This window comes from Haemaphysalis longicornis, unplaced genomic scaffold (genome assembly GCF_048455015.1).
Source record: "Haemaphysalis longicornis isolate Haplotype H1 unplaced genomic scaffold, Haemaphysalis longicornis Haplotype H1 scaffold_1, whole genome shotgun sequence".
In the NCBI taxonomy this organism is placed as follows: Eukaryota; Metazoa; Arthropoda; class Arachnida; order Ixodida; family Ixodidae; genus Haemaphysalis; species Haemaphysalis longicornis.
Genome location: NW_027526203.1, coordinates 194,568,077 through 194,640,165, shown reverse-complemented (window position 1 = coordinate 194,640,165; position 72,089 = coordinate 194,568,077).

Genomic DNA, 72,089 nt, shown 5'->3' with positions numbered 1-72,089 from the left:
CAAACAAATAACTGGTATTACAGAAAATGTGTAAAGCAGCTGGAGCTCCATAGCCACTTTCCAGCTATTTCTCCATGCCATCAGAGAATCTTGTTTTAGCAGTTCAATGGTGCGTTATTTTGTACTGCAAATAAAAAAAAAATGTGTATTTCGGACTACACTACACAAAATAATGACAATTATTAATGTTATGACGTCATTATGACGTCACGCGTGGCAGCAGCCGTTGCCAGGGGGGCGTGGCTGCTGCCACGCGTGTGGCAGGAGACGCTGCCGCAAATGAAATCAGCTCCGGAAGTGGTGGGCGGAGCCAACGCGGCGCTGCTTCTGCAAATAAAAGCTCCATTCGATTCAGAAGGGGTGCACGGCAACGTTGCAGAGAAAGTTCTGTGGTGCCGGTGCAGTGCAGCAGCGTGGTTCCGCGGTGCCGTGCATCACGGCTGCACCGTCAGCAGCGCCCCTGCGTGTTCACAATCGAGCGAGGTGCAGGCATAGTCGTCTGCTAATCATCATCGCCTGTCGTCCTCTACAACTGGATGTTTACGGCCAACTGGGTTGCGTCGTACGCATCAGCGGCGACGCTAAGTTCGTCCCACGCATCTTCGAGCTCGACGGACATTTTCACGCGGTCGCCGCAACTGCCGGTAGCCGCCTGCCAACCCGCAACGCCCCAACGCTCACGGCACCGAATCGCTGCACCTCCTCCGTAGCAGGTGCAGCGATTCTCTGCACCGCGGCGGCACCGCTGCCGCACCATGAGCAATCGAGCGACGCGGTGCAGGGAACCACTCGTGCAGCGGTGAATCGAGCGCTTTGGTGCAGCGCATCCTGCACCGTTGCAGGCGTTGCAGGGAATCGCGTCTGAATCGAATGGAGCTAATATACGAAGCAGCTTGGAGCAGCTCAAAGCTGCTTTGACTGGCAAAGGAAAGAAAAGAAGATTGCAGGAAGTAAGAACGCGCCAAATTTGAGGGTACGATTGCTGTCTTGCAGCAGCTGGCATTTTACATTGGAAAACACCGGGGGAAGTGCAGTGCTGTCTCAGAAGAGGGGTGGGGGGGCGTCAAAACATTATACAGGGATACCGAAAACCAGGTGGTCTGGGAAAAACTTAGGTGCAGAGAGAGGGACCAGCCCACGTTACGGTGATTACCTTTGTGACTAACTTTGTTCTCTACAGCTCTTAGGAAAGGTGAAAATGATAGGGGAAGGTTTGGCAATTGATGTTGCCGGTGCAAAAAAAAAAAAAAAAAAAAAAAAGGCTGCTCGAAGAAGAGTGCACGCACATTTCTTGCGTTCTGAGCAGCCTTACCGGGGGATGAATACGCCTGGTTTGCTATGCTCTCGCATTTGCAATGTCATTAGCGTATGTGCGGCAGCCACGTGCGTTCATGACGTGTGACACTAAGCTGTATAAAATCTTCAGGCTATCCTGGAACAACGCGCTCGTGGGTTCGGCGTGCGTCTACTTCCCTCAATGGGCTGTTGCGCACTCGACGGGCATGAATATACAGTGCGGAGCTTCCACAGCTTACGCGCCACGTGCCGCAGTCAGTCATGCGGTGACTGCTGCGCAGCCCAATCGAGCACAGGACTCTTATGGAAACCAAATATACACCACCCAAATAACAACATAAAGTGCGCCCTTCTGATAGCGCCTACTGGGACCATTTTTTCCTGGGTTGCACACCGGACCATTTAATCGAGGATGAGGAAGTGTAGGGGCGAAGCACTTCAGGAGCTCGGGCTGTCGGCGTCTCTTGTCAGCGTCGTCTCCTGTCGTCACGATAAACAAAGTTGTCAAACAATGGCCCAAAAACAAGTGTATAATGGATAAGACCAGTTGAAAATAAACTAACTTGATTTAAACGAATTTAGAATACAGGAATATTCAGAATTTAGTTGCATTAATAACAGAAATTTGTTAAATTCAATCTCAAAATTGGTTTCAAACGCCATGTTTTCTTCTGTAAAGCATACTTCTTAGCATGCTGCGGCGTGTGACACGAAGACAACCTACGGCCAGTCTGTGTCTCATGTAATTGCTTCAATCTGGTTAGACTCAATACAGGGCGCCACCGGCTCACCAAGCGCGCGATTGCTCCTCCCACCGGCGCTCCTCGCGCGCCGTGTGGCAATAGAGGCAACGCCCCGCGTTGGCACCAAAACAGCTCTGTTCTGCGATGGACGCTTGCCTATTACCTGTCACACGGGCACTTTCAATCGCGATTGAAGTGAATCGCGATCGAGTTTTCGAGCGCGCTCGACGTACTGCTGCTGCTACACGGCACGTTTCAATCGCGATTGAGAAGTTGCACGGGTTGCGCTCGCGTTCGCCAGATGGCGCTAACCATGTACTTGCGGCCGGCGTCTGGTAACTTCGCGCGGTCGTAGGTATACGTAACTATGTAAATATTACCTCACGCTTATTTGGGTCAAGTTATTTGACACAATTTGTGGCGTTAGTTGAAGTTGTCACATTCTGTGCCATTACTGAGCGAGGACGAGAGTATCGCCGCTCTCGTTCGATCGCGCTTGGAAGCCTCGATCGCGCTTGAGAAACCAGGATTGAGTTCGAGCGGGGTCGAGCTCGATCGCGATTGAAACTGCCGTGTAGCAGGTGCCCGATCCGGATTGAGCTCGATCCGGATCGACTCAATCGCGATTGAAACTGCCTGTGTGACAGGGGTATTAACTCTATGCATGCTACACGGCAGTTTCAATCGCGATCGAGCTCGGTCCCGCTCGCACTCAATCCTGGTTTCTCAAGCGCGATCGAACGAAAGCGGCGATACTCTCGTCCCCACTCAGTAATGACACAGAAGGTGAAAACTTCAACTAACGCCACAAACAGTGTCAAATAACTTGACCCAAATAAGCGCGAAGTAACATTTACATAGTTACGTATACCTACGACTGCGAGAAGTTACCAGACGCCGGCCGCAAGTATAATGATAGCGCCATCTAGCGTACACGAGTGCAGCCGGTGCAGCTTTTCGATCGCGATTGAAACGGGCCGTGTAGCAGCGGCAGTGCGTCGAGCGCTCTCGAAAACTCGATCGCGATTCACTTCAATTGCTGTAGGAAACACCGGCGCACTCTACATGCTTCGCCCCTCCCCAGGTTTCACGTTAGTGGAGATGGCCCGGGATTTTTTCGTTCTCAGTTACCAGCAATTAAAACTACCACTCGCCGCAGATAATACGTGCTTCAATCAGGCAAGCTTTCAATAGATCTACACCAGGAGTACTTTGCTTTTACGTGGTGTTTTAGCCTTTTAACAAATTGGCCCCTCTCAAGGCCCACAAGAAGTTGGTATCTGAGCGCGAGTTTCTGGACTTGTTTTATCGCCCATATAATTTCGTTTTGCATGAGTGATTTTGACCGCCCTGTTCTCCATTCGTTGACTGCAACCCCCCTCTGGAGTCTGTACTGTGGTGCAAATAAGCAAGTAAGTAACTAAAAAAAGGAGCTGGTTCGTCGGAAGGCCAGCCATCCGGGAAGCGAGTGAGAAAGAAAACAGGCCGGAATTCTTCAAACGTAACCTGTATTCATTCTGTCAGTATTCATTCATTTAGAAAAAGCGGCCGGCTTAATTGTTTCAGTAAAAGCGGCCGGCTCAAATGGGAAATATCTAGCAACCGGCTGGCGACTGGCCGATATATACATAATAAAATGCGCAATGAATGTAAAATGCAAGTTTCGATCATTAAAAGACTGATTTGTCCCAATAACAGTGATACCAATTTTGCCTGAAACTTCAAACAAATAATCTAGATATTAAGAAAAGCAGATGAAACAGTGGAAACTCCCCAGTCTCTTCCTCCCCGGGTCCATATGACGTCGCAGGAACTTCTATTGGCAGCCGCCGACAAAAGCCCCTGCCAAGACATTCGGACTCACCGCGGACTCCCCGAGGAGCAATTTTTTTTTGTCACGTATATTCCTATGGCGTGACGTGAGGACTACCCACCGACAACCCGCGGTGAGTCCTGACACTATATCGAAGGAGTAATGCCTTTAGTTCCCTTTGATCATATCCATGGGCGTCCGGAGAGGACGGGGGCAAAGGGGGGGGGGGGGCAACTCCCCCCCCCCACCACCCTCCAATGAAACTTCAGACTTTTTCTTTTTTTAGTTTGACCATGCGGCTAAAAAAGTCACCCCCCCCCCTCCTCACGTCTAGATATCTATGGACTGCAGTGGCAATGGAAGTGCTACAGAGAGAGAGAGCAAACATCTTTATTGAGTCCGGCAGCTGGGACGCAGCCTAGTCGTCGTGTCGGGCCGCCACTCGTCGTCGGCTCCCTACTCATGCATTGCCTCCAGTGGAGGCAGCAGTTTCGGGGCGCTGGCGTTCGAGGGCCCCCAACACCTGCTGGACGGCCGTATGTTGTATTTCGTAGTCCTTGTCTCTGGTCGCACTTGCGAGAAGCGGCGGGAGCGTTTTGGCTGTGTTGGCTTCACTGGGGTGTAGTCTACAGTCCCACAGAATGTGAGATGCTGTGGCTCTGTCCTTCTTACACAACACACACACGTCGCTTGGGAACACTTCTGGACACATGTGTTTGGCTATCACCGGAGTCATTAGCGCATTAGTTTGTAGTTGTCTGTACACGACCGCTTCTCGTTTCGTCAGACGAGGGTGCGGTGGTGGGAAGGTCCGGCGGTTAGCTCGATACCACTCAAGGATGTCCCTATAGGTGGTGAGTGGCGACGCTTCGTCGAGCTCTTGCTCTGCAAGTTGGGGGCTGGAGCTTGCGCCGCGTCCGGTGAGCGCGTGCGCTGCTCGGTCCGCCTCCTCGTTGCGGTTGCTGCCCGTACCCAACGGGCCGGCGTGCGCCGGGAACCACCTAATAGTCATCGTCATTTCTTTGGGAGGTAGGGCCCCGCACACCCTCACTGCACTGTGGGAGACACGATTTGTGGCGTAGTTCACGATCGCTGTCCTCGAGTCGCTGATCACAGTGGTGCACTTCGGACTTGTGAGTGCCAGAGCGATCGCCATTTCCTCGGCGTGATGCACACTCTTAGCTTTGACGCTGCCTGCGGTGTATAGTTCGCCGGTGTTGGCGGCTATAACAGCGGCCGCATACGTGTTCGGCTGATTTGGGTACTTGGCCACATCTACGTAGTATGCTCCCGAGTCGTTGGCGTGCGATGCCGTGAGTGCCTTCGCTCTTGCGAGCCTTCTCTCTTGGTTGTGTTCGGGGTGCATGTGGCGGGGGATCGGCGATACGTGGAGTCTGCGGAGCAGGTCCTGTGGGAGTGATACATGTTCCTTGTCGTCTTGTAGTGCTTGATTTTGGTAGCCGAGCCGTTGCAGTATGTAGCGTCCCGTTCTTGTTAGCGATAATCTTGTAAGCTGCGCTGTATGCTGGGCTTCTGCTATTTCATCTATAGTGTTATGTATGCCTAGCTCAAGGAGCTTGTCCGTGCTAGTGTGTGGATATAGCCCCAATGCTGCCTTGTACGTCTTGCGGATGATTGCGTCGAGCCTCTGGCGCTCGGCTGATTTCCAATTGTGGAAGGCCGCGATGTATGCAATATGGCTGATTGCAACGCATTCTGATTACTTTTTGTTGAGGAGGAGGAATAAACATAACCACAAATGTCGCCTGCTTCGTACTTTTGCCCATTAAAATACCAGTAAAGAATAGTACTAACGTATTATCAATTAATATTTTTTGGGCACACATAAGGCCCATCCCCTGTCCTTGAGCGGGTACGGAAAGCCGATTGCATGGGTTCTCGTGACCCCACCTGCACTTCATCGATCCGGTGATGTATTCATCGATAAACTATTCGCCGATGCAGCCCACACACCAGAAACTTTACGAAAATGATTCACACCCAACCTCCACCCACGATTGTAATACCTGTACACCTGCCACACTCCACAATCTCACCTCGAATCGTTATACTTTCGCCTCTTATCGAATTTTTTCCGCATCTCTTTGCAAAATGGCCAAATCGTTAGACCCTTTGCAAAATGGTCAAATGGCGAAAACCAATCCCACCAATCTCAAACCAACTGGATCCGGAAGCACTTCATAAAATAAACATTTATTTCCTTAAAATGGACCTGTCACGGGAACTGTGAACGCTGGATCTGTATCCTTAGCTACGTCCTAACGACCGAACCATCAGTAAATAGAGACACATTCATTGTGCCCATATGATCCCAACCCCCGTTCCTAATCACCAATTCCCTCTACTTTAACCACTGTTCCTCTCGCTCCATATTTATTATTATTATTATCGTCTGCTGTACTGTCATCATTATCATCATCATCACTAAAAAAAGACTCCCCCCCCCCCCCCCCCCCCCCCCCCTAGGGCGCAACCACAAATCCACCCTTGAATGGGGTGGTACCGTGTGATGTTATTCGGAGCATCGAAAAGACTTATGACCACAACGACGCCATATCCCAGGGGGCTCGCAGTTGCGCTATTCTGTCAAGCGGCCTGTTGGAACGGGCTTCACGGCTGCGCTTCACAGGATGCACAGGCTGAAATGGGACAGATTTCTCAGCTGAATAAGTGGTTTCATTATCGTAGATGACAGTCGCAGAAGGAGATTCGGAGATTTCTGCCATGTCTTCAATAAAACGGGTTGTCGGGCGAGTTGTTTTAAAGAAGTACTGACACCAAATTTCGACGCCTAAAAAATGATATAATTGGCTTCAGTAGTTTGCGTAGATGCCTCACAGAAATTTTCGCAGCGATCCGAGACTGGAATCACATCGAAAACCGATTTTAATTGTCCCGGCCATGAGCTAACACAAATAGGCAGCACTAGCGAAATCGCTATCGGCGCGACGAAACAGCTTACGGATCATGTTACGGAGTGTCTGGCCGGTCTGGCCGGTTCAGGGTGACGTCATATAGTCGTTTTCGGAGCCGGAAACGATAGCCTGCCCTGCTGTTGTCGGTGGTCTTTGTTTCAGCAGGAGGCGTGGGTGTACCTCTGTGAGCGATGCTTGTAAACTTTGCGCACTTCAGCGTGTTCGACGTATTTGCCCTTAAGTTCCTGGTCGGCGCATGGTGTTCCCTTGCACTGGTGCTGAAAACTGTGCGGTGGATTATCTGAGCGGTTTGAGCGCGTCGCCGAGCTCGCCAAAGTACTGCTATGGCAAGCTCACGGAATGCGATGTGCTGCTTAGTGGAAGCTGTCCGAGCAAATCGACGGACGACGCCAAGATGCACTATTTTCCACGCGACGACGCGCAGCGCGGAACGTGGGCTGATTTCGTCAGCGGTGGCGGCCGCAAGAACTGGTCGTCGAAGCCGGCGAGCAGAATTTGCTCGCTGCACTTCTCGGATGACTGCTACCTGCAGAGTCCGAAGTTGACGGCGGAGCTGCAGTAAAAGCGGAGTGGAAACTAGTGTTAGGCAGTTTAGAATAGGGGAACACGGCGTTGGGGCCCCCCTAGAAGTTAGGAAAACCAAAACGAACGCGCTCGCGCACGGCGAATTTTTGAAGAGGGGTGCCCCCAACAGCCTGCAACCGGCTGGCGTTGATCGGGTTGGCTCGGGTGATGGGAACTTTAAGCTTAGTATCGCGGCCGATATTCTATCGCACTATCTGTGCAACTGCGAATGGCAATCCCTAACACAACTTTTCCCCCACACTACCGTCCCCTTTCTCGCATGCGGAACTGTATTTTCGCTATAATTGCAATTTGAGCGATCGGGGACCAAGACATCTGCCGTGGCCTGTTTTGATTCTTCCGCGCAGGTAACACCATCCTTCGGGCGCTCGCCGCACCGCGAGCCGCGGATCCCGGAAGTTAACTGCCCGGAACGGCCTGTCGAACCTCCGCGGCCGGCCAGCGTAGGCTTAGCATTTCGGCAGATACCTGGTAGCCGCTTTTAAAATCAGCGCTGATAATCCCTAGCACAATCCCCCCTTTTTCCACTGACATCTACTTTGTGGCATGTGGAACTTCTTTTCAGCGATCAGATTGATTCGGAAGAGCGGCGACAAGCTATTTCTACCATGGTCTGCGACATTAAAAAACGGATATTAAAAAAATTACGCCCACCTCCCTTCGCGGAAATCCTGGTGTGATGCGACGCTGATGGGGGTTCCATTATGTGTTTCCGTTGGGTCGATTACTCGAATTGCGTGAGCATTCGTTGGGTAATGCAAGATAGAGAGAGAGAGAGAGAGAGAGAGAGAGAGAGAGAGAGAGAGAGAGAGAGAGCAAGCGTAGCGCGGACGACCGTCGACTGAGAGACCGGCCGGAGCGCGGCACTCCGGCAGCGCAGGTGCCGGAGTGCAGCGCGCTGCCGAGTCACAGAACAGGGAGGATTTTAGAGAAGCAAAGGTCTAGCTTTGCCTGTAGTGCCAGAAAAAGCGTAGTGGCGGCGTCGTGAACTACCCAGTACGCCCGCTTGATGGCGCTGTAAACACGGCTTTGTAAACATGGCGGATGCTTTTTTCACAGGCCGCTTGTTAAGGCCGATCCACACGGCGGACCAAAACGATTATTTGGACCGCGGTCCGCGCATCACGTGACAGGACGTCACCAGATCGCGCGGACCGCCGTTGGACCGCGCAGGACCGCGGTCTTCGCGGACCAACTATTCGCCGAGGCTTTTCGGTCCGCGGTCTCGACGGCGGACCGCGACATCAATCAGCGTGGTCTGACAGCTCCCGCGCCGCGTGGGCGGAGCCGGGTCCAGTTGCGCCAATAGAGAATGGCGCAGGCAGCGCGGCTGTTTCGAAGCGCTCGAAGTAGCCTGTCAATCACCCCCGCTGGGATAGGCGGCGGAGGCTTACAATCGCGACGCATACTTCATCCGCGCTGTTACTAGCGGGTCCCACGACTTTTACTAGTGCGATGCCAGCCATCATTATTACTTTGTTTCACGCATGTGGACCTCAATTTACGGGAAGCGTTCGGTTCCAGCGAGCGGTGACGAGCCGTACGCAGCCCGGATCGCCCCGCCGTCGCCGCTCGTAGTGTCGCCTTCGTGCTAACGACGCCGGCGGCTGCGTGAGCGCGCCTCCCGGCTGGCATGCGGGTGGCTGTTATTGTGGGGATGAAACGTTTCGTGCAGGCTTGTGCGTTACAACATGTTGTCGCGGCCAAACGGCGCCTGTGTTCAACCTTCCAGCTTGCGAGATGAGACGGTCGGCCATTCCCGGTCCGCTCAGCCGGCCCGCCGTGTGGATGCGCTCTGCTCTGGATTCCGCACGCCACAACTTGGTTCCGCAGTCCCAGCTCTTTTCGACACATCCACTTTTTAACCCAGCACGACCTTTTCGGCGCAGGGTAGTCTTCTTCATCAACGTACAAAGCTAACGCCATAGCGGCCAAACGACGCTTGCGCTCTGTTTCCGTTTCGACTGCTCCAAAATGCGCGCGGAACCGCGAAACCAAGCGCAAAATACACATAAAACATGTGCGGCGCGGGCGCGAGCCGTTCGTATGGGTTCGCGAGTTCGTCTGGTTGGATTTGGAAGCACTGTGGTGGAGAGTGTTGCTGGTTGGACCGCTCTGTCGTCTGCTACGGCGGTCCGCCGTGTGGATGCTCTCGGCGCTGCATCGGACCGCGGCGGGCCGTGACGCGGCATCACGTGACCGATCGGACCGCGGACTCGGTCCGTCGTGTGGATCGGCCTTTAAAGGGACACTGAAGTGATATGTAAACATTGCGGGATTACTAGCGCAAATTGTAGTCCGGAGTCCCCAGGCCATGTTTCGACCACTCTACGCGCGTTTACGCGATTTTATTTAGTAGAAAAACTAATTCGAAAACGCTGTCCTCCTCTCTTTACGCTCGCCCATTTTCTGTGGCGTTTTCGTGTGACGTCAGGAGGGGATGAGCTGGCAATAGACCCTATGCAAAATGCGCCGCGCCATCTCACGTCGACTCCGGTAACTAGGTCCGCCATTTTGGTACGGTCGTTTGAAACCGAAACCAATTACAAAACATAGAAGGCGGGTATTGACCGCTCTTGGTGATGGACTACAATGCCGGAGCATTGCTTCGTGCCGCAGAGCACGCAATGCGGAAATACCGGTTCAAATGGAAAAAAGGTACCTGAAGTTCCACGCTTTTGAACGAACTTTGTGACGCGAACTGTGCCGGCGCGAGCAACCTTAGTGACACGCTGGGCGCGGTGCGCTTGGAGCGAATATTGGTCGTTGGTTCGCTAAGCGCGGGGTTCCGTAGTCGCTGTCCGTATGAAAAATAGAGCTGCGTTGGAGTTCTGTTGTCCAACCTTTGTATTCTAAATGAAGCCTGAGCGTGCGCCGCCTATTCAGGCGACTGACAGCGGCGCTCGACCGGGAAAACAGTACCACACGTTGCCAAAATTGGGCTGTTTCGTTACTCGTCCCTGTGGCTCTGCGCCCGCTTCATTTCATTGTTAAAAGGTACCGCTTAGCCCCTACACGAGCCTTTATATTACCTAGGGCTGTAAACAAACTTTTCCTGCCGCACTACGCCGTCACGGCGCGGTTGAAAATTTCCTCTGTGGCGGGCACGCAAGGTATGGGAGTATGTTGTTGGTTTCGTTACGTTGCATTTAGCCGCGTGTCATTGCAGAAGTGGCGAACACTGTTTTATTATGATCTAACGGTGGAAAATTCGAGCTTTTGCACTTGGTTCCCGATTTGCCGGGCTCAAAGGTTTGTTGTTACGTCAAGTTAACTTGGTGCCCATTGTCATTCCAGCAACGATGTATTTACTGTCGAATATTTTGCGACTAAAATACACACTCACTCCTCTAGTTTGTCACAGGCTGCATGCATGCCTCCGACGTAATGATAGTGGCCATTGATGTAGGTAGCTGAGACAATTTTCAAGTTTTATTCAAAAAGAAAAAAGAAAACGGCCACAGTTGCATCAGGCCGCCGCGCATCAGCTTGAGTGCTTTTGCGTGTTTTGTATCCACAGTGAAAATCCCAGTAAATTAAACTACTTCGCTGATTTATAGCGCGTGCAGTATAGCAAACTGTGGATATAAATGGAACAAACAAAAGCATTCGCGCACCCCTGCATGTTGCGGTCTAGTAAACACGACGTTGCCCAGCCTCTGCGTGCTCGCGAGATGACCACGGCGAAATGTGGCATGAATGCTTGCTGGTAGCTCATAGGTGACCCTTCAGGTGCCATGCCAGTCCTTGTTTCTGTCACTGGGGTAAGGGGGGGGGGGGGAGGAGGAGGAGCGGGAGGCCAGCACAACTGGGCCAAAAACCCATTCCCAAGGCTACCAAGTTTTCTCCCAAGCGCCTGCACGGCACTTTGTTGCTGCTCGTATTGCTCCTGTACTCGACGTGCATCGAACAGACGCATTGGCAAGGGAAGGGAGGGGCTATTTTATCGCGGGCTTCTCCAGTCAATGTTTTGGACACTCGCTGGCTTGATGCCCTGCTGTCTCGGATGTCCCCACTGTTGTGGCAGCTCAGTGCACGCAAGCTCCGGTAGCGCCTCTTAAAACCTTCGGCTTGCAAGAGGGCGAGTAGGTGCACAGCAGCCAGGATGTGACTCCATGCTCCACTGCAACCCGCTGGGTACTCGCACGATGCCTCCCCAATTGATCGCCCCACTGTCCGTCTCAAAGGTGAGGCACACAACATAGGGCCGGCCACTTTTCTTCTGGGAGCGAAAGCAGCTGCTGAGCGCATGGATGAGGCCCAACCTGCAAGAACAGGGAGAATATCAGTAAATAACACTCAGAGAAGAACAGGACTAGTCCGCTACAGTTTATGGTAAAGGGACAGAGCAGAAAGAAGTGGCCACAAGGAACAGACTCAAAATGACCAGATTTTGTGTCTTGCTTAACAGTGTTGCAAGGGCAATAATCTACACCTCAAACAGCAATGATGTCAAAATTGTTTGTCAAGTTCGAGCGTGCAAGTATCTCTGCATGCTTTGTTAATGCATTTTTCAAGAGAAGGAAGTTTAACATTTAAAAACCCCAGCGTGGGTAATGATACCAGTACCCGCATAATCGTGCTCGTCATAACTTAAGCAAGCAATAATATGATTACCTGGAACTCACTTCTAGAATCTTTCGAGATAAACAGGTAAACATTCGGGCTATACCGATGACCCATCGAATTAAAAAAAAATCTTCTAGTTCAGTGAGTTCGAGCTAACGAGGTTTCACTGCATTATCTATTAGTGCACACCAAAAACATGCGCTTTAGAAACAAACACAACCACCCCACCGCCAAAAAAGGAGAAGAAAGACACACAAACAGATTTTTGCGCAGAACATGCGCAATCAATAATGAAAACACACAAAAAAAGAAAATTCAAGGCGTATGTGCACTTTTGTAGTTGACTTCGCCGCAAAGCACGATTGCTTTGCGACAAACGCGCGGGCGGACGACCGTCACGGAAAACGGCCGCAACCTTTCCGTAAAAATCTTCGCCAAAAATCATCCCGTAAATTCCATGTACACCATTTGAAAATACCTAATCCACCCACTAGCGGTACGGTCTGGCGATTGTCGCTCTCCTCTTTCAGGGTTACTGCAACAGGGTCGCCGCTACGCATTTGCGTGGTAAACAACGGTGAACAAAGTGCTCTACAAATGCTCATACCGGTTAACTCGCGTCAAGTAAAAACAAAGAAGGATTTACTTACTGTGAGTCGCACGTGTTTGTCCGCACCGATGAAGGCGAGCAATGCGCCTCGGTGGCTAGGCGGCATGCCCTGCTCCGCTGCCGCTCGGATGGGTCTTTGGCGCGGCACACCAAGTGGTATGAGTCTACAGACACAGTCGGCAGCGCAGGCAAGTCCTTCGTCCACAATCCGCGGTCGAGAGCCGGAAAACACCGTCCAGTTTGAGCCATACCGCGTTACCGTCACCTACTCTTCCACAGTAAACAATACGAGACTTCCCGATCGGCGCCCGTACCAATATGGCCGACGGTCTCGTTTACATCAGTGTTGCTAGATCATCAAGCAATTTCGCATAGGGTCTATTGGCTGCGCCACGGCTGCGCTACTGCACGGCTCCCCGGCCGACAGAGTCAGTCGGCCCAGCGTTTCGTCCGCCGGCCGCCGGCGGGTCGTCGCAATCAAGGAGGTTAAAAAAAAAATTGCTTGGTCGCAATTCGTTCGCTTAGTTGAAACGAAGCCAGGACACGTTTGTGAATGGAAGAATGTGCCTTTCTTTACTTGGTTTGTTTGTACACTGTATCTAGCTCCAAGTCAAGGTCGCTTCACACAAGCGCTGCACATGCGACGCTTCGCTGACTGGTACGCCAGTAGGAAAATATAAGGCCTCTTGAAGGCGGGAGAAGAGTCAGCGAAGTCAATATAGGTACTAAGCAAATAAAATCAACTGATATTTTTACCGTACAGCGTAAAACTAGGGCGCGGGAAGCACTTTTTTGCGCTGGGCGAACAAGCACAGCGGTCAGCAGCACGACTACGCATCTGCGAACGCTTTTCCGTCTACGAAATGCAATTGCTAGACGTGAGCTACTGTGGAAACTCGGGCGACGCTTACTGCACGATCGCAGTACAACAAATAGTCACCTAAGCGGCTTGAAATGCCAAAACTAAATAAAAGTGTAAACCGGTTGTACAATATATACCCTATATTAGCAAGGCCTTTCCGTCCCGCTCCGTAGCCTACCAGTCTGGGGCGCTAGGAATTCACTGCAAATGTTTTGCGAGTCACGAGTTCGAATCCCCGCGGGTACGTGCTTTTTTTTTTGTAAGTTAACTTTTTTGTTTTCCGCCGATGTTTTCTATATTGAGATCACCTTTTTTGGGGCCGCAACGTTCATGGCTACACGAACTAGTTCACAAAACGCGCGCAGGCTGGCACTGGCGCGCTAGCGAGTTCTCGTTGGCGTGCTGTTGCCATAAGCACCGACTGCTTGCAGGCAGTGGGCACAGGCCAGAATGAACAGACCCTTGGCCTGGTGCGAACACGCTTTTTACGATACAGGCGTGAGGGAGGCAAGCTCCAAATATGGGGGAAAAGCGCATGACATTTGGGCGTCTGCGGGTACGCGGAGGGCGTTCATGCACTGCGTAGGTCTCGGCTAGTGAATGCTACGACTACAAGCCGTCCTGGGAGGCTTATCTTGTGCATTTTACAGCCGACAACATGGCAGAAGCGCGGTACGATGGTTACTGAGACATTGAGAATGCCCATCCAACAAAGCCATTGGTTATGTTTTACAGAACCGAAACCGAAACCGAAACTTGTGTGATTGCTAACCTTGGGCATCGTCCAATCACGGCGCCCCTCCTCTCAACGTCACAGCCTTAGTTGGTGCGGCCGCCGCAAACCGCGCATGGTAGTTTTTCTTCTTTCGCGCTTTGTAAAATAATTACCGATTTGTCAACCGGATAAACGATGAAAAGTGTGCTAATTTGAGCCAGTCTACGCAGTGCAAGCAAAAACGGGAGCTTGACAAATTCACTTCAGTGTCCCTTTAATAACATGGCCGCCCTCGCACGGCGGCCGCCGGCTCGCTGCTCCATGGCCGGACTCGACTCTCCTCCTCCCGCGCGCGAAAGGGGCGTCGAGTCCGGCCGTGGCTGCTCCTGCTGGTTCCTGGCTGGCACGCTGGTCGCGTGTTTACTTGCGCCGCGCTAGTGAAGTGATGTTACGCCAGGTGACCAGATGGCCTCGACTGGCACAGACCACAGTGAACAGCAAGTGAGAACAAATCGTTTATTGACATCCGCAAGTTTACAGAGGCCACGACATCATTTCATTTCGATCGCTGCAATTGTACGTCGCTTTCATGACAACATTTTTTTTTGCCATAACAACTCGTTCACTTGCGCTAAGATTTCGAACGAAGGGCACGAATGAGGTATTGACGGCGACAACGGTTTCGTTTGCACCGTATTTCTAGCGGAGTGCATAACACTCACCTTCTGTTGGAAGAATCAAATATTCTGGCCTCGACAGCTGTCTTCCGATGCGGAATTTCCCACATTTGTCACTCAACAAGCACTCAATTCCCGTGTTTTGCCAGTCCTCTCAACAACTGATGGACGCAAAAGCACATAACAGCAATAACAGTCACAAAACCAGTGCTCCGCGCACATAGAAACGGTGGGCCGTTGCAGCGGTTTCAATTTGAATTGGCGGCTTTGTGGTTGCGAATTCAGAAACGAGGTGGTGCACCAGTCGGCTGTTCGTAAAAAGTTGCGTACATTTTTGCTCAACGGATGTTTGATGTGGAACTTGTTAATAATATTTTTAAATAACACATTGTAAGCGAACTGTGTGGGCTCCTTGAGTCACGGAATGAATGTTTTGTATTCTATACCAAAAGTAACCTTTCGCTTGCGCCGTCTAGCTGGTAGACTTGATGGTCGAAAAGTGCCCTGTAGGTTGGTCACGTGGGGCGTCGATTTTTACGCCGCCTATAGGGAAACCAGGGAACGTCCAAGCTTGCGAGGCCTGGCCGAGTGTCGGGTGCGCAGCGGAGTGCAGCGCGCCCGAAGGAGAGGAGACCGCGGAGAGAGAGGGCGCTGCACATGCGCACAGCGCGCTTGCGCCGCGCGCAGTTGTTGGGAGAGAGTGTTCGCTATCGGAGAGAGCAGAGGAGGCGAGCGGAGGAGAGACGCAGCTGTGCGGACGTGGACGACAACGACGCAGGAAGGACAGGGCCGCCGGCAAGAGATGCTCCTCTCAGCGTCGCATCTAAAAAAACGGGTGACGGCGAAGACGTCGCCGGGCGAATCGCCTCAGCTGTGGCCAAATAAAGTTGTCTGTCTGTCTGTTGGGTGGCAGCGACTCATCCGAGTCTGACGATTCGACGACACGTCGACTGCGAGGGCGAGAGCGCACCATGTGCAATCGTAGCAGACAATGCGGCAAACGTCCCTGACGTCACAGGGTTTTTGATTGACGGTAGCACCAGCAGTTCTTGTGGCCACAAAACCCTGACATAACACTGCTCCTATTGCATTTGAATGGCCATTTGGCGCACGACGATCGAATTTGAAATTGGTTGGAATAAATGCGTTATAATTAATTATGTGCTGGCGGCTGACCGCTTTTGGTTCGATTTTTGTAATTACTGGACCGATAGGTATTCATTACAGCATAAAAACCGAAAGCGAGAAATTTAGTGTCAGTACTCCTTTAATGCAGTTACGACAAGGACAGTGAACAGATGGAACGGGCGAGTTGTGGGTGGCACCCGTCCCGTTTTTTCACTGTCTTTGTCCTAACTGCGCCAAACCTTCCTCCATATCCTGATGTGTCGACCTACTACTTCGTACAGCAGAGGAAATATGCCCGTAAACGATACGTTGTCTCACCCCAGAGTAAACGCATTTCACCACCACCACCATCTTGATAGCAGGGTGCCACCAGATGACTCACTTGTCCTGCGGGGCGCAACTTCCCGGAGGACTGAAGATCGACGTTTTAAAGGGACCTTGCAACACTCTTTGAGCAGTGCAAGTAAACCTGCGCGACGTTTAGATTACACCGCCAGGAATACCTGAGCCAAATATTACACGTGCACGTGAAGCGGTGAGCGCGCAAATCGATGTGAAAGACGCGGAAAAACCAACCGCTCTCTCTTCAGTTGTCCTCATTATGCAGCCCCTGGCATAGCCTAAGGGACGTCACATAGGCCATGGCTGCCCGATCGGCTGTCACTGGTAAACTTCGCGGCTAGATTCTCCCATTTCCGTCGTCGTCATCGCTGTGTACGAACCTCTTCTATGCCTGAACCTGTAGGCACGTTTTGCCGTTTCTTTTGTGTTTTGAGTGCGCGCGGAGTTTGAGTGATGAGCTCAATACTCGCCTTTAAACGGGACCACTCGACTACAAACGTTTATTGCTTCAAAAACGCCCTACCAGCCCGAGCGCGCACTTGCAAGTAGGCACCCATGCCTGCTTTTTTGTGGCACCAGACCGGAAATAGGCCCCTCCGCGTTGCGGAGAAAAGGAGAAAACTACCCGGCATGTGATATATCGAAGGCCGCCGAAGAGAACGCCGCGAGCCGCCCCCCTCTCCGGGAGAGAGCGCGCAGCTTTCGCCGCGTTGTCTGCGGTCGAGTTGAGAGGGAACGCGATTATGCGCGATTTCTCATTGCGCGTAGTTTCGTTAATTGTGAACGGATTTTCATAATTCTTGTGGGAGGAGATTTCTGGGACAATAGACTTTATCCCAAAATACATTACTAGTAGTCGATGGCAAGTGTTGCAGGGTCCCTTTAATGGCTTGCTGTGGCTGTTGCTGCGAACAGCGAGGATTCCCGGCTCCATGACAGGGCCTGACGGTTAAGCAGACGGTTGACTGGTGAACGAAGTGGTCGCAGGGAGCGTATATCTGACGCTTAGAGCACTCAGGGAAGAGTTGAACAGGTTCACCGAGGACCCAGTAAGACGAAAATAACAGAGGAATGATCGAGGTGACGAGCAGGCATGTTTTCCAAAAGATGATATGCCACTGCTTGCACGAATGACACAAACGCTGGGTATGTGCCATTTGTCGAGGATGAGCATCATCTAATTCCTCTCACGTGGTGCTGTTATCAGCGGGGCTGTGCGCACAGCTCAAAAGGGCGGAAAGCGGCGTTCGGCGACAGCGCTTCAGTTGCCTGAACCATGTGGAGATGCTTTCCCTTCTGTCGACCCTGGCCCAAGGAAGCGGACGAGGCTCAAGCGGTCATCCCCAGAGTCCCACGGCCGCTGAAGAGCGAGTCCCAGGAGCGTGGCGGCTCCTTCGTGTTAACTCAGTTTTCAAGAGACGTGGAGCGTCGGAGGGTCGAATTCGTGCCCCCCGTGCCAGCGCTGTCGCGCTGCTCTCTCTGTGGGATGGTGCCGCCCCGTTTGTACGCGAGCGAGTCGTGCCAGCACGCACTGTGCTCGCGGTGCGTGGACAGCGCGCAGCCTCACTGTCCGTTCGACGGTTTGGCCTGGAGACATGCGTGGATCAATACTGATACGCTATATCTCGTTTCTAAAGCATCGGTTTTTTGCTGGAACAGAAGCACGGGTTGCAGCTACGTGGGCTGCTTGCTCGACATGCCGGGGCACTACCAGAAGTGCCCGTACCACGTGACTCGCTGCGGGCTCTGCGACGAGGAAGTCCGAATGAATGACTTGATGACTCACGCCACGCGCTTCTGCAACGCCGCAGGAGTGCACGCTGCGGAATGACGGCGCGCGGCACGCTAAAGCCAGGGTGCAGTATCTTCCACGGATCCGTCTCGATCAACAGCTTGGCATCACTGACCCGATCACGAAAGGCCGACTTCATCTGCACGACTGGGACTTATTCCAAAATTCGACGAGGCGTTCATTTCTTCAGCAGCGAGACGTTTCTCACCAATTCAGGTCACATGATGGGCTCCATCAATGCGGTAAACACCCTAGAACTCAAAGCAGCAATGAATTACTTACCTCGGCATTAAGGTGAACCGCCACAGTGGAAAATCCTCGCGGAACGGCCTCTTTATTTCTCCTGAAGAATGATCAATTTGTATGTATCGGTGAGATGACACGCTCTGCCAGAGCTGTGCGCGCGACTTTGAAAATTAATGTTAAAGAATACTTTTCACTCATCCAGTGTCATTTATCACACTGCATAGATTTACGGGGTTTGAGCCTTTACGAAAGTTACCGAAGCGCCCTCTAAGAGTAATAGCACAGGCTAGTCATGATGCATCCCAACGCATCCTCGTTTCGCAAACTTCAAATATTACCCATGGGCACTTTACGTAAACAGAAAATGGCTGTAGCCATTAATCATATCATAACGTACAACCGCCGGGTTCATTCATCGATTCATTCAAGTCAGGTGAACTTTATTTCATCAATGAATACACCAACGTTGTTAAAGGAAGTACAGACCTTCATGCGTAAATACCTCATACTTCTGTGCTCCTCGCCTCGCTCCACCAGAAATTCTGTTCATGGTAACTTCAACATGCGGCGCATGCTAGGGGCGGATCACGTGGGCACAGTAGTAGTTACTAGAGTTCGCATCCAACCTTGGTATGGCTTTGTACAGTGTACGATGCTGTCTGTTTTCTGGTAGACCAAAGAGCTTCCCAACAGAATTTACATTTCCCGCGTTACTAACGAAAACTACATCTCTGTGTCTGTGCCCTATACATTCCACAGTCGCCCATGCTTATACACTGCAAAGAGCTGTTTTATCGTTTAGCTTTAAAGGGACGGACAACCGATTTTTGTCGCGTATATGTTCTCTAGCTCATATGAAAGCCAGCGTTTTATATAGCCCGATAACCACAAGCAATTTCTAAACAAACTGGCGGAAATAATTTTAATTTGGCAGCAAACTTCCTGAAATCGGAAGGGTGGCGGTTCGTAGTGTCGAAACTTGACACTACAATATGTGTCCCTGTCACGTGACCTGCAAACCTAGCAGCTACTGTAACTGCTGAAACGTTTATTTGCGTATTGAAAACCTTTTAAAACAAGTATTTGTACAAGGTTAAATTGCATATGTATTTCTAAACATTATTCTAAAATTTTTAAAGACACGCCGCCCGCCGTCGCTGGGTGCCTCTCAGCATGCCTCTCAGTGTGGCTAACTGAGCCTCCATGCCCAGAATCAACGGCAGCGTTCAGTAAACAGACCCAGCGAAGGAGCTTTGACGATTCTGCCTGAGTCAGGGGCGTTTGTTCTGCCAAAATATTTGATTTCAGTTTCCAAATACGCCAACGGCAGCATAAAAAAAAAAAAAAGAAACGTCGCGCCCGGGGAGAATCGAACTTCCCGCCTCCACAACGTGCGGCCAGATTCTACCTATCGTCTATCCCAACAGATGGCGCGTTCGTGCAAAATAGACCGTTGCATTAAAAAAACACATAAAGGAGCAGGAAAGCCTGCCAGTCAAACTTTTTTAGCTGGGAACAAGTTTTTAAATATCGTTTTTTATTTCGCATACAAATAAAAATATGTTGCCGAGCTACTCTATGTCATGGTTGCCAGCATTAGTTTTGGGAGGGACACATACGGCTCGTAGATAAAAAAATTCGGTTTAAAAAGTTCTAGGGCGTTATCAGCAAAACCCTTTCTCGTCAAGGTGCTTTAAGTGATGCCCTTTCATTTGGGATAGAGAATATATACTCGACAAAAATCGGTTGTCTGTCCCTTTAAGACCGGCAGTGTGTACTCGGCTGGACAACAGCAGCACACACATTCACTAAAAAGAATGTCTTTTCCCCGTGTTTGAAACCAAAATAGTACGACCTCATTACAGTTCCTTCCTCGGATATCACGACAAAATTCCAAACGCCACAAGATTTTGCCCAACTTTGCAAGAGTGGGGTCAGGCACAGCCGTCTTTGCGTTATTATTTTTCTTGCTAAATATAAAGTTCGATGTGGCATTGAACAGGGATCTTTGCAGTGACTTGCTCTACCTTATCTAGGAGTGCTACATACACCTAAAGGGGAGATGGCCGCCCAAGAAAAGTTACAGTATATAGTAGACACCTTTAGGCAGACTAAGGGCATTTATGCACGAAGCATTGAAAACTTGACAGAGATTATAATAACTATTTCAGAATACCAAGGGAGAGCTCATTACAGTAGGCTCGACATTTGGGCGGTACCAAAATGTCAACCAGATTGACGATGTCACAACGCACCAGCTTCGCATGTCCGCCCGGAGTCCTGATGGGCTGCGTTAGAGACTCAAAACAGAATCGTAAATGTTAACTGGCATGGCTTGACAAAAACCGATGGCTGAATAATTCCGCTCTGCGGAGGGCTCATCCTGCTATGTTCGTGTAATTTTCGCCGTTAGCAGCGCTGTTCTTGTGCGTGATGTGTGTGTGTGTGCGTGCGTGCGTGCGTGCGTGCGTGCGTGTGTGCGTGCGTGCGTGTGTGTGTGCGTGCGTGCGTGTGTGTGTGTGTGTGTGTGTGTGTGTGTGTGTGTGTGTGTGTGTGTGTGTGTGTGTGTGTGTGTGTGTGTGTGTGTGTGTGTGTGTGTGTGTGTGTGTGTTTAGGGTTGATATTTGCTGAAATTATTTATAGATTGGTTTGATTGATTATAAGGTTTAAAGCGTCGACGCCACAGAGACGATGAGGCGCGCCGTAGTGGAGGGCTTCGGATTTATTTTGACCACACGGGAATCTTTAACGTGGGCCGAAATATCTCGAACACACATGCGTTTTCGTTTTTGGCCTAAATCAGAAAAGCGGCCGCCGCGGCCGGGAATCGAACCCACGTTTTTGGGCTCAGCAACACAACGCCTTAGCCACTGAGTCACCACGGAAAAACATGCAGGTCATCTTGGATGCCGCACCACCGTCTTTTTGAAAAATGTGACGGAACAGGTGCAGCGATTGTGAAGCTTGATGCTTTGCCAAACAAAGGTTTTGCAAGCATCAAGATCCAAGGTTTTGCAGTACCGGTGGCCGTAATATCCAAGCCCAACACCCGTAGAGTAGACGCTATTGGTATAGGCGAGCCTTGAACAGAAAGAATGATATGGGAGTTTGCTAAGCGCCAACGGCCCCATGTGTAGGCCACAGTAAAAAGTGCTGTTTTCGTAGGAGAGACTGTGAGGCCGAGATACCTGCTACGAGAATTGGTTTCATCAAGAGCCCGTTGCCGGGTGACACTTTGGGCGTGAAGGTCCTGGTGAACAGACCATACCGTGATATTGTCTGCATATATGATACTATAGATGTGTGGAACAGCACCAAGTCGCCAGGCAAGATGTCTCATAGCCATGTTAAAAAGCAAGGTGGCCAGGAGAAAGTGCGGTTTCGTAGCTAGGAGGACATTAAATTACATAGGCGTGAGGACATGCTGTAAATGAAGGAGATGAAGCACCGCAGCAATGGCGGCGTGGGCAAGGTAATCGTACGCATTGTGGACGTCCATGCCCAGCCACAGGACGAACACGGTGGGATCGGCCGCCAATGAGGATCATCTCGGAGAGGTGGCCCATACCATCCTCCGCACCAATGTGGGGACGAAATCCAAATTGGCATGGGAGGTAAAGACGGTGCACGTCGACCCACCACTGAAGGCGTGTGGCAAACATTCGTTCCAACAAATTCCAAATGGTCGCCGTGAGTGCTATTCGTCGGAGGTCGCGTCGGTACTCGGTTTACCAGGTTTTGGAATAGTAATAACATCCGCTTGAAGCCAAACCGGGGGGATCGTACGTGTGAGCCATACCCGATTGTACGCTTCTAGGAGTCCCACCAAAGAAGAATCGTTGAGGTTCTTGAGAGATTCATATGTTACTCCGTTAGACCGGGAGCTCTCCGGAGTGTAGCCATTGCCGCAGTTAGTTCTGCCATGGTAAATGTCGAGAGTTGTGGGCCGCTCTCTACGGAATGCTAAGGATTGAGGCACACTGCGGTTGTGTACAAGCAAACTTTTCACCCACATCTTCCACCTCGTTGTCGCCTGTTCGGGCACGCGCGCGCACACGCACGCACACACACACACACACACACACACACACACACACACACACACACACACACACACACACACACACACACACACACACACACACACACACACACACACACACACACACACACACACACACACACACACACACACACACACACACACACACACACGCACACACACACCACGCACACACACACACACGCACGCACGCACGCATGCACACACACGCACGCACGCACGCACACACACACACACACGCACGCACGCACACACACACACGCACGCACACACGCACGGTCGGGTGAGTTAAAGGGAAGGTGAAGCGGTTTTAGAATTAAAAGAAAAGTTGACTAGCAGCAAGTACGCATTGAATAGTTCATGTGTACGAAATATTTTCGCAATACATGCAATAGAAGCGGTGCAATGAGCAAACAAAAGTGGCCCGATGCCCCGCCCCCATCTCGCCGCGCGATGCCGGAAGACCGAAGAGCGCGGGCGAAAACCGGCTGAAAAACGTCATACCTGGACTTCCGGCCGGATCGGCCGCCTCGGCCATGCTCTTTTCGCCGTGTTTCCTTGTGAATGATACTTGTTGTTGTTGTGGTTGATAGCACTCATTTGTACAATTTTCGTGTTCAAAAAGTATGCACGAACGCCAAACGAGGCATACGTTATCATGCCGTATTCCTAAGCAGAATAATGCCACGCCGGGATGCTGGATAACATACGGAAGCGACAGCCGAGGTGGCTGTGCTTGATGACAGAGAATATACTACACTACGTTAAATACTTTGTAAACCGCTCCAATGCGTTTTTTTTTCTGATGCGACGGACGTGAATGTTCACATTAGATTCTAGATTTAGGAAGGATGGGGAATACTGCTGTACTTTGGCCGGGGATGTTTTGTTCCATTCCAGAAACCAAGTCACATTTGTTCAGGAAATACTTGTTTCGTTAAACGCGTCGGTTTTCTTTCCCTATGGGCTCAGGACAGTGTTCAAAAAACAATTTTTTGGCGAAACTAAAACAAGGGGCCAATCCTGACAGAAGTTCTATCCCGGCTAAGAGGTAAACAGTATTCCTACAAAGTAAAAGAACCAAGACAACCAGATTACTTATTTTGCAAGTATACATGTCACGATAAAGTGATGTTTGTCTGGAATTAAGAAAAAAAAAAACACCACTCGGAACCACCACCATGCCATAATTTGTGTTGACTGCGGGGGCCTAATTTTTTGCCCAAGATTCCGTGTGGCTGCATATTATAACCTGGCAAGCACTTGTCACTGAACCTCAAGTGTGCTCCAGTGATAGTCGGTGATATATATAATGATGATACTAAAAAAATTAGGAGCGAAGAGTAAATATTGATTGATTGATTGTGGGGTTTAACGCGCCGACGCAACGCAGGCGATGAGGCGCGCCGTAGGGGAGGGCTCCGGATTAATTTTGACCACCTGGGGATCTTTATCGTGCGCCGAAATCTCGTACACACGGGCGTTTTCGCTTTTCGCCTCCATCAGAAAAGCGGCCGCCGCGGCCGGGAATCGAACCCGCGACCTTGTGCTCAGCAGCGCAACGCCTTAGCCACTGAGCCACCGCGGCGGGTGCGAAGAGTAAATATACGGCCTCTGTCCGACTAGCGCGGTAAATGCTTAAATCTAGAAATGCTGAAACAGGCCAACGATTCATTATCACAAACGTTTGGTGATTGTTACCTAAAGTAACGTAACTACAACGTAACTTCCATGAGTGAAACTTAAGCGCAAAATTTTTCACAGGGACGAGAAAGGGAACGACACAGGAGCTTACTATCAACTGAAAGTTTTTAATGAAAACGAAACACGTTTATACCACCCCCAGACCGTGCCACCAGGGAACTTGCAGAAGCCTTCCATATCCGGATTAAGGGTCCCGATTGCATAAGTCACCCGTCACTGAGTATTTTAGATAAAGAAGTGCAACTTCTCAAGGAGAGGGGGTAGAGGATGAGGGAAAGGAGAAGAGAAAAGGGAAGGGAATGAGGCGGTTCTCTTGTACGGCCGTACGCATGTGCGAAGGGCACACGTGCTGGGTTGTTCAGTCTGGGGGTGGTATAAATGTGTTTCGTTTTCATTAAAAACTTTCAGTTGATAGTAAGCGCCTGTGTCGTTCCCTTTCTCGTCCCTGTGAAAAATTTTGCGCTTAAGTTTCACTCATGGAAATTGCGAACCAACTAGCTCGTCTCTCCATTTTGCTTCAGTTTACAACGTAACTGCCTTGTCCGACTGGTCTGTTAATTATAACGAGGTGGCCGTAATATTGTAGCAGAATGCGCAACGCACAAGCGAAAATCAAGTCTACTACAGCCAATAATGCTGAATCAGAAGAAATGCATGTGAAGCAGTAAGACGCCATTCATCGAAGTGCAGCTAGCAATTGCGGAGGCGCCGTAGCGCCGCTGCCGAAATGGCGCGCGCGTGTGGGTCTGTGTACGGGGATGAGTAACGGGGTTGGGTTGGGCGACAACGAACAAAGGAAATGCGGAAGCAGAGTCTGCTTGTTGGTTTATGCGCTTACCGGCAAGATGTGTCTCGCATATACGTTTACAGCGCATGAACGTTATTTTTTCGCGCAGTGCACGTACGTGCTTTTTGCTGGTAGATTGTTTATAAAACGCCCATTAATCTTCGGCATAAATGGTTTTGTGTATAATAAGAAACACTTAAGGCAGTACCTAATATTAACATAAGGTATAAAATCCCCCTATGCTGGTTGCCTAATTCAAAAATATTTTGATGGAACCCACTAGTCGACGTCACAGTCACTGCTTTGGGGTTCTCTGTCGTGTAAAGCAAATTTAAGCTCCAAGATAATTGAACCAACAACACGGGAAATTATAAAACAAACTTCCAGTCATGTGCGAAAATTAGACTGCAAACTAAATTGCCGCAAAGGCAACCGTGCGATCGTTCGCAATGCTTCCGACAACCCGCGCGGCCGAAGGGTGTCCTCCTTTGACGTCATGACGGGCGCAACCAATCAGGGGCGTCAAGATGAAAAGCGCGCGTCTTTCAAACGGGGCCGCACTTTTTGCAAGATAAATGCCACTTGGACTCATGTACGATAAATTTCAATGTGATATTCGGAATCAGCGCGCAAGAAACTATATAACTGTTAATCTAACTCAAATTTTTCGGAAAGCGCTTCAGCTCGGCTTGCGCGAGGTGTTCATTCGGGAGGGGAGAGCGCGTCACGGCCGCGCTCAACGGTACACTGTGGAGGCTTCGTATCGTCAAAAGGGGTGGCGCTTTAACCTTCACCATGCGTGACTACGTCAATGTATAGAGGGCGCGATATTAACACCTGTTGCGGCAGTCCTCTCGCGCTGCTAGTCGTGACCAGTTTTTAGGCCGGCCTGTTTCAGGTCCTTGCTTGTTACGGTACGTCAAAGCAGGCTCGCTTGACGGACCAGGATTGGCTCAAGTGTCAGACGTTATTATGCCGGACGGCTCAAAAAGCGCTAATAGTGACGACATTTGTGAGGTGTTCACGGCACATTTTTCTCGCCTCCTCACCTCGGAGAATACGTTGCGGGATGAATTCTTTGAGGAATGCCTAGCGACTTCTTGTGGGGCGCTGGCCCAGGTATACACCCCATGACATGGCGAGCAGGCTTTGTGCGCCGGTTTCGTCAGAGGAGCTGCATGATTGCGTCAGACGCCTAAACGGCGCATCAGCGGCGGGTCCTGACGGCATCCCTGCAAGGTTCTACAAGACCTTTTTTTCCGTTATTGGGGGCGAACTTCTCGCCATGGTGAACGGCTTTCTGCTTCATGGAGAGCGGCCGGAATCCTTTCGCGAGGGTCGTGTCGTACTGATAGCGAAGCCGGGAGGGAGCCATTCGGACCCAGGTTCCTGCAGGCCAATCACGCTCCTCAACACTGATTCTAAGATTGTCGCGTCCATTTTAGCCCGCCGAATGAGCCATGTACTCCCGTGCATCCTAAGTTGCGCGCAAACGTGCAGCGTGCCGGGCCGGTCAATGTTTTCATCATTTGCCCTGACCCGCGACCTTTTTGACTTCGCATCGAGAACCGGCATTTCCGGTTGTTTCATATCGGTCGATCAGGCGAAAGCTTTCGATAGAGTGGAACACCAGTACATGCTCGGTGTCTTAGGTCTCTACGGTTTCCCGCCAGAGTATATATCTTGCCTTCGCTAGCTTACTCGAACGTGACCGCCCGGCTGCTTGTTAATGGCCGCCTCAGTGAGCGCTTCACAGTTACGCGCGGGATCAGGCAGGGTTGTCCCTGGTCCCCCTCGCTCTTTGCCCTATGCCTGGACCCCCTTCTGCATCGCGTGGCAGCGTGTCCTTCCATCCGCGGCTTTCCGCTGCCCGGTCAAGGTCAGATTAAGGTCTCTGCATATGCGGACGATGTGTCCCTTTTTCTCCGGGATAAGGACAGCTACCGAACGTTTTATACGGCTTTTTTGGAGTATGGTGAGCTGTCTGGATCCCGGCTGAATAAGGGCAAAAGCAGAGTGTTACGATTTGGGTCGCTTGCCAGTGACCTTGCTGGAGACGTACAGTGGGTGAGGAAAGTCCGGGTGCTAGGCGTAGTCTTCAATGGCTCTGGAGAAGTTGTTAGTGAGACGTGGAAGGGTTTGTTAGACACGGCTGACAAACGTATAAGCATAGCGTCGACTTTCAAGCTGTCTCTCTCTGAGAGGAGCTATATCATTAAGTCGCGCGTGTCAGCGGCGTTCTTTTCCTAGGGTAGCTCGGCCACCTCGTGACATAATCCGTCGGCTGGCCACAGAATTCGGGTCATTTTTCTGGGCTAGCAAGACCGAGTCAGTTGCGCGCGCTCTGATGCGTCTTTAGCTTGCCATGCTTTAGCTTGCCATGCCTGAACACGATGTCACGTGTTCTAGCGTAACGCGGTGTGTGGGAACTGGTAGATGATGATGAGTACCCGGGGCAGGCTTTGCTTCGCTACTTCTTGGGTACTGCTCGCTTGTTGTTTTATGATGAGCCCATTACCGGACCTACAGCCGTGCAGCCGCCGGCTTTCTATAGGTACAGTCATGGACAATTCCAATACGAACCGCGGAGCGCATGGCCGGAGGTACCGTTGCCGTCACCTGGCAGCGGCCGTGGAAAACGCACGTACATGCTCAGTTGAGATGTCGGGTGCGAGGGTGCGTGCCCCACCAGGGGAATGCAACTCCGCCGTTTTTCTGTCCCGTGACTGCAGCGATCCTAACTTTTGGGGGCTGTACTACATACGAGTATAAATGAACGTTGTTGTTGCATTTTATATTTATTACCAGGTTACGTATTAATTACAGAGTTTTTATTATGCAAGTGAACTTAAAAGTTGAAGTTCGAGATTGCGAAAATACGAGCGCCACCAGGAGTGGAAAACGGGAACTGCGCCTTTCTACTTCGCACCATCGCACCGCTGAAAAGGGGCGTTTCTTGTCGCGCCCACAGATATGCTACGATCCACGGTGTTCCGAGGGCCGTTTTTAAAGACGATAGTCTTTCTTGGGCTCCTTAAACCCAGAAATTTTGGTCTGTCTGTATGTCTGTATGTCTGTATGTCTGTCCGTCTGTCTGTCTGTGACTCGATTCAGCCACCCGGCCAAAGCAAAACAATGCCTGCCCATTAGTCTTATATAGTCACAGCTAAATCTACCCGTCTATGTCCGGTGTAAGGTTCCTACTTGTCAATATTGTTGAAGAAGAACAATACATTACGCAAATATGAGACAGCAAATCAATACAGAAGTGATATTTGCAGTGTTCCTTTCTAAAAAAATCAAACATGCTTGCTTTTGCGAAATTAAATACTTCATCAACTGCAGAAAAAGAATTCACTCCACCGTCGCCTGCTGTCGCCCGCGCCACTATAGCTTCTGGGGCCATTTTAAGATATCAACCGGCAACAGTTATGCAAGGTTCCACTAGGTAGGTTCCACGTCCTGCTTGCAACGCACGTGGAGTAGGGAAACGCGGTTCTATAAACGTTGAAGTAGGGCGCCTCGATTAACGCGCGTCTCCGCCGTACGGCAGCGTTCGCATCGAGACACCCGGTTTGGAGCAGTGGAACGCGGGAAATTTAAAATGATTTAAGCAAACCTTTGGCGTCTTTACCTTGGGAGGAGCGCGACGCAAGAGGAACAACATGAGAGGTGAGCGGCAAAGCGAAGGGAGGCATTTACTTCGCAGTAGCCGATAAAGACTATCGTCTTTTGACGACATTTGCAACGAGAGGAGCAGATACGCGGCCAATTTTTTCACCGTAAAGTTCGTTTCATCAAGACACACGCGTGAATGGATTCCCGCCGTCATCACAGATCGTGCTGTACTGAGTGGTTGTCGAAATTCTTCACGCCAGGCCGCATAAAATTCTTTTGGATCCCGGCGGACAAAAGGTACGATCTGCATGCTGCTCGTTTTGCTTTTCTACGCTTTCACGAGATAGCAGGATGCGGTTGCCGCAGTAGTTTTATAACTTAAGTGAGCATACACGTGCAGTATTTATTTATTACATTCTGATTGTCTTCTTTGACTCTTGAATTACGCATGAAATGCGCGGAAGAGCATTTGGTATTATCCAATGTCTACATTAGCTACACACGTTTGTTTATACGTGCGTCATTGATTTAATGCATTTCGATCGTGTGTTTTGCATTTTAGCGCAAGTGAATGCACGGTGTGCAGCAAAATGTATAGGAGGCAACATATACAAAAACTAATGCAACAGTGTGAGCCAATCTGCACTTTTTTTATTAGCTTTTGATTGCCTGCGTTTAGTTTGTTTTCGTAGCATGCGTTGCTGTTGTTATTATATTAATAATATTATTGTGAGTATTATAAGTATTATCGGTATTATTGTTATCATTATTATTATCAGCCTATTTGTCTACAGCTGGAGGAAGGCATCTCCATACAATTATGGCTCAAAGGATGGGTTATATCATGTCCGTAGGGTAATATCATGTTGTTAGCACTATGTTAATGTTCTGCATTTTCTCTTCAGGTGAATCAACGAAACATAGCACAATGAATTTCTAGCAATAAATACACAAACTAAGCAATTATATATAGAACCATAATTCCGCAACTTATAATTTATAATTTACGCTTCAGCTCCGTGCTTCGAGTTTCGGCTTTAAGTACAAGAACGATATATTCACAAAAACGAAATCACAGCTATAAGCCGATAAATAATTAGACAATGCAGGCTTAACCTTTGCTAGTAATTTATTAGAGGTTTTTAAATACGGTTTTTCTAACCGGTTGACTACAGGGCATAAATACCTGAGGAATACATAGCGCGCGAAAGCATATATGCATGAATAATTGCCTTGCGATTCTGGTGTGGGATGGCTGCTTTTGTCTGCAGATATGTATTTTGATTTAGGAGGAATGGGGGGTCGTTGCCACCGAGCATTATGATCGCACAAACATAAAAAAAACGTATCCGCGTCTGTTAATAATAAAGGATGCTTGTAATGTAAAATTTGCCTTTACGATTGGTGTTGCCACAAGTCGTCTTCGTAGCCAAAATCAATTTAAGAAAGAAAGATTCCTAATACATCAGATATATATATATATATTTAATTCGAATACAGATGCCAGTTTTCACTCAAAACTATGTGCGCCCGAAAGCCGCATTAAAGCTAGTATTCACTCTAACCCAAATATACAAACGTGCCTGTTGATGTTCCAGATCTCGCATTTGGCTCCAGTGCGCAAGTAGGCAGGACCTGGCTCATTTACCACCTCGTCAGATCTACAGCAGCTACCGGCTGTGTCCTGCCCATTTCACCAGCAGAGACTACGCGGAACTTGGACAGACAAGGCACTGGAGACATATGCACTGGCTGGATACCTAGTTATTAGCATGCGGCCATGTGCCATACACTTTTGTTTGCGACTAAAAGCGCAAAATATCCAAGTAGTGTTTTTACTGTATGGATGGTACATTTAGGCAATAAAAATTAAAATACCTGTACTCTTTATTCTTGTCTAGATTGTGTGTACTAATAAACCAAAACAACGTCGTACTTTTAATAAGTGGGGCAAAAAGAAGTGCACGCGCAAAACTTCATCAATCAGAAAAAAAAACAATTGCCCTTTTGATAATGTGGTGGGTTGCGCAACAGGAACAAGGTCGTGCGCTGGCCATCTGAATATCTTCCACTAGCTCAATTTACCTTGCAGGTGCGTCCCAATTGAATTTAGCGCTAAATTGCCCCCCCCCCCCCACTCGGCTTTTCAGTCCTCATTAAGATGGCGTCTCCCAGTGCATGTCTGCAACGCGCCGCCATGTTTTTAGTACCGCCCCCAAACACCAGGGGTTTGTCCGGCGCTGCGAGCGAATTTCGCGTCCCATGCAAGGTATAGGAAGTTTCACTCCCCTGGCCCCACTGCGATATATTGTCCTCTGCTCACTCGCACGCTTGCCTTGTCGCCATGCCGCAAGAGCACTGCAAGGACTGAAAGTACCAGCGCCGCTGCAGCTGAAGGTGTTGGTTGCGTTGAGGGCAAGGCGGCGCGTAATTGTTTTTAGCTGCGGCCAGTGCTTGCTTGGGAAACGCGTGCACGCTCTCGTAAGGCATTATACTGTTGAGCTCATCATGCTTTCTTGAAGAAAACCAGCGCACAGATGTTGAACAAAAATAAATGCATGCCGCCTAACTTCTAATGGCGTTGCATTGTTTTGCGTTCGGGGTGCAGTGGCTCAAAAATTGAACAATGAGCTGGCCGGTAAGAATTCGCCTTTGTTTAACCGAGTCATGGCTGAGTCATTTCGCGGATTCGGTGCTACACTCGGTTACAACTCAAGAACGGCACCACCTCATGTAGTGTATCACTCCGCCAAAGCGCCGGACTCGTGACGTCAGTGCGCGCGCGTTTTCAAAGGGGTTTGCTATGAATGAGTGATATCGTCTGCCTTGTCTCACGCAGTTTGTTTGTCGTCACTGGAGTCGTTTATAAGCACATTAATTCCAAAAAATCACGGGAACGGCTCACGCCATGTTCAAAATATTCCCAGTAACGCCCTATTTGCGCCGCGCGGAGAAACATCCGGCTACGGTGATAAAGCACAGCGGCAACTTCCGGTGCCATTCTTAAAGGGGCACTGACACAAAAATTTAGCATCTTGTTTTTTTCGTTGCGATAAGTAGCTAGTGACCTACTTATAACCTGTAGAAACCTCATTTGCTTCAGCGTGCGACGGTTGTTTAATTAGAGGGATTTTAAATGCGGCCAGTCGCAGTTTCGGTTTCAGCGAGTGCTGCGAAACGATGGATTTTGTGTGAACAAAGCTGACCACGTGACCATCGGAGGGATATCACAGAGCAGAGCCGCCGTAGCACTGCCGAATCCGCATCGACGGCAGTTTCTGCGAATGCCCCCACGTACTGATCTCGTGAGGCGCTTAATTAAAAAGCGATCGTGGATGTGACGCAGGCGCTGCGAGTGCAAATGCTACCGCGGCTAAAGAACGACGCGCGACGCTCGAGACGGTGGGTGGCAAGACGCGCGCTGGGAGCAGCCGGCCGGTCTGCCTACAGGTCCGCCTACAGATGTGTTCGGCTCAGCACTGCGGCGGATATTCGAGTGCCGCTCTCGTAAGCGGTGCAGATGACAATTTAAAATGCAACCCGCCATCGCATCATTAACTCCTTTCTCATGTAAGCCACTATGGTCGGGACTTGGGGACAATTTCGTGCAGCGGTAACAAGCTATCACTCGAGCTACCTGCGCCGGCCTGGGCTACTTCGCGGCCGTGGCCGCCGCCTGCACAGCGACCGTGCGGCTAGCTCAGTGGGCTTTTCGTGCCTCCGGCGCGTTTTCGCATCCAATGGTAATAAACAGTAATAGAAACAGAGTACCTGGAATCGCTGTAGAACTTTGGTCGCGGCCAGCTGCCCGATTAGCTGACGAAATCACGGCGCCTCCGCCGCCAACGATCGGGTCGTTCGTTCTCGAGAGCAGAAGCTCCGCCCTCCGGCCCTCCGATTGGAGCGGCGAGCCGGGCGAGCCCGCGTAAAACGCCGGTAGTGCGGAAGCGGCAAACACAAACTCGTGACGTGTTTGGATGTTGTTTATTTACAATTGCGCGTGGTCCCCTGCTGGCTGCTCGGTTGCGTTTCGCACACTTCAAAATTGATTTTAAATATGTTCTAGGCTGTATTCGCCGCTGATATTTTGCAGATGATGTATATGTGTTCCCACCAATCTATCTCCGACGTTATCTCGCCTTCAAAATTTTGTGTCAGTGCCCCTTTAAGTTGTCACCGAGTATAGTAGCAAACAATAGATATACCACTAGAATTCTTCTCCAATGATATGCATATTAACTGGAAGCATTGTGTGGGCTGGGAAAATTACTGGCAGCTGAATTGTAATATTAACAAAAATTAATAATTAAGATAGGCAGGTCCAACCATTCTATAGGCCAGTTGCCCTTGCGCAATAATTTTGGTGGCCCGCTTTTTTTATTATTTTTTTGTGGGGGGGGGGGGGCATTCACTTCAGTGCTTGTAGAAATCTGCGGAGCGGGCAGCACTGAGCATGGTTTGGGCGTGAGCCAGGTGTCCATCGTTATTTGCTCAAGTTACTGCACCCCACATGCAAAGCTATGTTGGCAAGATGACGCCGACACAAACGAGGAGCAGCGCTCGTGGGAGCCGAGCACACAGTGACCGTAGATACCATCCCGCATCGCATGGCTGACAATTGTTTTCAGCGCTCTTGCGGCATGGCGACAAGGCGAGCATGCGAACGAGCAGAGGGCAACATATCGCAGTGGGTCACGCAGCCTCGCTCCCGACATCCCAACTGCGCATGTCCGTGCGTTTTTCACGAACGCTGCCAGGGGTGACGGCCGGCACCGGTATCTTCGGCCGTGCGGTACGCGGTTTGTATTTGAATTGTCCATGACTGTGCGTTGCTAAAACACTTAGAGGCTTTCAGTCGGGAAACCCAGATTTGGATATTAGAGCCTCATCTGCGACTGATATATGCGAGAAATTGGCTATTGGGCAAGTGAATGATCGGCAAAAAGAGAAGTCTCGCGGGGCCCGCTGGGAACAGTTAACGTTAGCGCAGCGGTGCTTCCTGCAGGCGTTCGTGATTTCGGGTGGCTGCGTGGCTGGAGAGCCCTGCCGACGTGTGACCGCCTTGCAGCATTTGGTGGGGTTCGCTCTGCCCGGAGCCCGCTATGCGGACGCACTGAGACGCTAGAGCATGCTCTTTTTGAGTGTCGTGTGGCCGCCACATTCTGGGTTTAACTCAGCAGAATGTTTGTGCTTAGGCTGGGAGCCCACACGAAATCGAAAGATCCATTTGTCAGATTTCTACTGTGTGTGAGTGCCTTTGTTGTGTGGCGTCAGCAAAGTGTAGCCGCCTTGCAGGCACGACCACAGCGTGCCATGGTCCATGTATCCCCTGTTGTGGCGCGTTCGGAAAATGGGCATAGAACATCTGCAGCATGAGCTGGTGGCGCTGGGTGAAGAATCTTTCCTCGTGCGTTGGTCGACTTGCTTTATCAAGGTTGCCAATAACACCGTGCAATGGTGTATCGTAACTGTGAGATACGCACGCGTTTTGCGGCGACAAATAATTCTTGCTACATAATCTGACCGAAGTGGAAGAGTCTATTGCGGATTTAAGAGTTGAATAAAATTCGACATAAGCAGTTTCAGGATCTGTAAGAGCGTTAACACGAGACCAATCGACGAGTCTTACTAATTCGGCAAACATTTATTTGTCAAGAACAGAGTGGTGAGATGGAGGGAGTTAATATGCATATCATTGGAGAGATGGAGTTGGAGTTAATATGCATATTAGTCGCTCAGTGCGTACGGCAGCAGCTAAGCGCGGCCGTCTGGACAAGGAATTGCTGCTACTTTTAGATGATGAAAGCACCACAGATTCAAGCGCAAGCTCATCATCGGACAGCAGCAGCAGCGACGACGACGACGATTTGACATTGCATGAGTTTATGTTCGAGCACCTGTTCACCCCGCCGGAGCAGCGACCGAAGGTAGAGTCGTGGGCCCTATTCTCGACTGCACAAATTGCCGGCAATTCAGGCAATTTTCCGGCTTTCAATTTTGGTCACGTGCTTCCGGTTGACAAAGCGGTTGTGTGTGCTGTCGTCATTTTGACGTTTCATGTCGTCTACGGACACCAGTTCTAAAGTTTGCCTTATTTCTCGTTACTAAAAACGCATAATTCTTGGCCGGCAATGAAAAACCAGACTAAATGCAGCGGACATAACAACGTAAGCCTGTCTTTGCTATTGAACAACAATACTACTTGTAATACACCCCCCCTCTGTGATTGGCTGAGAAGGCGTGACGTAATTTAAACAGTTGGCGGGAACGATTACGTCATGCATTGGCAACTTCAGCCTACGTAAAAGTGACGTAATGCTACGTAACAGCTTGAAAATGGCGGCTGTTTTTGTCGCAAAATACAAGCAAAATAGGGCACAATATTGCCCCGGCTTACGGCGCCGCGAAATGTGCGGCAATTTGCAGCAGGCGCAGTTTCGCATGCGCGCTGTTTAAAGCATGTTTCCTACCGAAACAAATTATAGTTTCAACTGCTTCCAAGTCAGCGATCAGGGAACATACACATAACATGCAGTATTTCGCTTTTATGTTTGGCAATGAAATAAAAATTATTTGTGTGGCGTAACCGCAACATCAGAGGGCAGTACAAGCCTTTCCATGACAAAGAGAACCCAACGCATGGCATTTGTCCATACTTGTCCTAGTAGGCTGTTGGGTCACATGATCGAACTCAAGAGAAAAATAACAATGAAAAGTGACTAATTAGTTTATTACAGCGCTGATTGCAGTCGAGCTTGACGAATGAGTGAATCGGCGGCATCGGTGCGCTCCGCTGTTATCAGGCGTAGCGCTTCGTTGCTCTTATGTGTCATAGAAGCGATGGTCGCGGCCGTCTTTTTCTGTGATCACGCCATAAACTTGTAACATAGCAGCAGACGATGGCGTGGTGGCGGTGGCGGCAGGGAAGATGATAACGCAACAAAGCTTGCACTGAAGCAGAGAGCCCAGCTATGTTAATAAAAGCGTTTGAAAGAAATAAATAGATACGGTAAAAAAATTGTGCGATGTTCTTTAGCTCGACGTCCGCCTTTCGCTCGCTTTTGGATCAACGTTACTCGATCGCCTTGTGGTGTTGGCGCCAAATTTGACCTCCAGAAATGTGTTTTTCTTGTCAGCCCCAGCTACCGCCTTAATTTTTATAGTACATGCCAAGTGTTTTTATATCTTTCTTGCACAATATTTGATACTTTGGTAGCGATCTTTTTGAGTGACTCGTCAAATTTCACTGCATGTCGTCATAGCTATAGGTGCAGCACGTCACTGATTGCTTACGTCTGCTTACGCAACTCGCGAGGGGCACGATCAAATGCAGAGCATTTCCGCGGGGGGCGCGCCTGCAAGTCATATGGATTACGTATTGGTTGTTGTTGTTGTAATTGTTGTCTTCCAGCGTAGACATTGTCGATGAAGTCGATGGTGAAACGTGCCGTGAACCCCCTGCCGCGGCTATGACGCAACTTGGAGCGGCTATGATGCAACACAATCCAACACAATCCACTTTAATCCAATCCAAATCCAAACCAATCCAAGCCAATCCAATCGAATCCAATCCAATGCCCCTCGCGAGAGAGTGTTATAGCGCCGAAATCGCGCCACCACACGAACGCGTGATGTTGACGTCACGATCACGCCACAGATGTTAGCGACCGGAGCGCGCGCGAACGACATATGTGGTTTAAGCGCGAACCGACCGCGGCGAGAGAGCGCGATGCGAGCGCCCCCACCTGTTCTTGCGCGCGAACCGACTGTTGCTCAGCGCGAACCCAACGCGGCGAGAGAGGGTGTTACGCACGTCCCCACCTGTTGTGCGCCCGAACCGAACGCGGCGATAGAGGGTGTTGCGAGCGGAGAGAAGGGGAGGAGGACGCGGGGGTACAGTGTGTAGCGGGGGAGAGGGCGCACCTGTGGCCGACGGTTGAATGAGTCAAGGATATAAGGCGTGTCCGTAACCTTCCATTCTGTGTCGGCTTTGTGGCGCAGTGGTTAGTGCACCATGTACCTTGCGTACCGCCCGCAGAGTCGTGGGATCGAAACCTGGCACCGGTAAGTATTATTTTTTTATATAGTGTAGGGGAGCGATGCGGACTACGGACGTCAACGCGGGTGACATCGTGAGTTACTGAAATGCTCTGCATTTAAAGAAACATGGGCGAAATGCCGGCAATTTGTGCAGTCGAGAATAGGGCCCTCGTATCTGGAAAAGACGGTGTACGCTGTTATCGTTCGCAGCTAATTTTTGGGAGACACGATGGTGACCCCTTTATAATGAACATGAACATCCGCTCGGCTTCTCCATACGTCGTCATGCGGAAGGCAGACACAAAACCACCGGCACGTATCTGGCAAAACTGGCGAGGAATAACTGCGTGCGGACATCACGAGCGCGCGAAATGCTCCGGGAAGCGAGCGCGGGAAACGTTTGGTCACATATGACTCTTAAAGGGGCACTGACACAAAAATTTTGCATCTTGTTTTTTTTGTTGCGATAAGTAGCTAGTGACCTACTTATAACCTGTAGAAACCTCATTTGCTTCAGCGTGCGACGGTTGTTTAATTAGAGGCATTTTCAACGCGGCCAGTCGCAGTTTCGGTTTCAGCGAGTGCCGCGAAACGATGGATTTTGTGTGAACAAAGCTGACCACGTGACCGTCGGAGGGATATCACAGTTACAGAGCAGAGCCGCCGTAGCACTGTCGAATCCGCATCGACGGCAGTTTCTGCGAATGCCCCCCCGTACTGATCTCGTGAGGCGCCTAATTAAAAAGCGACCGTGGATGTGAAGCAGGCGCTGCGAGTGCAAATGCTACCACGGCTAACGAACGACGCGCGACGCTCGAGACGGTGGGTGGCAAGACGCGCGCTGGGAGCAGCCGGCCGGTCTGCCTACAGGTCCGCCTACAGATGTGTTCGGCTTAGCACTGCGGCGGATATTCGAGTGCCACTCTCGTAAGCGGTGCAGATGACAATTTTTAATGCAACCCGCCATGGCATCATTAACTCCTTTCTCATGTAAGCCACCATGGTCGGGACTTGGGGACAATTTCGTGCAGCGGTAACAAGCTATCACTCGAGCTACCTGCGCCGGCGTGGGCCACTTCGCGGCCGTGGCCGCCGCCTGCACAGCGACCGTGCGGCTTGCTCAGTGCGCTTTTCGTGCCTCCGGCGCGTTTCCGCATCCAATGGTAATAAACAGTAATAGAAACAGAGTGCCTGGAATCGCTGTAGAACTTTGGTCGCGGCCAGCTGCCCGATGAGCTGACGAAATCACGGCGCCTCCGCCGCCAACGATCGGGTCGTTCGTTCTCGAGAGCAGAAGCTCCGCCCTCCGGCCCTCCGATTGGAGCGGCGAGCCGGCAGTGCGGAAGTGGCAAACACAAACTCGTGACGTGTTTGGATGTTGTTTATTTACACTTGCGCGTGGTCCTCTGCTGGCCGCTCGGTTGCGTTTCGCACACTTCAAAATTGATTTTAAATATGTTCTAGGCTGTATTCACCGCTGATATTTTGCAGATGATGTATATGTGTTCCCACCAATCTATCTCCGAAGTTATCTCGCCTTCAAAATTTTGTGTCAGTGCCCCTTTAACATCTCGCCCTCCCCCTCTTTTCACTGCTCCCGGAGCAGCGCGAATGTTTCATTCGCGGAACGAAAGCACACGTCCCCGTTACTTCCGTGTGCTGCTCTGGCTGCTCGCTCCACTTGCTCCTGTTCGCCCAATGGAATTCGCCATAAAGGGGCACTGACACAAAAATTTTGCATCTTGTTTTTTTTGTTGCGATAAGTAGCTAGTGACCTACTTATAACCTGTAGAAACCTCATTTGCTTCAGCGTGCGACGGTTGTTTAATTAGAGGCATTTTCAATGCGGCCAGTCGCAGTTTCGGTTTCAGCGAGTGCCGCGAAACGATGGATTTTGTGGATTTTGTGTGAACAAAGCTGACCACGTGACCGTCGGAGGGATATCACAGAGCAGAGCCGCCGTAGCACTGTCGAATCCGCATCGACGGCAGTTTCTGCGAATGCCCCCACGTACTGATCTCGCGAGGCGCTTAATTAAAAAGCCACCGTGGATGTGACGCAGGCGCTGCGAGTGCGAATGCTACCGCGGCTAAAGAACGACGCGCGACGCTCGAGACGGTGGGTGGCAAGACGGGCGCTGGGAGCAGCCGGCCGGTCTGCCTACAGGTCCGCCTACAGATGTGTTCGGCTTAGCACTGCGGCGGATATTCGAGTGTCGCTCTCGTAAGCGGTGCAGATGACAATTTTAATGCAATCCGCCATCGCATCATTAACTCCTTTCTCATGTAAGCCACCATGGTCGGGACTTTGGGACAATTTCGTGCAGCGGTAACAAGCTATCGCTCGAGCTACCTGCCGGCCTGGGCCACTTCGCGGCCGTGGCCGCCGCCTGCACAGCGACCGTGCGGCTAGCTCAGTGGGCTTTTCGTGCATCCGGCGCGTTTTCTCATCCAATGGTAATAAACAGTAATAGAAACAGAGTGCCTGGAATCGCTGTAGAACTTTGGTCGGGGCCAGCTGCCCGATGAGCTGACGAAATCACGGCGCCTCCGCCGCCAACGATCGGGTCGTTCGTTCTCGAGAGCAGAAGCTCCGCCCTCCGGCCCTCCGATTGGAGCGGCGAGCCGGGCGAGCCGGCCAAAAACAACGGCAGTAGCGGAAGCGGCAAACACAAACTCGTGACGTGTTTGGATGTTGTTTATTTACACGATATCCTCGGGATGTCGATTGCGCGTGGTCCTCTGCTGGCTGCTCGGTTGCGTTTCGCACACTTTAAAATTGATTTTAAATATGTTCTAGGCTGTTTTCGCCGCTGATATTTTGCAGATGATGTATATGTGTTCCCACCAATCCATCTCCGAAGTTATCTCGCCTTCAAAATTTTGTGTCAGTGCCCCTTTAAGTTTGTAGCCTTCGGAGGGTAGTGGCTTCGAGACGACTAAGGCGAGGGTGAGGGGGAGGATATTTGCGGCGGCTGAGGCGGTAGTGGGTGAGGAGATCGGGGGGGGGGGGGTGAGAGGGGTATCTGGGCAAGGAGACTGCCGGTCGGAGCCGGCCTGGCGTGCATACTCGCAGGCAGCGGCGTGGGCCGCATCGTTTCCGGGTAGGTCAGCGTGGCCGGGTGCCCAGATGAGTTGGATGTCGGGTAGTTCGTAATTAGCCTGAAGGATGCGGAGAGCTGTGGGAGTAATGCGGCCGCGAAGATATCGGCGGCATGTCTCTTGCGAGCCACTAAGTACGGTGACGTAGTCTTTGGCTGTAGTGGCTGCTAGCGCAATGGCTGCTTCTTCGGCCGTTGTGGCAGTGGTAGTGCGGATAGTGGCTGCCGAAAGCTGTTGAAAGCGTTGGTCGACAACGGCAACGGCGTAAGCTCGCTGGGTGGAGTAGCGGGCAGCGTCCGTGTACCGAGTGATGGAGCTAGTGGAATATAGCCGGTGCAACGCGGCCGCACGAGTCGCTCGGCGGGCGACGTTGTATTCCGGATGCATATTTCTGGGGACAGGAGCCACAGGATTCCGGATATCAGGCGGTATGCCAACCGGACAGTCTTCGGCTGGGGGAGTGGCATAACCCAAGCGTTGAAGAGTGCAGCGCCCCGTATATGTAAAGAGAAGGCGTCGTTGCTGTGACAGCTTGTGCGCTTCAAGAAGTTCTTCCCAGGTGTTGTGGATTCCTAATTGAAGCAACTTGCGGGTGGATGTAGTGGGTGGAAGGGCGAGCGCGGTCTTATAAGCCTGGCGAATGATCACGTTGAGCTTGTCTCGCTCCGCAGGTTTGATGGCCAGGTATGGGGTCCCGTACATAAGGCGGCTGGTCAGTAATGCCTGAATGATGCGAACCGCATCGTGTTCTTGAAGGCCGAACCGACGGTGGGCAACACGGCGGACTAGTTGAGTGAGTTGAGTGAGCGTCCGCTGGAGTTGGGGGATGGTGCTAGACCCGCTACCGTTCTTAGAGATGTTTAGTCCTAGTATTCTTAGTGAGGCGACATTGGGTACTGGGTGGTTGTCGATGAAGAGGTCAGGATCTGGAATTGGGTTGGTGCGTCTCTTGTACGTGCGAGCGCACAGTGTGATGAGCGCAGATTTTTCTGGGGCGCATTTGAGGCCCCTCTCCTGCAGGTACTCCTGAATGACATCAATAGAAGCTTGGAGCGAATCCTGCTGCCGGCCGGTGGAGCCCTGTGCCACCCACAGTGTAAGGTCGTCAGCATACAGAGCATGATTGACCGTGGGGATTGCGCTAAGTAATGGTGGCAACTCTCGCATCGCTAGGTTGAATAGTAGCGGAGACACCACTGATCCTTGCGGTGTCCTCCTGGAGCGGAGAGTGAAAGTCTTGGATCGGAGATGCCCGAGGCGGACGGTGGCCGTGCGGTTTTGGAGAAATGCAGCGAAATAGGCGTGCATTCGCGGACCGCAGTTTGTGGTGGCTAGTCCCTTGAGGATGGCCTCGTGTGGGACGTTATCGAATGCACCTTTAATGTCAAGGGCAAGGATAGACTTCTTGCTCGAGGTGGTGAGGTGATCGATTATGTCCGCTTTGATTTGTAAGAGTATGTCCTGAGTAGAAAGGTGCGGGCGGAATCCAAACATGGTAGTGTGGAGTTAACCGTTGTCCTCGATGTAAGGAGTGAGGCGGTTAAGCACCATGTGTTCTAAAAGCTTGCCAACACAGGACGTGAGGGAGATGGGACGAAGGTTTGCGGTGGTAATGGGTTTGTTTGGTTTATGGACCAGCGTAATGTCCGCATGCCGCCACTGCTGGGGGAGAGTGCCAGCAGCCCAATGGTGGTTATAGTAATCTAAGAGATGGTCAATTTCTGCGTGATCAAGGTTCCGGAGAAGCTTGTTGGGAATTTGGTCATTGCCGTTGGTGGTGTTTCGTGTGAGCTTCAGGAGTGCAGCTTCCAGCTCCTGCAGCGTGAATGGGGCGTCGAGAGAGGGATTAAAGGGTCCCTTGTAGGGCGGGTAGCGGGCAGGGGGTTGCGTCGGGTCTTCCTGGAGGGACTGCTTGAGACTACTCAGCAGCTGGTCTTCCGTACCGGGGTAGGAGTGGATGAGGCGCCTGATGTGATGGTGTGTGGTAGCCTTCGTTTCCGTCTTGCCCGTAAGGGAGCGCAGCAGGTGCCAGGTACGGCGGGTGCCCAAGGTACCCTGAAGCACGGCCGCTGGATCAAAGCGCACCTTGTGCGCTTTGATCCAGCGGCCGTGCCTGAAGTCTCACACAGAATTCTGCCCAGTTCTGCCGGCTGAGCTGGCGAGCGTAGTTCTCTGCCTCTTCCGTCAGGTTTGCAATGCGGATCCTAAGCTTACGGTTGGTGCGATTGCGCTTCCACCGTTTGGTGAGGCTGCGGCGAGCTTCCCATATGTGGAGGAGGTGAGAGTCTGCCGCAGGGGTTTCTTGCGTTAGGTTGACAGTGGTAGTGTGTTGCCGACAGAGGTCCAGTAATTTAGTTGTCCATGTGCCGATGCAATCAATTTTCTGAGCCGGTGTTTGTTTACGGAACTCTTTCCAATTGGGGATGCGGGCCGTGCCAATTGAGGGTGCTTTGGGGCTGTAGTGCGATATCGTGAGTTGAATGATGTGATGGTCACTGCCCAGGGTTTCGTCGTGGCGGGACCATACTGCATGCGGGACGCTGTGGGTGAGTGCGAGGTCCGGAGTAGTGTCCCTGGTAACGCTTGTGCCAATACGGGTGGGGAGACCTGGTATATTGCACAGGTGAAAATGCTGTTGTTGGAGGGCATGGAAAAGACGTTGGCCCTTAGGAGTGTCGTAGCGGTATCCCCACGCTGTGTGGGGGGCATTAAAATCACCAAGAAGAATAAGTCAGTGGCCACGGGTCCATTGCCGTAGTGTTTGTAGTAGGGCTTGGATGCCATGAAGGGGTTGTCGGGGGGTGCTGTAGATATTTAGTATGTATAAGCTTGGTTGCGTTTTCTTCGGAGGTAAAAGTTCCACAAAGGTGCAGTCAAGGTCCGTCGGTAAGGAATGGGTCTGTACCGCGTGCGCAGTACGAACGAGGATGGCGGTGCGGGAGGTGGATTCAGTCGTGTTGGAACGTTGATTGGTGATTAAAGGCCGTGGCCTTGATAGCAGTTTGTGTATTCGTTTGCACTTGAGCAGTCTTCAACGAGGTTGATGTTTATGTCGCCTAGTATTACATCTTGTTCTCATCAGTTATTGAATGCAGCACTTTGTCAAAAGCGGAGCAGAAATTTTGAATAGAGGAACTTGGGGAGCGATAAATACAGCCAAATATGGTGTTTTTGTTGAAGTTACCAAATGTTGATCTGTCAATTTCTACCCAGACTGATTCGCAGCTTGTGACATTCAAAGCAAAGCAAGATCAAGTCTGCGTTTGTATTTTAATCCCGAATGAACAAAAATGGCAGCCCCCCGTGGTTGGATTTGTCTCGATGGCAATATTCTGGTGAGTAAGATGGGAAACAATAAAGGTTCTTATCGGCACTGCTCAGCTAGCCACGTTCCCGAGATGCAAATTATTGCGAAAAGGTGTCGGCTTGCGCTTAGGAGGCACTGAAATTCATCGAAATTATTCATCGAAATTCATCGAAATTCATCGAAATTCACTGAAATTCATCGGCATTAAAATGAACGGCCAGATCTTTGTTTTCTGAGCACAAAGACGGAAGTTCGCTGTTGTTCAAATAAGCCGTGGCGGCGCGTGTACTGTCTATGCCATTTCAGGAGTTGCGTTATTGCTCATCGCGTCAGCGCGTATACAGTGTCGGGACGTTTGGTGACAGACCGGTCAGTGTCATAGAAGACGCGTAGGCTCTTTCCTCCCGTATCACGTACACCTAGCTGTCATCCGTTTTACGAGCTTTGATGCGACAATCGTCCGTCCACAAATACGGCCATTTCATTTCCCTGCGCTGCTCGTTGTATCCGGCGCGAAATGCAGCCGGGCTGTACATGTTGACATGTACAGCATCTGGAGCGGGTACAGGGATCACACGTTGACGTAGCCCTTGTTTTCAGCTTTATATGAGCAAGAATGTCCTTAAAAATGCAGATTCCGCGCCTGCAGACGACTTCAGGCGGTTCTTCAGGCTACTTAAACCGCACCCCAGCCTGGCACGAAAACTTTCGGGGGGTGAAGGGGCACGGGCCAGGTGATGATGATGATGATGATTGCTATTGGTTTCCCCTTTGTAGCGGGGTGATGACATGTCATCTTACCAAAGGGGGGGGGGCATGATGACATGTCATCATGCCCCCCCCCCCCCTCCTCTTTTCTGGCTACGCCCCTGGTCTGGGGGCACTTTGGGCTTCGGTTTGTAGCCTGGACGTCTCTCTGGAATCGCTTCGGTAGGCGGCTCTTCGCTGCTGAGAAGACCGCCACCTTGCCCGGTGTCGTTGCTTTCGCGCTGCCGCCTCGCGGCGGTATGGCTAGCACCGTCACCACTAACATCCATTGGGACGGCGCCCGCTACGGGAGCCGACGCCACCGTCGTCCCCTCGCTTGCCCCTCGGGTGCCGCTGGCCTCGTTCGACGCGACGAGGAAGAGAGGCGTCTTCGGCTGGACCGGCTGCTCATTTTAAAGAACGCGCTGGCCAGCCTCAACCTCAACTCGTCCCTCTGACGTCGGCTACTTCACCGCCTCGCCGCTAGCTCCTGCAGCCGTCTCCTCCGCGATGTCTCGTCCATGAGGCCTGTTCGCGGTGGTCGTCGTCCCTCGTTGGACAGGTGACGCTATCGTACGACTTGACGCAAGTGCTTGCGTCATGCCCCAAGCGAGGCCACAAAGAACACTTCGGCAACTTACAGTCATGCCTGAAGTGCCACTTCAGGCTGCAGCGTAAACGCTACGGAGTCCTTCCAGCGACGACGACGAGGGCCTTGCAACCCGCCAAACGAAGTTCGGGCGGCAGGTCGTCAATGGTCACACCCACCTTCAACTTGAGGGTCACCGAACGCTGCGTCGAGCCGTTGTTCGGAATGCGCCACCGCTCCTTGCGCACCTCGCTGACACGCCCGTATAGGGTGCGAGCGCAGCGCGAGAGGCGTCGTCCGGCACGTTGCAGAGCAGCCAGCGCAGTTTTAGCCGCACTTCCTGGTTAGTAGGGTTGATGACGATGCAGCGCCGGTCCTTCACCTTTACATCACTCATGGCCAGGATTTTCTTGATGCCGTCCGCCGATTTGAAAGTCACGGCCCAGACGTGATTCGTCTGATACGCCCCCAATGCCAAAACATCGGGGAGCAGTTTCAGACGAGTCGAAGTATCTCGAAAATCTCGGACCCGGTAGGGGCGCGCACACATGTCCGCATGAAAGAAAACCGTGTATAACACCGAGTGACCTGATGGAAACTGGAGCACAAAAACTTGATCATCTTCGAAACGGGAGCAGTGATTCTGCTACCGGGGGCCGCAAGGCCCGCCGAAGCGTATCCTGAAAGGGACACTGAAGTGATTTGTAAAAATCGCGGGGATTACTAGCGCAAATTGTAGTCCGGAGTCCTTAGGCCATCGACCACTCTGAGTACGTTTACGCGAATTTATTTAATATAGAAAAATCAATTCGAAAACGCTGTCCTCCTCTCTGTATCCTCGCCCATTTTCTTCGGCGTTTTCGTGTGATGTCAGGAAAAAACTGCTTGGCTTGACTGCGTTACTGCATGACTCGCTGACCTTCCGACAGAGTCAGTCGGCCCAGCGTTTAGTCTGCCGGCCGCCGACTGGTCGTCGCAATTCTTTCGCTCAGTTGAAACTAAGCTACGGCATGTTTGTGAATGAAAAAATGTGCCTTTCTTTACTTTGTTAGGTTGTACACTGTATCAAGCTCCAAGTCCAGGTCGCTCCACACAAAGCGCTGCACAAGCGCACATGCGACGCTTCGCTGACTGGTACGCTAGTAGGAAAATCTAAGGCCGATTAAAGGTGGGAGAAGAGTCAACGAAGTTAATATAAGTACTAAGGAAATAAAATCAACTGAAACTTTTACCGTACGGCGTGAAACTAGGGTGCACGAAACCCTTTTTTGCGCTGGGTGAACGAGCAAAGCGGTCAGCAGCACGACCACACATCTGCGAACGCTTTTCCGTCTATGGAATGCAATTGCTAGACGTGAGATATTGTGGAAATTTGGGGTACGCTTACTGCAGGAGCGCCATACAACAAATAGTCATTTAAGCTGCTTGAAATGCTAAAACTTAATAAAATGTAAACTGGTTATACATTATGTATTTTATATTTCTATCACCGGCAGCGCTGGCTCGTGCTCGAGTGGTCTGAGTGCTAGGTATGTTACTGTGCAATTCGCAATTTCGAATCCGTGAGGGAACATCCTTTTTTTAAGTTGATTTCTTCGTTTTCAGCCGCTGTTTTCTACACTGAATTCATCATTTTTGGCACGTAGCATTCATTGCACCACGAGCGGGTTCGCAGAACGCGCGCAGACTGACACTGACGCGCTAGCGAGTTCTCGTTGGCGTGCTGTTGCCATAAGCACCGACAGCTTGCGGGCAGTGGGCACAGGCCAGAATCGGTAGACCCGTGGCCTGGTGCGAACACGCTTTTTACGATACAGGCATGAGTGAGGCAAGCTCCAAAGTTGGGGGAAAAGCGCATGGCATTTGAGCGTCTGCGGTGACGTAGGCCTCGGCTAGGGATTGTTACGATTCCAAGCCATCCTGGTAGGCTTATCTAGCTGAGGCATTTTACACCCAAAAACGTGACGGAAGCACGGTATGACGATTATTCAGATAACGAAAATTCCCATCCAACGATAACGTCGGATGTCAAGCATGTTGTTTCACAGAACCGAAACCGAAACTTGTTTGAATGCTAGCCTTGGACATCGTCCGATCACGTAGCACCTTTACCTGACGTCACTGCGGTTAGTTGGTGCGGCCGCCGCAAACCGCATATGCTAGTTTTAAAGCAAAGCTTTTTACTTCTACCCCCCAAGGGTTCTTTCGCGACCGTTGGTGTCAACAGAAAACTCCCGTGAACAAATAAAAGAATTTACTGGCACCCCAGGAATCGAACCCGGAACTAACAGAGTAACAAAGCGAGAACCCGTTGTCTTACCGATTTAGCTACGAGCCCACGCGAAGACGGGAAAGACAGGTGGTGCACTCACCAAGCACATCTACGGGTTTACCCCCTGCATTCCTGATTCCGATTGTAGGGTTTTACGTGCCGACGCAACGCAGGCGATGAGGTGCGCCGATGGGCTCCAGATTAATTTAGACCACCTGGGGATCTTTAACGTACACGTGCGCCGAAATCTCGTACACACGGGCGTTTTTGCTTTTCGCCTACATCAGAAAAGCGGCCGCCGCGGCCAGGAATCAAACCCGCGACCTCGTGCTCAGCAGCGCAACGCCTTAGCGACTGAGCCCCCTGCACTCTTGCTGAATGCCACGTGAGCGTCACGCGACCTCTCTTGTCGCTGTGCGCTCCGCCCAATGGGCGTCTAGTGGTCCTGTGCACGCGTTGCGCGGGTGCTAGGAGTTACAAAAATTAAAGGAAGCTCACACCAACGCATGGCATCTCACTTCTAGTAGGCCAATGTGCTAAAGCCTGTGGCCTCCAGTGTGCACGTAAAAAATCGCAGCTCCTTTTCCGCCCTCACGTCAAACGGCACATCAAGGAACACATTCAAATCCATCACTCCAAGCCCCAGCATAAAGATCCTGGGCCTACATCCCCAGGCCAACACCAAGAGTGACGTATCCTTGCAGCGTCTCAAACACAGCATCAATCAAATCATACACATGATCACGCGAGTTGCCACCAATAAGCGAGGCGTCCAGGAATCAGTTACCTTCTGATTAACTCAAGCTTTTGTCCTCTCGAGAATCAATCGTATAACGATGCTTTATATTATGATTAGAAAGGCGGTTGAGCAGGCCATTGGTCTTCGTATGAGTGCGTCCATACAGAGGCTGCTTAAAGTGGTACTGACACAAAATTTTGAAGGCGAGATAACTTCGGAGATCGATTGGTGTGAACACATATACATCACCTGCAAAATATCAGCGGCGAATACAGCCTAGAACATATTTAAAATCAATTTTAAAGTGTGCGATACGCAAACGAGCAGCCAGCAGAGGACCACGCGCAATCGACATCCCGTGGATATTGTGCAAATAAACAACATCCAAACGCGCAACGAGTTTGTGTTCGCCGCTTCCGCACTGCCGGCGTTTTTTGCCGGCTCGCCCGGCTCGCCGCTCCAATCGGAGGGCCGGGGGGCGGAGCTTCTGCTCTCGAGAACGAACGACCCGATCGTTGGCGGCGGAGGCGCCGTGATTTCGTCGGCTCAACGCGCAGCTGGCCGCGACCAAAGTTCTACAGCGATTCCAGGCACTCTGTTTATATTACTTTTTATTTACTTTGGATGCGAAAACGCGCCGGAGACACGAAAAGCCCACTGAGCGAGCCGCACGGTCGCTGTGCAGGCGGCGGCCACGGCCGCGAAGTGGTCAGGCCGGCGCAGGTAGCTCGAGTGATAGCTTGTTACCGCTGCCAAGTCCCAACCATGGCAGCTTATATGAGAAAGGAGTTAGTGATGCGATGGCGGGTTGCATTAAAAATTGTCATCTGCGCCGCTTACGAGAGCGGCAATCGAATATCCACCGCAGTGCTAAGCCAAATACATCTGTAGGCGGACCTGTAGGCAGACCGGCCGGCTGCTCCCAGCGCGTCTTGCCACCCACTGTCTCGAGCGTCGCGCGTCGTTCTTTAGCCACGGTAGCATTTGCACTCGCAGCGCCTGCGTCACGTCCATGGTCGCTTTCTAATTAGGCGGGTCACGAGAGCTATACGTGGGGTCATTCGCAGAAACTGCCGGCGATGCGGATTCGACAGTGCTACGGCAGCTCTGCTCTGTGATATCCCTCCAACGGTCACGTGGTCAGCTTTGTTCACACAAAATCCATCGTTTCGCGGTACCCGCTGAAACCGAAACTGCGACTGGCCGCATTGAAAATGCCTGTAATTAAACAACCATCGCACGCTGAAGCAAATGAGGTTTCTACAGGTTACAAGTAGGTCACTAGCTACTTATCGCAACAAAAAAAGCAGGATGCAAAATTTTTGTGTCAGTGCCCCTTTAAGAGTGGAATAGCTGATAGAGGGCCATCTTTTTAACCAGAAGCTCCGAATGAGCAGAATTACGGCGGGTTGCCGCATTCTGCACCATATTGGCTGTACAGCACAGAATGTCACTCCGCTTGATGTACTCCCGGACTCTTGGCGACAAGAACTAAAGATGCTCCCTTTGATTAGAAATATGAACCCCTCACAAGACAAGGGTCGCCGGAAAGCACGAGGTCAAGCGCTCAACACCACGCTTGGTGGGGATCATGCAGCTATGTACACAGACGCCTCCCAGCATCGAGGGCAGCAGTACGCCATCATTGTGGCTACCTCCAGAACCAACATCCTTGCGTGTGCTTCACTAAGAGGCAGAAGAGGCAGCCATCGCCTTGGCGGTCACTCAACCAGGGATTCGGAAGGTACTCAAACATACCCAACAAGCCTACCGGAATTGCCAGTCGGGTTGGGTGTCGCGAACTGCCCTGTGTGGGCTGAAAACACCTCCCCAAACGGTTCCATTCAGCTCATCTGGACACCCGCTCACGCTTCCATGGAGGGCAACGAATACGCCCACCCACAAGCCTGCGCTTTTACCCCACGTGCTATGGAGCTGCAAGAGTACAGTCACCCGCTGGTCTCATTCAGGGACATAACCAAGCATTATCGCCTTAAGAAACGGACCCTACCTTCGCCTTACCCTGACGTTTCCAGAGAGCAACAAATTACCCTACGGCTCATACAATCCGGCTCTTTACCACACCCGACACGTCTACACTTTATGCACTCGAACCGCCATGACGCTGAATGTAAATTTTGCTCAGAGGTAGGGACACTCCGCCACATAATCGGGGTGTGCGACTTTTCCCCTGAGTACCGTCCTCTCTTTCCGTCAACTACCCAACACAAGTAATCGGAGACGCTGCTCTACAGCCCCTCTCTACCTACCCAGTTTCAGCTGGTGGACAGAAAACAGGCGGCGCGGACTGCATCTGGGCTCCAGTGAAGAAGGAACCACTCCCCTAAGCTGCACTCTGGGCCGTTCGGAAATCTGAAGTGATGTCGCATAGATAATCGTTGTGGGTGCTGTTTAGAGGTTTGCTTTCCTACCACATTCAGAGGGTGGATTGGCGCGATTTTTTTTTTATTTAGAAGTTTCCTTTCCCGCATAATTCGGTGGCTACGCCGGATGTTGAATGATCTCTAACAAATTATTGCCATCCGATAAGGGAATTCTGAGAAACGCTACTCCTCAAACCCAATCCCTAACTACGCACAAGGAGATGGGTGAACCGCTAAGAAGGACGGACCTCTCGACCCAGCGCATGCTGATAGGGAGGGCAGGAGTAGTGAGCAAGGAGCACGGCATCCGGGAATGCCCCCCCCCCCCCCCCCCACAGCATGCCCCCCGACAGGGCCTGTGGCCCCCAAGTCATGCACCAATGAGCTCGCGAATAAAAATGTTGATTGTCTCTGTGTCACTCCCCGGCACAATTTCAAGGAGGGTACGGTGTGATGGCCCAAGCGGCCAGCGTAATCTTCCGGGCGTCCTGGATGTGGTGCACGCTTGTGAAGAGTCGCTTTCGGGAGCGGTGGAGACCACTAGGATAGGTCCTCAGTGGATGGCGAATATAAGACCACGGCAGCGTGGTTGATGGTGGACTAGTTGTGCTAACGCTGCATGTCAATCTGGTGGCCAGCTTTGGGTCATGGTAGTTGTGGGTGCATTGTATTGTAATTCACCCCTTATATGAGGAACTGCTTTTGACGGGTGTTTAGTAATTGTTGAACAATTTTTGAATGCTGAAACATTTATAGCGGGTCCGATAAAAGCCTAACCGTGCCAGGAGCTCAACATAGTCAACTGAGTTCCTGAGCCCCCTTTCATTTTCCCCTTTCTATTAAGTTTATCCATTTTATCTGCACAGTGGCAGCCCAGCGCGCTACCATTACGCTATCTGTTTGTTTTGTTATTGCATGGTAGAATACGCTCAAACATAAGGTCAGTACGAGGACCATATTCAGTGAAGCAAGCAAGAGAATACACTAAAGTTAGGACAAGCGCAGATACATCAAAATTCAGGCAAACACATACAAGCGTTCCGAAAAGGGAACCAGTCAGGTGGTCGGTCGAAAGAATTACGCACGTTTCCAACAATGAAACGAAGGTCATTGGCCAAGTCAAAAAAGCATTTTGTCATTTCGGTAGCCCTACGGGTACTTTGTTCACAATGAGCATGTGCCGTGGAAAGCAATGCTATAAATTGAAAATTAAGGCGGTGCAGTGAGTTCGCATAGATATGGTGTAGACTGCCGTCTCTTCTTTTGAAAGTGTTGGCGTTGTCTTTATAATCACTGACTCGACAAGCAGTCGAGAAAAAATTGGCTGCGTATCTGCTCCTTTCGTTGCAAATGTCGACAAAAGACGATAGTCTTTATCGACTTTTGCCAAGTAAATGCCTCCCTTCGCTTTCCCGCTTACCTCTCATGTTTTTCCTCTTGCGTCGCGCTGCTCTTAAGGTAAAGACGCAAACGTTGGCTTAAATCATTTTAAATTTACCGCGTTTCACTGCTCCAGGCCGGGTGTCTCGATGCCAACGCTGCCGTACGGCGAAGACTCGCGTGAATCGCGGCGCCCTACTTCAGCGTTTATAGAACCGCGTTTCCCTACTCCACGTGCGTTGCAAGCAGACCATGGAATCTATCTAGTGGAACCTTTCGTAACTGTTGCCGGTTGATTTCTTAAAATGGCACCAGAAGCTATAGTGGCGCGGGCGACAGCAGGTGACGGCGGAATGAATTTTTTAAAATGCAGAGCATTTCAGTAACTCACGATGTCACCCGCGTTGGCATCCGTAGTCCACACCGCACCCCTCCCTACTATGTAAAAAAAAATACTATCCGGCGACAGGTTTTGATCCCTCGACCCTGCGGGCGGAACGCAATGTACACGGCGCTCTACCGACTGCGCCACAAAGCCGACACAGAATGGGATGCTACGACGCGCCTTATATCCTTGACTCATTCAAATTACTGCTGATGAGCGCTCTCTCGTCAGCAGTTGCCACAAGTGCAACAACATTAACGTAACGCAAACTACTTAACGTCGTGCGCCCCCGGAAATGCTCTGCATTTGATCGTGCCCCTCGCGAGGGGGATGTTGACGCTACCTCTTGCAGAGACTGAGTGCAACCACCGAGAACAAGATCCCACGAGTTGCGCGCGCGCTGTGGACTGGTGGCGCCATCTGTCAGATGCGACGCGAACTACTATCAAGGCAGTGCGGAAAACGAACGCGCGAAATACAAACCAGGCTGTGAGGAGAAAGGGGAAGTGAACTTTCTTTTTTAAGCGTGCGCTGCACGGAAACAATGGTGCGTGCAAGTGACGGTCATCGCGTTCAATTGCATTGCAAGCGTCTGTTGTAATGAACGTTTGTTGCATTGCTGCCAGTAGCATTCTGGCCGTGTTTAAAAAATAATACTTACCGGCGCCAGGTTTCGATCCCACGACTCTGGGGGCGGAACGCAAGGTACATAGTGCTCTACACACTGCGCCACAAAGCCGACACAGAATGGAAGGTTATGAACGCGCCTTATATCCTTGACTCATTCAACCGTCGGCCACAGGTGCGCCCTCTCCCCCGCGTCCTCCTCGCCTTCTCTCCGCTCGCAACACCCTCTCTCGCCGCGTTCGGTTCGGGCGCACAACAGGTGGGGACGTGCGCAACACCTTCTCTCGCCGCGTTGGGTTCGCGCTGAGCAACAGCCGGTTCGCGCGCAAGAACAGGTGGGGGCGCTCGCATCGCGCTCTCTCGCCGCGGTCGGTTCGCGCTTAAACCACATGCGTCGTTCGCTAACATCTGTGGCGTGAGCGTGACGTCAACGTCACGCGTTCGTGTGGTGGCGCGATTTCGGCGCTATAACACTCTCTCTCGAGGGGCATTGGATTGGACTCGATTGGCTTGGCTTGGATTAGATTGGATTAAAGTGGATTGTGTTGGATTGTGTTGCGTCATAGCCGCTCCACGTTGCGTCATAGCCGCGGCAGGGGGTTCACGGCACGTTTCACCATCGACTTCATCGACAATGTCTACGCTGGAAGACAACAATTACAACAACAACAACCAATACGTAATCTATACGACTTGCAGGCGCGCCCCCCGCGGAAATGCTCTGCATTTGATCGTGCCCCTCGCGAGGGGGATGTTTTTTCATGTGCAAAGACTCTGCAGTATGGGTGCGTGATGCAACCACGACACTCGAGATAAAGCCATGATTGCGAGTTGAGCGGAGTACACGCGGACTGCTTCACTGTGTGGAGCAGCGCTTAAGTGCTTCTGCTAAAGCGGAAAGCTTACATTAAATATGCTCCGGCCAAATTCAATTAAGCAATTACTTTTTCGTTCGCTTTTCCAGCCTTGAGCGGAGTGAGGGATTCAAGGTGTCAACAAAGCTTGCCCGTAGCAGACGGCAGTATGAGCAGCACGATAGCGGAAGTACGTCACCGCCGAGGAGCGCAGCGTCACGGGAGGGAAGGCTGTCGCGCCGTCAACAGCTGAGAGTAAGTTGAAAGGAGGAGAAAACGCGGAGCGACGATAATGCGCGGTTTTTGATTTACGATTTCTCAGCTAATACTAATCGCTTTAACAAAATTCTTGCGGGAGGAGATTGCTAATACATTGTCTTATTTGGTTACATGTACATCCATGCATCGGCGGAAGGTATTTCAGGATCCCTTTAAGTTGTCACCGAGTATAGCTAACCGAATAGATTTGCCTCCCCATCTCCCCCTCACCCAATTTTAAACTCCCATCGCTCCCTCCCCTTTTAGCATTTCTCACATGAAGTTTACAAACACTGACTGGACCCATAGCGAGAGGCTAGTGCAGGGTCCAATAAGAAAAGTAATAGACAGAAGCGGGAAATATCAATTACACATAATACAGATGTAGCTATACAGACACTGTAAATATATACTTCCACGTAATTATGAGCATACTCATTTACAGAGTAGAGAAGTCTTTCTCTCCTTAAACAATCGGGTCACAAAAAACAAAACTACACGTGTGCATACAATCAAAAAGTTATGACAGATCACTTTGTGGACACACCCAGAAAAATCAGTTAAAATATAAAAAAAACACTATAACTATCACGGGTTTTAGGAAGAGGGAAAAAAAGGCTAGGTTTACAAGATTAACCAGTGTATGGCACAGGACCATGGTAATTGGAGAATAATGGGAGAGGCCTTTGCCCGGCAGTGGGCGTAGATAGGCTGCTGCTGTTGCTGCTGCTGATGATGATGATGATGAATTATACAAATATAAGCGTTTACCACCAAAGAAAAAAAAAGGAAGCAGGTACAGCCTGATCAAGAACTGATCTTTTTTCTGCAGGTGATGACGTGTTTAATTTCGCGAAAATCAAGCATGTATGATTTTTTATAAAGGAACACTGCCAATATCACTTCTGTATTAATTTGTTGTCTTGTATTTGCGCAATGCCTTGTTCTTCTTCAGCAATGTTGACAAGTATGAACATTAAACCGTACTTAGACGGGTAGATTTAGCTGTGACTATATAAGACTATTGTTTTACTTTGGCTGGGTGGCTTTGTTTTGTAAAACAATTCCTCTGCAGGCATTGTTTTACTTTGGCTGGGTGGCTGAATCGAGTCACAGACAGACAGACAGACCAAATTTTCTGGGTTTAAGTAGCCCAAGAAAGACTATCGTCTTTAATAGACTGCACTCGGTTGTCAGCCCTTTCGCCTCGTTCCAGTCGACCACGTGTCCCGACTAGAGCCACTAAATAAGCTATGCTAGTCCCGACCACTCACAGTCCTCCTCAAGTGCTCTTGGCCTTTGTTCACGTCGTTCCGGTGCTGCGTTATCTTCTGCGCAGATTGCCCGTTTTGCCGATGTATTGATTGATTGTAGGGTTTAACGCGCCGACGCAACGCAGGCGATGAGGCGCGCCGTAGTGGAGGGCTCCGGATTAATTTTGACCACCTGGGCATCTTTAACGTGCGCCGAAATCTCGAACACACGGGCGTTTTTGCTTTTCGCCTCCATCAGAAAAGCGGCCGCCGCAGCCGGGAATCGAACCCGCGACCTCGTGCACAGCAGCAGAACGCCTTAGCCACTGAGCCACCGCGGCGGGTCGTTTTGCCGATGTACACTGATTTACACTCGGAGCACGGAATCTTGTAAACAGCAGCTTGCTAGTGGGCACGTGCGCGATGTTCACACCGCGTTTTTTAAAGACGATAGTCTTTCATGGGCTACTTAAACCCAGAAATTTTGGTCTGTCTCTCTGTCTGTCTGTCTGTCTGTCTGTCTGTCTGTGACTCGATTCAGCCACCCAGCCAAAGTAAAACAATGCCTTCGCAATAGTCTTATATAGTCACAGCTACATCTACCCGTCGAAGTCCGGTGTAATGTTCATAGTTGTCAACATTGTTGAAGAAGAACAAGACATTGCGCAAATATAAGACAACAAATTAATACAGAAGTGATATTGGCAGTGTTCCTTTATAAAAAATCATACATGCTTGATTTTCGCGAAATTAAATACTTCATCAACTGCAGAAAAACAATTCACTCCGCCGTCACCTGCTGTCGCCCGCGCCACTATAGCTTCTGGCGCCATTTTAATAAATCAACCGGCAACAGTTACGAAAGGTTCCACTAGATACGTTTCACGTTCTTCTTGAAACGCACGTGGAGTAGGGAGAGGCGGTTCTATAAACGTTGAAGTAGGGCGCCTCGAATTACGCGCGTCTCCGCCGTACGGCACCGTTGGCATCGAGACACTCGGCCTGGAGCAGTGGAACGTGGTAAATTTAAAGTGATTTGAGCAAACGTTTGGCGTCTTTACCTTGGGAGGAGCGCGACGCAAGATGAACATGATAGGCGAGCGGGAAAGCGAAGGGAGGCATTTACTTGGCAAAAATTGATAGACTATCGTCTTTTGTCGAGATTTGCAACGAAAGGAGCAGATACGCGGCCATTTTTTTTTTTTTGAAAATGCGCTCCAGGGCTTCTCTGATATGCCGTACGTAGGGAATTGCAGCACGTTTTGACGTAGTCCTTGTTGACTCTGCCTGCTGATCTCGATGCGGATTCATGTTCATCGCCCTGTTTGCTCCTTTTCGAATAAAACGATTCGGGTAGCAATTCCGTTGCTGGTCTATCTTGATCGTTTCATTTCCTCTTCAAGGCTCTCCGAGTCTAGGCACGTCCGTTTTGCTCTGTTCACAAGTGACGTAAGCACTGATTGTTTATGGGACATGGGGCGCACCGACTGAAAGCTGAGGTACAGTGGTGAGCTCGCTTAAGGTAAACATGGCAGCGCGTGGCCCTCGATACTTTCAGAGCAGCGTACAGTCAGGCTCAATTTGAAGGTTATCGCGGGAGCACCGAGCAATCAAGACCAGAGCGCCGTTCCGTGGCACTTTTTTAAAGACAATAGTATTTCTTGGGCTACTTAAACCCAGAAATTTTGGTCTGTCTGTATGTCTGTCTGTCTGTCCGTCTGTCTGTGACTCGATTCAGCCACCCGGCCAAAGCAAAACAATGCCTGCGCAATAGTCTTATATAGTCACAGCTAAATCTACCCGTCTTGGTCCGGTGTATGTTCATACTTGTCAACATTGTTGAAGAAGAACAAGACATTACGCAAATATGAGACAACAAATCAATACACAAGTGATATTTGCAGTGTTCCTTTATAAAAATTCAAACATGCTTGACTTTTGCGAAATTAAATACTTCATCAACTGCAGAAAAAGAATTCACTCCGGCGTCGCCTGCTGTCGCCCGCGCCACTATAGCTTCTGGCGCCATTTTAAGAAATCAGCCGGCAACAGTTACGCAAGGTTCCACTAGATAGTTTCCACGTTCTGCTTGCAACGCACGTGGAGTAGGGAAACGCGGTTCTATAAACGTTGAAGTAGGGTGCCTCGATTAACGCGCGTCTTCGCCGTACGGCAGCGTTCGCATCGAGACACCCGGTTTGGAGCAGTGGAACGCGGGAAATTTAAAATGATTTAAGCAAACATTTGGCGTCTTTACCTTGGGAGGAGCGCGACGCAAGAGGAACAACATGAGAGGTGAGCGGTAAAGCGAACGGAGGCATTTACTTCGCAAAAGCCGATAAAGACTATCGTCTTTCGACGTCATTTGCAACGAAAGGAGCAGATACGCGGCCAATTTTTTTCATTCGCGAAGATGAAATTATGCTGCCCTCCCTCACCCCTTGGCTGTTGCTTATAATTAGCTCACTCCCTTCTGCAAAGGCCGACTGCCGCAGTTTTTTTCTTCATTCCTTTTTTGGGTGACGTATCCGCGTTTTGTTCCTCGGTAACCTGACCCCGAAGATATCTCTGCATTGCGGCATTTCGGAAGCAAATTACAATTTTTTTACACAATGCCCCGGCATGCCGGCATAGTTACCCTGAGAAGGTTGCGTATCAGTATGAAGTATGTCGATGAAAGGATAAAGAAAAAAAAATAAACGACCGTGTCCTTTATCGTTTCTGACGGCAGTGCGCGCACTGCCTGGAACAGCCATGGGAGAAACAAACCCAGCATAATCTCGTTGTGGGTGATGGTAAAAAGTGTCACGCTAAGGCGCTGTCGTCGCGGTCGGTCGGTGCTCCCGCGATAACCTTCAAATTGATCCCGACTGTACCTTGTGATGCGCGAAGCAGCAGGCATGCGCTGTGCGTGTTGAGCGAGGCTTGCTTTCAGCGCGCGCACGCGTCATCGGTGCGGAGCGTCGTCTGCTAACTTCATCTTGCGTGTACCTGTGGAGCAATTGGCCGCTGTGTAAATAACTGGAAGCTGGAATCCACGAGAAAAATGTTTCTGAGTCAGGGGTTATTTTTTCATTAGCAAGAATACAATGGAATCGGTCTGCCACATCACAACTGGACAGCTTGCTTTAAGCAGAATCGATAAAAGATGACGCTAATTTTAATAACATTTTATTTTTTAAACAGTTGCAACTGAAACCGAAGGAGCACATGTGCACAATGTTTATCAGAAATAAATTGAGATCTTGAAGTTTGATTGCGTGCTACAACCTCGATTCAATTTACGGTGGAAAAGAACCTTTGTGATTTTTTTTAGGTATGTTCATACAACGATCGCTGATTCGAGGTTCAAAGCGAGACACCATTAGGAGTTGACGCGCAACATAGCAGAATACGAGCAGACGCTCCGATGACGCGATGCGCGCGCTGAAAAGAAATTCTTGCTCGACATTCAAAGCGCATGCGTGATGCTTCGCGCAGCCTGCAGTATTTATTTATTTATTCAAAGGTGGTTGTGGTGGTTGTGGTTTGCGACAGGAAAAGGAAAGGAAATGCTCTGGGGATATTTTGAGCTCGTCAGGGAGCTCACCTGCATACGACCCAGTGCAGGGGAAGGGAAGTAGAGGGGGAGTGATAGGAAAAAGTAGAGAGAGAGAGAGAGAGAGAGAGAGAGAGAGAGAGAGAGAGAGAGAGAGAGAGAGAGAGAGAGCGCTGTCAGTCCTAGAAAGCTATCAGTACGGGCACATCAGTCAATCAGTGCACTCCGGGGTACAGCCGCTGCGTGAGGCCGGTTGTCTCCAGGTAATGGAGCTGATGGGCGAAGACTTCCCGTTGGGTTGCCGCAGGCCTTCTTGCCGACGCTGGGAAGGCCTCCACGCTGGAGCGCTCGGTGGAGCTCTGTTCTCGGCCCCGCCTGGTGGGGGCAGAAGCAGAGTAGGTGCTCCAGCGTCTCCAGTTCGGAACAGTCTGCACATGTAGGGGAGTCCTTGCGCCAGTGTCGGTGCATGCGCTCTGCCACATTGCAGCAGTGGAGCCGCATGCGGTGAAGCAGGCAGCAGGCGTACCTGCTGATGTGTGCAACGGTCGGGGCGCCAGGCCACTCACGACCGGAGGGTCGGGGTGCATCATCTGCAGCATGCGGGCCAGGGCGGTGCGGGCCTCGTCGAACGCGTTGACGTCTCGGGAGACTGGGGTGCCCTCCTGGTGGGTCTCCCTAGCTCGGGTGTCGGCGTCCCCGTTGCCCCGGATGCCACTGTGGCTCGGCAGCCAGTGGAGCCGCAGGTCGCAGCCTCGGGAGGCCACAGTGCGCTGGTTGGTTGCAAGGGAGCGCTTCGAGTAGCCGCTGCTGTTGGTGGGCTGATCGGCCGCGTGCAGCCGCAGCAGGGCAGTCCTGGAGTCCGTGAGGATGACCACCACGGGGTGGTTATGGGGCCCCCTCTCGAGGAGGAAGTCGGCGACCAGGTGAAGCGCTGCCAGCTCCACCCGTGTGGAGGAAGTGGGGAAGGGCAGGCGTCAGCTCCGGCTGGCTCCCAGCTCAGGCACCACGCACGTAGCCACCCCCTCGCACGTGCTGTGCTTGACGGAGCCGTCCGTGAAGAGATGCAGGTACCTGCTCAGCTCGTCCTGCAGCAGGGCGGCCGCCTCGTGGCGGACGGCCTGGTGTGGTGTGGCCCGCTTGTTGCGGACCCCGCGGAGGGTCGTCGTGATCTGCAGGGCCTCCCCGGTGTCTGGTGGTGGCGGCTCCAGGCGGGGTCGGTTCGGAACCTCGATGCCCTCCTCGAAGATAGTGAGTAGCGCTCCCATGTGCAAGTTGGGCCGGCTCAGAACCTCTGCAGGAGCGCAGCCCCGTCGCGTGCGGTCAGCAGGCGCTGGATGTGCCGAAGGCCCGTCTGCAAGGTCCGCATCTCGATGGGCCAGGTGCCCGCCTCTGTGTAAGTTCCCGCCACCGGGGACGTGGAGGGGATGCCCAGGCAGAGGCGGATGGCGCGGCACTGGTCGATATCCAGCTCCTGCCAGCGTCGAGCTCCCAGGTAGGCGAGTGGAAGCGCGTACAGCACAGCTGCGGAGGCCATGCCGTGGAACACACGCTGCGCCACTTGGAGTGAGCAGCCATTGCCCGATCCAGAAGCTGCCACACCCCTTGGAGCACCCGTGCGCTGCGTGCCCGGAGGGCCTTGACAACTGACAGCCATGTGAGCTGGCAGTCAATGAGCAGCCCCTGGTACTTCACGGTCAGCCGCCAGGGAAGAGGCCGTCCGTTGAGTGTGATAGGCGGTGTTGACCATCGAGCCCTGCATCCTCCCGGGTGCAGCATAAGGGCCTGCGTTTTGGCCTCCTAGAGCTGCAGGCCACGGCTCTCGAGGAAGACTGCAACTGCTCCCAGAGCCTCCTGGAGGCACGCCTTGACTGTGTGGCAGTCTTTGGTGGGGCCGCCGACGGGAACGAAGGAGCGCCGGTCTAAGAGTGTGTTCTAACTGCCCCCGCTGCCCTATCTAATATGTTTTATCGCCGCTCTGCTGGCGTGTCATACTGGGCGTGACGGTTTTCAAAAGGCAGCGCTGGGCTATGGAGGGGCGCTGGTTGCATTGCCGCTCGCAGGCATCAGCGGCGGCCGAATCCGCCGCTCTTGAGCTGGACGAAGCTGCGTGCGCACGGAAACGTGCCTTGTTGCGCGCTGTAAAGAGCGGCATAAAACTGTAGGCCGCTGCGATTTTCTCTAGCACGTCTTTACGATATCATTTATTGTAAGACGACACAATAATTGCTTCGAACAATATGGAAAGCACATTCACAGAAATTTTTGTTGTTCGGAAAAAACAATGTCGCTTTCAACATTGTTTTTTTTTTTTTAAATTTTGGTCTTCTCCCAAGTTACTGCTGCCACACAGTTCTGGTTGGTTCTGAAGAAAGGACAATACAAAACGCCCATGCGATGGAAAATTTATGTGTCGAAGAACGCCGTGAAGAATAGATACAATCGTTGTCTTCCATTACAGCGGGCCTCACAGGGCGCATGTTTTGTTTTCGCATTAACCCTCTCGCTCCCGCTGTCGAGTATAGTCGTCATCAGATTTTGCACCAAAATGACCGTTCACGAGTATGGCTGTCATCGCTCATGACGACTATACTCGTCATCGGTGATTATGGAGCCCAGACGGCGTTTGTTTTGCAAGACACCAAGACCTTGCGGTGAAGACACCTTTGAGCAATCTTTTTTTATACCTTAAAAGTAGGGGTGTGCGAATATTCGAAACTTCGAATATTCGATTCGAATTTTTTGGTATTCGATTCGATTCGAACGACACTTTTATTGTTCGAAATATTCGAACCACCCAAAACTAAAAAAAAAAATTCAGAGGGTGTCTGTATCGGTGTTTATTTACAGTGGACTCTCGTTGATACGATTCTTGGGGTGCGAATTTCGGGATGATACGAATTTCCGAAAAGTCCCGGCGAAATTGCATCGTTTGCAATGGGAAAAATTTCGGCTGTTACGAACGGACCTGCGCGGCCCGGCGGAAGGTACGAACGAGCCTGCGAGGCACCCGACTGCTGAACGAGCAAGTGACGGCTCTCGCTCCCCTGTTTGTCACTCTTTCTCCAGAAACGGCCGGGCTGTTGTTTTCTGCTCGCGAAAACGCTCTGCGCACGCCCAACGCGCTGACACTGCCGCGAAACCACCCCCACGCTGCGCGCGGCGCGGCCGGCGACGTCAACATGGCGTCGGCTCCAGCCGCGATTTGGCGCGGGCGCTCGAGCGACCGCTTCTAACCGCTCTTTAAAATGCGGCTCAAGGGAGACACGAAGTTGCTTGTGCGGTAAAGGAGCTGATAATTCATGCGATAACGGTACTATAAAACATCATCCGCGCCGCTAGTGAAAGCGCCCATAAAATATTTGCCGGGGTGCTAAGCCTAACCGTCTCTGGCGGAGCCAAGCCGGCTGTCTCGATCTCATCGCAAGTAGTCAGGCTCCTCCATTCTGCCGCGCGCGTACTGCGTCATTTTCTGACCGAGGTAGGCGCTACCGCGGGCGCGAAATCGTCGATGTGGGCGTGAAAATACAGCGCTCGAGCGCGAAGCTTTACGTGCTCCAGAAAGGACTGCTTTGCGACACGGGGGTTAAAAAAAGCAGAAAAATCACGAATTTCTTCACGCAAAAGTAGGAAAAGAAATAAACGAAAACTTTTTTCAGCGCTAAATTTTTTGGTCTGTGTTGGTTCATACGAATTTCGGATGATACGAATATTTTTCGCAATCCCGCGAGATTAGTATAATCAAGATTTTACTGTATCAGCGCGCGGCAATGTGCACGGGCTCGGGCATGCCAGCTACTAGTGTCTCAAGTGAGCGGCTGTTTTCGATATCTGGTAAAGTGGTGGCGAGCAGGAGGTTGTCACTGCTCCCCGAACATGTCGAGCAGTTAACCTTTCTCCATGTTAACATTTAAGTGAGTGCAGACCTTAATCTGTTGAGTGCAATGGTATTGTGTAATTCCTAATTTTACTTTGTGCGATTTGTTGTGCAATAAAGTTGCAGTTTTTGTGTCTCTAGATGGTGAAAACATTAATTTTACAAAAAACCATAAGTATTCGTATTCGAAAAATATTCGAAAAATATTCGATTCGATTCGAACTTTGTTTTTATTATTCGAATTCGCTTCGAAATTAAAAAATTGATATTCGCACACCCCTACTTAAAAGATATTAAGGAACGTTATTTCATCGAAATATTGGCGCCATGTGAAGCCATCTTAGAGCAATCTTTCTTACGCAGTTAGAGAAATAAAGGGACGTTATTTGAACGGAATAATAGTGTCATTTTTATTCAGAACAGACAGCTCTACAAATTAAGAGAAAAACATTTTTTGGTAAATTTGATACATTTTTCTTTCTTTTTCATGATGTGGAAAGGGTTCAAACCGACGCTGTTATCTTTAACAAGCACCTTCTATTAGTTCAGAAAGTGTTACCCCAATGAAGCCCTATGGCGCTGTTATGTCGATGGTATTAGAAAATATTAGCTGATGCTTCGACACGCGCCGTTAGAAAAATTCAGTGCCCTTCCACTTTGGGAAGAATGATGACCAGCCGAGCTGTGGTGACGATTGTTAGAATCGTCTTAGCGCCTAATTGTTAATAATTTATTTCCCGATAGTTCCGCTAAAACGACAGCAACCGCCCTTTTCTGTAAAAGAACTCAATGCAGAGATGGCCATTTATAGACAGCAGACAGTAATTCTGTATCGTTTACAACTTCACTGATAACTCAATAACACCAGATTTGGAGCCGTTTTCAGTAATCATGCTTCCCTGAGGCGCCCTACCACTGTGCTCGGTGGGCCCGCGGTCGACTGCTCTTGTACCAAGAAGCCCCGGAGCTTTGCCGCCGCTATCCCCCTTGAGCACACGTCCCTTACCGATCGATGCTTAGGAGCGTCTATGGGGCAACTCCCGCGTCAGTCGCTCCCTCCTCCACAAAATCCGCCCCCTCTCAGCTCCCTTCCCCTAACTGTTCCTGTGTGACTCCCTTGGAACTTCGTCACACCATGTTGCCTGTCCTGTCAACTCATCCCCAAATCTGCAGCATCGAGCCGTGGGACGACGCGCTGGGCAGCTCGCAACCGGCGGCGGCGCAGCTACAAATGGTTGACCGAGCTGCCAGTATCGCCGCCAGCCTTCGGCCTCCAGCCACCTCGGGTTCCTAAGCCAACTTGCTCGGAAAGTTATTTCTCTCTGGCCATGCTTCATGGCGCAAAATGCAATGTGAGAACGCCAGCCTACAAAAACCAAACTTACACCGACCTTTAGAAAGTCGGTTACCCTCAAAGCACAAATGCATTGTTAGAAGATATTTTATTTTATTGGAAACATAAGCAGTCACCTGTTATATATGAAGGCCGGAGGACCGCTTTTATATTTTTATGAATTTTTTTCACACAGGGATCCGATTTTTTCGGGACTGAAAAGCGGGCTGCGGTAGGAGTGTGACGCGGTACAACACCCGACAGTCGTAAAGAACCGGCCTAGAACAACTCTGCTGTTAAAAACACCTTGCCTTGCTCAGTAGCAGTGCGAAGGTTATTTCAATTAGAGCGAATGTTAGTGCGAAGGTTATTTCAATTAGACCCGAACAGAAATGGACAACGTCCCAGCCTTGATGGTTCTGGATAACTTTGGTTTGGATATTTAGTTAGTGCCACACGATAAAGCTTAGCATTGCGTTCTCGTAACTAATTTTCAGGGCTTTATTTTCCTTTTTATGATTTGTGGTTTTAAGGGTTCTTCATATATTTTTGTTTTTAAAATTTTCTTATCCTTATTTTTTCGCCCCGTCACGAGTTCGTGGCGTCAACAGTAGTTTTACGGGGGTTGTCGGGAAATAAATAATTTGACAATTAGCCGCCAAGAATTGCGCACCTTTTGCATCCTTTTTCACAAAGTGGAAGGGCACGGAATTTTTTTTAGCGCGCGTCGAAGTATCATCAAATTATTATTTTTTTTACCTTACCATCGACGTAACAGCGCACGAGGGTTCGATTCCCGGCCGTAGCGGCCGCTTTTCTGAGGGAGGGGAAAAGCGGAAACACCCGCGTGTTCACGATCTTGGCGCAAGATCCCCAGGTTATAAAAATTAACCCGGAGCCCTCCACTACGGCGCGCCTCATCGCCTGCTTAGCGTCGGCGCGTTAAACCCCCACAATCAATCAATCAGTCAGTCAGTCAATCAATCAATCAATCAATCAATCAATCAATCAATCAATCAATCAATCAATCAATCAATCAATCAATCAATCAATCAATCAATCAATCAATCAATCAATCAATCAATCAATCAATCAATCAATCAATCAATCAATCAATGAATCAATCAATCAATCAATAAACATAGCAGCGAAAATGGGTTTAATCCAAAGCTGGAACACTTTCTGAACTAATAGAAGGTGCTTGTTAAAGATAACAGCGTCGGTTTGAACCCTTTCCGTAACGTGAAAAAAGAAAAAAAAATGTATCAAATTTACCAAAAAATGTTTTTCTCTCAATTTGTAGAGCTGTCTGTTCTGAATAAAATGACACTATTATTGCGATCAAATAACGTCCCTTTATTTCTCTAACTGCGTAAGAAAGATTAGATGGCTTCACACAGCGCCAATATTTCGATGCAATAACGTTCCTTAATATCTTTTACGTTATAAAAAAAAAAGATTTTTCAAAGGTGGCTTCACCGCACGACCTCAGTGTCTTGCAAAAAAACGCCGTCAAGGCTCCAAAATCACCGATGACGAGAATAGTCGTCGTGACCGATGACGGCCATACTCGTGAACGGTCATTTTAGTGCAAAATCTGATGACGACTATACTCGACAGCGGGAGCGAGAGGGTTAATGCGAAAACAAAACAAGCGCCCTGTGAGGCCCGCTGTAATGGAAGACAACGATTGTATCTATTCTTCACGGCGTTCTTCGACACAAATTTTCCATCGCATGGGCGTTTTGTATTTTCCTTTCTTCAGAACCAACCAGAACTGTGTGGCAGCAGTAACTTGGGAGAAGACCAAAACTTAAAAAAAAAAAAAAAAACAATGTTGAAAGCGAGATTGTTTTTCCCGAACAACAAAAATTTCTGTGAATGTGCTTTCTATATTGTACACGGATATGTTGCTGCCAGCTTACAATAAATTATATCGCAAAGACGTTCTATGGAAAACCGCAGCGGCCTACAGTTTTATGCCGCTCTTTACAGCGCGCAACAAGGCAGGTTTCCGTGCGTGCGCAGCTTCGTCCAGCTCAACAACGGCGGATTCGGCCGTGACTGAAGCCTGCGAGCGGCAATGCAAACAGCGCCTCTCCATAGCCCAGCGCTGCCTTTTGAAAACCGTCACGCCCAGCATGCCAGTTACATGCATTGTAATGTCAACCTTCTCCCCTATCCTCCTATTCCTATGTATTCTTTTCTCCCTATCCTCCCCCTCCCCCCTACACCAGCAGGCGTTCCGGTGTCCGCCCCCTAGGCGAGACAATTTACGCCTGTTGGTGGCTTTTCCTTTTCCTAAGTACAATAAATACATACATACAGCATGCCACGCCAGCAGAGCGGCGATTATACATTTCAGATAGGGCGGCGGGGGAAGTGCGAACACACTCTTAGACCCGCGCTCTTTGGTTCCCGTCGGCGCCCACACGCGGCGCAGCGATGCAGTTCGGCCACCGCTCCCGTGCTCCGTTTACTTATGCGTGGACCTGTACGTCAGTTAGTACATGAAATCCTTCTACAAATTTTCCCATTCCTTCTACACCAAGCCATCCAACAGGTGCTTCAACAAGCTTTAGCACCTCTCAACGCACGTTTTACACACCTAGAAAACGCACTCGCCTCTGCCTCCCCACCCATACATAATGGCCAGTAATAGCGCACACACCGAAATAAGCGTCTGGCACTGGAATTTCCGCACCGTACGACGCAAGAAGACAGCATTTAACAACTACGTGGCCGAACACTCCCCCGCTGTTATCGCACTACAGGAAACCAATGGGGACTACAAATTGCCAGGATATGAATGATACCCCTATATATGAACCCATATATATAGCCTTCATAGATTATGAGAAAGCATTTGACTCGGTCGAAACCCTAGCAGTCATTCAGGCATTACGGAACCAGGGGGTAGATGAGCATTATGTAAGAATACTAGAGGATACCTACAATGGGTCTACAGCTACCATCATCCTCCATAGGGATAGCAGTAAGATACCCATAAGGAAGGGTGTCAGACAAGGAGACACAATCTCTCCAATGTTATTCACAACATGTTTACAAGAAGTATTCAGAACATTGGGTTGGAAACAGGTGGGAGTAAGGGTTAATCGAGAATACCTCAGTAACCTCAGATTTGCTGATGACGTTGCCTTGCTAAGTAACTCGGGGGACGAATTGCAAAGCATGCTTTCCGCACTGGGCGAACAGAGTAGAACCGTGGGCCTGAAAATTAATATGCAGAAAACTAAAGTAATGATGAATAACCTAGGGACAGCACAGCGGTTTGAGATAGGTGGCGAGGCAGTGGAAGTGGTAAGCGAATACATCTACTTAGGCCAAGTTGTGACCCCAGAACCCAACCATGAGGCAGAGATAATTAGAAGGATCAGAATGGGGTGGGGCGCATATGGCAGACATTCTCAGATAATGAATAGCAGACTACCATTGTCGCTGAAGAAGAAAGTGTATGACAGCTGTATCTTACCGGTACTCACCTACGGGGCAGAAACTTGGAGGCTCACTAAGAGGGTTCAACTTACATTGAGAACGACTCAGCGGGCAATGGAGCGGAAAATGATAGGTGTAACATTAAGGGACAAGAAGAGAGCGGAGTTGGTCAGGAAGCAAACTGGTGTTAAAGACATATTAGTAGAAATTAAGAAGAAGAAATGGACGTGGGCAGGGCATGTAATGCGAAGGCAACATAACCGCTGGTCATTAAGGGTAACAGAGTGGATCCCTAGAGAAGGCAAGCGTTGCTGGGGGCGGCAGAAAGTTAGATGGGTAGATGAGATAAAGAAGTTTGCGGGGATAAATTGGTCACAGTTGGCACAGGACCGAGGTAATTGGAGAATAATGGGAGAGGCCTTTGCCCTGCAGTGGGCGTAGATAGGCTGATGATGATGATGATGATGAATGATACACGCAACCCAGTATCATCACCAAGCAGCGCGGCCACCAATCCCCACAATTACCCCGCACGCAAGTTGTAGTTTACGTCCATCGGGATATCGCAGCCACGCAAATAGGCACAACCACACTCAACGACACCGGAAAGGAACACGTTTGTGTTCGCATCCGTCTGCGCATCAGCACCCTCCTTTTATTAGCAATCTACTGGCTCCCGAAACAGGACTCAAGTGTCTTACCAGATTATGCAAATTTTCCCAGAGTAAACACAGGCGATCCGAACATCCTTTTTGTAGGTGACTTCAATGTACCACATTTTCGCTGGGGTTATGATCGCCAAACCGCTCTGAGCCGCAGGCTGGACGGTTTCATGCGTACGAACGATTTTCGCTACTCAACGACACTCTTGAACACACCAGGCGGGGAAACCGTAGGGAACAAGACTCTAACCCGGACCACACCTGGTATAAAGAACAGATTCACGCAAGTTGGCATAACACAGGCCAGGATGGAGGAAGCGACCACTACATCTGCTCCGTCACATTCAACTCAAGAATAAACGCCGCACGAATAAAGATAGGGCGTGAGACGCAAATGGTTGACTGGGAGAAAGTTCGCATGAAGATGGACACATACTCAACCCCGGCCATTTTGGACGAGTGGACATGTAACCTCCTCTCTTATACGCGCGAGTTTACGAGGCTTATTTCCTGCACAGAAAACTTTCCTTTCATAGACAGACATCTTGTCACTTTGTGGAACGACCACAAGAAAATAGTTGCAAGACTCCGAAACAACAAGGACAACATCCACATTCAGAATGAGTTGGCGGCACACAACCAAGTTATTCAGACCTACGCTGATGACCTTGCGCGACGCAACTGGCGGGAAACGTGCGAAGGCATCAACGGACGTGTCCACCTTGCCAGACTTTTGACGATACTTAAAAGTCTTTTGGGGCACTCAAGAACCACAGCATACCTTGACGAAAATCTAGCTTACCCTACAGCTGGGGGATGAAGAGTGGCGAAAAGTGTTATGTGACACATTTTACCCACGAAAGGCGGTGCACGACCTACCACGTTACACGGCTCACAGTATTTCTGGCATGGACTCTGATTTTACAGCAGCAGAACTGTCTTTAGCACTGTCATACATGACCAAAAATACTGCTCCTGGAGCGGACGGGAGCACCTACGCCATGTTGCGAAATCTTTCAGACGACCAACTAATTATACTCTTGGAGTTTTTAACAAAGTATGGCGCAGTGGGAACTTACGAGCACAGTTGAAAATCGCCACCATCTGCGTCATCCAGAAATCTGGTGAATGACCGGCTTCCATTTCGAATCTGAGGCCAATTTCGCTAATATCATGCGTCTTAAAAGTATTGGAGAAAAGGCCCTAAACAGATACGAATGGCACTTTGAACAACAAGCATATCTGCCACTGACCCTTTTAGGATTTCGCCATCACGTATCGACCCAAGACGAAGCACTGTTGATCAAGCAGGATGTCTTCTTGCGGGGAAATGGGATTTAACGTCCATAAGGCGTTTGACAACATCAAACTCAGAACGTCTGGAGAAAGTATACAGCACCCAACCAGGCCAACGCATCTCACACTACATACGCAGCTTTCTTACCGATCATCAAATACAGATTCGTCTGGGTGCTCCCGCAACTACACCTGCAACTCACCCGCTCACGCGAGGCACGCCGCAAGGTGCTATACTCTCTCCCACTCTTTTTAATGTCGCACTCAAGGATCTCCCACCACAGCTATACGAAATCCCTGGGCTCAAGCATGTTATCTAGGCGGATGACGTGACACTGTGGAGCACACAAGAAAACCCAGGCGAACAGCAAGAAATCATCGAACAAGGTATCAACGTCGTCACCGCATACCTTGACTCTGTTGGTCTGAGATGCTCCCCAGAGAAGAGTGAATATATAGAAGTATTGGACGACCAAACAAAAACAGGAGAAGAAACACGACGCCTTATCCAACTCACGGTCAATGGTCAACCAATACCGCGAAAGCCGCACTTACGCGTTCTGGGATTCTACTGGCAACATAACGGTAGAGCAGACGTATGGGTACAGCGGACACTACAGCAGATAAATCATATCGCAAATATGTTGGAAAGAATTTCTCAAAAGATCGATGGCGTGAAGGAAGCAGAACTCAGGCGCATTACAGAAGCCCTTGTATACACCGGGATCATGTACGGGCTTACATACATGTGTGTCACGGAACATCAATTCCGCCAAATCAACAATCTCTTGAGACGCATAACCCCCACCACACTCGGAGTCCCCAGCTATGCTGCAAGTACTTTTGTTGAAGGCACCGCCATATTCAACACATTAACTGACCGACTCATCATGCACCAAGAAGCACAGTGTCATTGTCTTACAACATCTAAACAAGGTTGTGCCTTGCTAGAGCTTATGGGATACAACACTGCCAACCTACCCGTCATACCACTCACCGCACAACCATGGGACACCATCCCATTCATCAAGGTAAAACCCATACCTAAGCATATGAACCCCGAAGAGGACGCCGCACGACGAGCAGCACGCACCCGCATACAGCAACCCACCGATTCACTTTCTTACCACGCCGACGCCATCTTTACCGCTGGCAAAGTAGTCACTGCAAGTATAGATTCTTCTGGCAACGCAGTCGTTAATCATCACCACGACGTCCCTTCTGTGGCGACAACGGAAATACTGGCCATAACGCAAGCCATTACTCAACATGACCACCAATCAGAGAGCATTGTCATTCGCTCTGACTCATAAGCAGCCCTGCAGGCATTCCTTCACAACGAACTGCCTCCAAATATACGAGCTGCGCTAGCTGAGTATGGACAGCGCCATATTGATATCTCAATCACTTTAGAATGGACCCCAGGACATTCTTCTTCCTTAGGCAATGCTCGCGTCCACGATAAAGCCTCAACGGCCTGGTGTTCCGGCACTGCCCAGGCCTGGCCCGATACCTACTTCCCAGCAGAGGACAGGAAAGAGCGCCATCAAGAATGAAGAGCGTATATGAAGACACTCCGGATAGCCCGCAGGGAACTCCCCAGACCACATGATTCTCTTCCGAGGAAGTACACGACACTCCTAAGGCAAGCACAAACACACTCCCTACCAAACGACTACACTCTGCATCAAATACAGAACAATCCAAACAGACCACATTGCCAAGTGTGCGGCTCCATACCCACACTCACCCACACTTATTGTACCTGTCCCAAAGCCTACACACCGCAACGTCGATCACTACCCCATCACATTTCCTCGTGGGAGGACTGGGTTGCCCACTTCGGCAAGACGACCTCTTCGTAGACAACTCTCCTTCAGCACCTGCTCACCATCAGGAGGGAGGTCGTTTGATCTCAACCTCCTAGAGCGCGGACCCGGACATGGGTCGTATTAATAAACGTTTACACTATCTCTCTCCCTGTCTTGTGTACAACGTTAAGTTTTTGAGCCGGTGATTCGGCAGCGTATTTGGGGTTGCCTTGGACATGGCCTTTTGAAAAACTCGCCCTGGTCAGGTATACCGAACAGGGGCATGTAAGTTAGCAATGTAATTACGTCAGCGTACATCGCAGGATTTTCTTTAAAGTTGGTGACATGCCGTGGAGCTAAACTTTGGAGATAGAAACTTTAGTTAATAATAAGGCTGGTTGCTGCACTAAAACCTCCGCAAATGAATAACATTTAACAGGAAGCCCTACACATAGAGATTGCGTTAGAGCTTTATTAGGCATGCGTAGGAGCATGACCATAATTAAAATTTTGTTAATACGCACTTTCGGGTGTATAGGAAAGTGACCCAGATTTCTGGCTGGCACATTATTCTGTCGATCTATGTATAAGCAGCTTTGTTTGAACCCTTTCTTTCGGGTAATTATCGCTTTTTTTCTCATAATTACCAAACATTTCTGCTGCTCTCCGCCACTTGCTGACAAGCTCCCTTGTTATATGTTATAACAGTTCAAAATATCAAAAGAGGTGCATGAAGGCTTTAAGAAAGAAAGCATCTGCTAGTACGCAACAGTTTGAATGGAACCAAAGCCTTTTGTAGGCCGTTCAACGTGTTTTGGTCTACTTACCCATGATTGATGATGCGGTTTAACGCGCCGACCCTACACAGGTGATGAGGCGCGCCGTAGTGGAGGGCTTCGGAATAATTTTGACCACTTGGAGATCTTTAACGTGCGCCGAAATCTCGAGCCCACGGACGTTTTCGCTTTTCGCCTCCACCAGAAAAGCGGCCGCTGCGGCCGGGAATCGTACCCGCGTCCTTGGGCTCAGCAGCACAATCCCTTAGCCACCGAGCCAACGCGGCGGGTTACTTACAGTTTACAGTGCGAATTAGAAAGCTAAAGAACATCCCTCAAGTTGCCACTTCTAGCGGCGTAGACAGCTTCATTTTGGAGGCATATGAAGAAATCGGCCATTCATGATTTCTTTCTAACGTTTGGTCAGCAACAGGCGGCAATAATTTTGTCGTGTACCTTTAAGCTCTGGGTGTGTATTTAGATTCAGTCCCACCAGAAACGGTAATTTTCGCGTGGCCAGATTAGTTGAAAATGACCAAACTGGCAGTGCAGATCAGGTATGGGTTTTCAAGGTTCTGGTTAGCAAAGATGGCCAATAAACTTGGGGCAGACGTTTCATGTCTGCTGTCTGTTTATTTTTCGTGATTCGCTGTCATCTTGCCCCGCGTCAAATACAATAAAAATTCTTATAAATTTAACTTCTTGATGACGCGAATAAAATCCCTGGATACCTCCAAGTATAAATAATTCAGGCTTTTTATTTCTTAAAATGTAATACATCTGCTGACCCCCCTATTTTTAGACGGCAATTGAAATCGTTCAGTCTTTTCGAGTCAGTCCAAGGCAGGGCTAATAAGGAAGCGAACCGATGAACCACTGGAAGGAATTAGTCTTATGACG